We start from the raw sequence: 70682 nt of genomic DNA on the forward strand, positions 1-70682 counted from the left end.
TGCTCTGGTGGAAATCATTTTGCCATATATAACTGTATCCAATCAACGTGCTGCACACCCTAAACTCACACAGTGTTATATGTCAATTATATCTCTATAAACCTGGAGAAAAAATTTATAAAAAAAGAAAGAAACCTATCTCTTGTATCTTTGGAACCCATCAAAAGCCTAGGGAGACACATTCCAGTGCCGCAAGTTCAAGTGCTACCCAGCTGGGGAAGAAGAAGGCCTGCTTACTCACTGGCCGCCTAGCCAAGGATGTCTGCTTTGGCTCCAGCTGCTGAGGACAACTCCACCCACCTTCACCGGTGCCAGGAGGGCCTGGTCCCTGCCTATATTCACTTCATCCTCAGGAGCGGTTTAGATGAGGAAATCACCGAGGATTTCTTCTTTTCCCCTAATCTATTCCCACTCTTTCACTGTGTGTCTTCAAGACCACTGTTGGATGCAGAAAGGACTTAAAGGAGACGCTGCCCTTGTCCTACTGGTCTCTTCTTGCCTGGACGTTACTGCCCTGGGATTCAGAACCACAGTGGCTGGGAGGCCACTGGCTGCCTGAGAACCTCTGTCGCCAGGTGCATCCAAGTGCATTGTGCACCTGTGCCTCTCCAGCTCCCTGCAATTTGAATCTGCTGCCCCCGAGCTTCTCAGGTGGCAAGAGAAGAGTAAAGCAGTCCTCTTTGACCTGCAGTTATCTCCAGGGCTGGGAGGATCTGTGAGTTTATCAGCTCATCTGATCAGATCAACAAAAGAGCAATAATGGTCCAACTCCTTCCTTCCGAAATACTGAACTTCTTTAAAAAAATCATGGTTTTACAGTGGAAAACACTCCCCTGCACATGACAATAGACCCAGAATTTTTAAAGACTGATACTTATGACTACACACAAATTTAAATCCAAAATACAAGCAATGAACTTTTGAAAATATCCTGTATGTAATACAATGTTACACATGCCCCCAGACAGTAGTTTCCTGATCCCTTCCCATGTTCCTTTTTTCCAGGGATAACCAGTTTCACTGACTGTTTGGCTGTATATCTCCTTATCTCTAAGCAAATATTGACGCTCGGATTTTCGGAGCCCGACGCTGCAGACCGGCCTGCAAAGCTGAAAGTGGAGTGTCTGTGTAGTTTCCTGCCCGCCAGTCATCTCCAAGGCAGCGGCCACCTGCAGATCTACATAACCCACCTCACCACTCCACACGGAACCCGCAAAGGGAACTTTGTCAGAACGAATGCCAGGCCAGCAGCTTTTCGGTTTGGGGTGAATCGGGTCTCTGGACACCTCAGTAAAGGGTGGGAGCTGCTCGCAGTGAAGCGCTGTGGTCGCCCCAACCCAGCGACGGCCCCGCCGCAGTACCTGCCCGCTCCTCTCTCTTCCAGTCCCTTTCTGCTTCTGGCTCATCCTCTGTTCTCTCCTGATCTTGGCCCTTCCTCGGATGTTTTCGCTAGCCTCATACCTTTCCTTATAACCGCTGAAAGTTTCAAATTATAAAGATCAGAGAGATGCTTCTCAGCACCGCAAAAGGAAAACTAGCTATTCAGGACCATCACGGGCCTCATCTGTACTTTTCTCCCGAGCAGCAGAGGACACTAATGTTTCCATCCGCTTAAGTCTTAAGAAACCATCTGGGTGGAGCAGAGTCGAGGGAGAACGGAGGGAACCCAGCCCTCGGCTCTGGACTCCCAGCGGCTCGTCTCCCCTTCTGCCCCGGAGCAGCCTGGCCGGGCGGCCCTGGGTCAGGGACCTGGGTCTCCTCAGACGCCGAAATCTGCGACCTCTTTCGGTCTGAGCTTGGGACCAAAGGACGAGATTTCCAGAAGTGACGGTTCGAATCTTGACCGAACAGCGGCTTTGCGTGTCCAACGGAGACTTAAGAGCAAGAAACTCTGAATAAAATCGTAATAAACTGGGACAGGGCCAATAAAAAGTCGGAAGAATAGAGAACTTGAATAAAACATAGTTCTTCTCATTCAGGTCTGGAACCCTCGAACCTAAAGCTGTCGAGATTTCCGGCTGATTATCGACATCGCAGCCCTTCCACGTTACCATTTAGTCACAGGGACAACTTTTCTAACTAAACAGAAAGGTTCCACGAGATTTGATCTCGGATCGCTGGATCCAGGGTCCTCACTATTACACAATAGAACCTCTTTGGCATCTACCTTCTCTCCCCTGCCAGGGAAAGGGCACCTGCTTCTTCAGCCTCCATATGTCCCATTCTTACTCCCAAGACTTGAACCCAGTTGACCCGCGTAGGTGCACATCCCTTTTGCTTTCTTTCTGCTCCTTTCCTCTGATAAGCTCAGTTCACTCTCACCTCAGAAAATGAGGTAAAATCCACTTTGGGTTTTGTGCCAGGGAAGAGCCCCCTAGCTCTCCATCATCAATCACATATTCTGCCCTGGTTAAGCAGAATGTCCCATCTTGAGCTAAAATTTCTGCAAGTAAGAGTGTTATTTGCCTTTTCCTTGCCTTCACCCTTTTCTCATTGTTCCAAGAAGGCAGATGGTTGTCAGGGCAGGAGGCAGGATTTCCTGGGTCCCTTAGTTTTCCCATAGTACAGATTACCCTCCAAAGCCACTGCCACCACCTCTTATCTGTAACATGTAAAGTGTGTCAGCAGTGGAGTGGGAATGGAGGCAGGAGAACGCTCCTTTTCTTCATATATTTCTGATTTGGGAGGGGTGAGGTTTTTTAACAGCAAGTGTATATTTCTTAGATTTGCAATATAAGTAAAAATAACCATTTATATCAAACACTCAGACAAACAAGCTATACTCACCTAGAAGTGAAGGGAACCTCGCTCAGTCTAGTCTGACTTTGTGATGCAATGGACTGGAGCGTGCCAGGTTCCTCTGTCCAGGAGATTCTCCAGGCAAGAATACTGGAGTGGGTGGCCATTCCCTTCTCCAGGGGATCTTCCCAACCCAGGGATTTAACCTGGGTCTCTTGCATTGCAGACAATGATTTACCTGCTGAGCCACTAGGAAAGACCCAAACTCACCTGGGGTGACTCAAAATCACCCACATGTTGAGGGGGACATGAGGCACAGCTCTGACACTTAGGCAGTCACAGACTCTTTGGTCAGGTTGGTCAAGTCAGTTTCTCTTCCATTTCTTAACATATCAAATCTAGAAATTGCAGTTTTAAAAAAGGCGTACAAATATCAAGGTACAAATATCAAGGTACCCAAGAGCACTGATTGTTGGATCATAGAGGGTGCACATCCAAGTTGTCTTACAGTACAGACAGTACTTATGTACCCAAAATACCACCACATTAAATACTTGCATGTATAATAGGTATAAATCCTATCAGGGCTCAGAATAATAATCTTTACTTCATTGTATCGTAAAAGTGTTCCTTCCCTAAGCCAATACACATAACAGAAAAAATAGCACTAGTTTTTGGCAGGTCAAAAGAGTCAGAAAGATGCCTAGTGTTGCCTTGAGACATATTTGTTTCCAGAGACTGGAGAGAGGTTTACTCAAGGAGGAAGGAGGCAAAGGGGAGGCTCTTGTTATGAGGAGGAAGTTCACAGCTCCAGGGTGAGAATATGAATCTTCTTTTTGGAAAATCAAGCTGTTGAGTGGTAACAAACAACACAAAGTCAAAGTTTATGAGTTCAAGGACCTGAAATGGACTCTGACTCATAAAGGAAGAAAAGAAACCCATAGAAAGTATGTTGAGAGATCCCAGAATGGCCAGGAAACCTGGAGAACAGGGCTCTCACAAGGGACAAGGACAGAATCAGGTGAGGTTAGAACTGGGATGGGTGGAAATGTGTGTTCTTCCCATTTCCTCCAGCCTGCACATCGGTCCTGATCTGCAAGCAGAAAACTGGCAGTGAAGGGTGGTCCAGCTACATGGGAGCAAACTTCAAGAACACTCAGGGAGCAAACTGCAAGAGCAATCAGGGGAGCCATTGTCTTGATTCCATTTACAGAAATTTCTAGAAGTATCAGGTTAATTCAAGGTGAAATAAATAAGGGTAGAGTTTGTCAAAAATTTCTGAGAATAGTGACAACAATATTTATTTATGATTTCACAGCTGATAACATGATTCATCCAGTAGTTTCTAAACCCAGGCACATCTGACAACAAATGCTTACATTCCTCCCATTTTAAAGCAGAAAGAAGGGAGGCACAAGAAATTTTCTTTATTTGTCTAAAGCCACATAAGGACAGAACTATTTTTACAACCCAGAATTTGTGCACTCAAGCACAGATAGTTGGATCTGTCTTCTCAGAAGTGGGTGTATCAAGATTTCTCAGTTGTAGGGATGGGAAGAAGACCAAGAAGAGGAGAGAAGGCAAGAGAGGGAGGGGGAAGGGTAGAAGCACAAATTCTTTTATTCTCTCCTTCCTCCCCTCTCCTTAGGCCTCCTTGATTCTTGCCTGCACCAGCCCTTTCCCTCCTTCCTCACTCTGCTACCTGGACTGAAGCACTGTTCAGCTCTAAGGATTCCTGCCCAAGCCTCCTGGGAGGTCTCCATGCCTTCCTCCCAAACCAGCCTTCCCAGCTTGGTTTTCACCCTTTCCCGCTCCCAGGTGGACCTCACAGAACGCAGCCTACCCAGGCTGGGATGCAGGAGCTCCAACTTGCTGGGGCAGCTCCGGGGGCCTTTCCGTTGCCAACCCACTGGATGCTGCGGATTCCAAAAACTGGGATAAAGTCTTTTAAAAAAGAACCGTTCACTTCGAAAACTTTTCTGTATTTCCCTTCTCAACGGTCTTCATGGGACGAAGGGCTAAAGACGACAATGTATTCATCCAGGTCTTAGAGCATCCCAGTGAGTGCCCGACTCTGTCGCCGGCATGCAGACACAGAACGACCATCCCGGCGACCTCTGTGCTTAGTCGCTAAGTCCTGTCCGACTCTTTGCCACCCCATGGACTTATCTCGCCAGGCTCCTTGTCCATGGGATTTTCTCGGCAAGAATACTGGCGTGGGTTGCACGCCCTCCTTCAGGGGATAGTCCCAAACCAGGGATTGAACCCGGTGTCCTGCATTGCAGGCAGATTCTTACCGTCTGGGCCCCAGGGAAGCCCACTCTGGTGGAAATCGCCTGGTGGACACAGAAAACCTAACACAGCCCCGGAGGCCTATGCCAGGGTGGGCAAACTCTGATTCGTTGGGTGTAGGCGAGGACGTGAGAAGAGCCATCATGGGAGCCCCGCCCCCCGCCGTGTGTTAGGCTGTCCTTGGATGTATTTCTGTTCAGGCCCACAGGATTGGAGCCCTGGCTCCTGGTATCTCTGGGGGCTCTGGCATCTGTGGTCGGTAGAGGGCACGGAAGTGGCACCGTTTCCCTGGGGGCAGGAGTCTTATCCTAGGAAGAAGTGTCAACCCCAAAGACTCCAGGAATAGCCAGTACTGCTCTCTCCGTAGCGTTCGGCTGTCAACCCTAAAGGTTTGTGGTTCGAGCCCACCCAGGGACGGTGGGGTGGCATTTTACAGACCAAAGAGACTCCCTTTTGCCAGGAGAACACCAGAAAGTGCAGCGGCGAGCCGGCATGCAAGAGCACAGGAGTCAGGTACAAAGGAGCAGCAGAGAGGGCGGGTCCCCGGGGATTGAAAGCGTCGATCATTCTTGAGAGCCCAGAGTACTGACCGCCGGCGCTGTGAAAAGGGCCACCGCGGCGCGGGACCGCAGCGTGGGAGGGGCGGCGTCCACACAGCTGGGCCGTGGAGTCTCCTGGCCTCGGATGCAACCACCGTCCCCGCCTCCTGGGGCTTCCGGGAGCTCGTCAATCGGCTGGGGCCACCCCTGAGCTCGGGTGCGGAGCTAAGGGTCTGAGGCCTCTGCGTTGGGTGCGGGACCCCGAATGCAGCCTGTGGGGACCCCAGTGTCCTCACTTGAGGGGTGATGAGGAACTCTAAAGCAGGTTTCTCGGGAACTGGCGTCTCCGCGTCTGAGCGAGCTTGGGGCTTCAAGGTTCCTGTTTGAGTGTTAAAATTAGGTGGTCTAGATGCTGGTGGCAGCATTCGGGATTTCATAAATACAGTGTTAAGTACTGGAGGGTGTCCCGTTTCCGTAGTGTAGTGGTTATCACGTTCGCCTTACACGCGAAAGGTCCCCGGTTCGAAACCGGGCGAAAACAGGTTGCTGTCCCCCGCTACCCCACCGCGGAGATTTCTGATTGGTGGAACCACCTGGTTCTCACCCCCACTGGCTGAGTCAAGTCCTACTCTTTTCCACCCCTTGAACTGTAGCCAGTCAGGCTCCTCTTTCTGTGGGATTTTCCCGCTACTTTGCTAGAAGCCCATGAGGTCAGTGCAGCTGCCCCCCTTCACTCTTGCCTGGCTCCCTGTGTCCTGCAGGGATCAAAAAGTGTTCTGTCAGGACACAGAGGTGAAAAGTCCTTCTCTGCAGCTGGTGGAATAGAGAACCAGATGGGAAACGCGTCCAAGGGAGGGGGAGTATCCTCAAGAGCTTTCCAGGACTGTTGAGTGGGTGCTGTCAGGTGGGTCTAAGCCCCAGGATAATAATGCCTAGTCTTGTGTTGTTCTGGCCTTGACCCAGTCCCAGGTCCAGTCCGAATTCAAGCACAGAGGCATCCAGCTTTACCACACATATTCCACTCTCCCTCTCTCCAAAGTGGGGTAGTGAACCACCTTTTCTGTCTCAGTGCATAGAACCCATATGGGTTGGGCTTCCCCCCCCCACCCCCACCTTGAACTTTCTGGTTTGCTGAAATGTAACTCAGGAGTATAAAAAACATTTAGTGACGTGAAAGTGAAATCGCTAAGTCGTGTCCGACTCTTTGCGACCCCGTGGACTGTAACCTACCAGGCTCCTCCGTCCGTGGGATTCTCCAGGCAAGAATACTGGAGTGGGTTGCCATTTCCTTCTCCAGGGGATCTTCCCGACCCAGGGATTGAACCTGGGTCTCCAGCCTTGCAGGCAGACGCTTTAACCTCTGAGCCACCAGGGAAGCATTAGTGCTCTCCATGCTACGTACAAGAAAAAAATTCAAATTGATAATAAGGATGAATCTTGAATACTTTTAACACTCTAGATAATTCTAATAATTGATATATAATTGCATAGAAAATGCCCTGCCATACTCTCAGAGATGACTCCTGGTATGCCTTACCTAGCTTTAATAATTTTGGTCTAAAACCTATTTCATGTTGACTTTCTGATTTTCTAAAAATGTGTAAAATATTGGTACCATACTATTCTAGGTTGTAGAAGTCTTATATTTATTTTCTATTCAAAATCCTAATGAAAGTGAACTGCCTAAATTTCCTGTATTGCTTTGATTCCCTTAAGCAAACTCTAATTCCAAAAAATATTTCCATTTATAAAATTCAAAATTATGTGCCACAGAAAATTAAATATACCATATAATATTTTTCAACGAAGATTAAGTCGTATAATTATAGAAATCATAGTTACTTATATTCCCCTTTCAACGTGGGGGTAAATGTTTTTAGGTATCATCTAATATGTGAATATCTGACATGGCAACTCATACTGGCAACCATTTACCCACAGGGACACAAGACCGGCAGTGCGAAGCCCCCTCGCGGGGCAGGACTCCATGAGCTCAGCCTCTGCGTTTTACTCGAGAGACAGGGTACCCGACGAGGGGGAGGCACTGGCTGGGCCGCTGTGCCCCTGGCCGGGGCTTGGAGGGCACAGATGGGCAGAGCCGCCCGGGTCCAGCGAGGACGCCCCGGATCGGTCCCACACCTGTCCGCCGTGTCCGTGTCAACCAGGCCGCTGAGGGTCGCGGGAGACCTCAGGCGGGTCCTATTAAGGGAGTAAAAAGTGTTTCTCTTCTAAGTAGGCAGAAAGGTCCCACCGAGATTTGAACTCGGATCGCTGGATTCAGAGTCCAGAGTGCTCACCATTACACCATGGAACCCCCTCCGGAGCCACCTCGCCTCCATCGCCAGACAACGGTATCCGCTTCTTTAGCCTCCGTACGTCCCACCCAAAAGCTCAGGGCAGTTCTTCAAAGGTCCTGAGGAGACTCCAATACGGTTGACTCCCCTACGTGCTCAACCCTCTCGCTTTCTCTCCGCTCCTCTCCTTTGATCGACTCAGCTCACTCTCACCTCAGAAAATGAGGTGAAATCCACTTTGGGTTTTGTGCCAGGGAGGACCCCCTAGGTCTCTATCACCAACCGCATATTCTGTTTAGGTTAACCAGAGTGTCCCATCCGGAGGTAAAATTTCTGCAAATAAGAGTGTTATTTTCCTTTTCTTTGCCTTCACCCTTTCCCCATAGCCCAGAGAGGGCAGACGGTCGTCAAGGCAAGAGGCAGGGTTTCCTGGGTCCCTTAGTTTTCTCACAGCGCTGATCACACTTCTAAGCGGCCACCACCTCTTTCCTGTAACATATAAAGTGTGTCAGCGGTGGAGTAGGAATGTAGGCAGGAGAACTCTTCTTTTATTCTTCATATATTTCTGATTCGGAGAGGGATAAGTTATTCTCACAACAAGTGTACATTGTTAAATTTACAATGTGAATAAAAATAACTTTAAAGAAAACACTCAGACAAACGAGCTATACTCACTTAAACTGAAGTCAATGTCTCTCAGTCGTGTTCAACTCTTTGTGTCCCTAGGGACTGTAGCCTGCCAGGCTCCACTGTCCAATGATTCTCCAGATAAGAATACTGGAGTGGGTAGCCATTCCCTTCTCCAGGGGATCTTCCAAAATCAAGGATTGAACCAGGGTGCCCTGCATTGTAGACGGATTCTTACCGTCTGACCCCCAGGGAAGTCCACTCTGGTGGAAACCGCCTGGTGGACACAGGAAACCGAAGCACAGCCCCGGAAGCCTTTGCCAGGGTGGGCAAACTCTCATTCGTTGGGTGTAGGCGACGAAACGGGAAGAGCTATCGTGGGAGCACCCTTGTGTTCACCTGTGCTTGGATCTATTTCGGTTCAAGCCGGGAAGCTTCGAGGCCTGGATGGCGGTTTCTCCGGGGGCGCTGGCATCTGTGGCGGGTAGGGGCAGGGAAACGGCACCGTTTCTCTGGGGGACAGAGCGCTCACCCCGGGAATGAGTGTCTACTCCAGAGAGAGTCCAAAAGAACCCCGTAGTGCTGTCTCTGTGGCGCAATCGGTTAGCGCGTTCGGCTGTTAACCGAAAGGTTGGTGGTTCGAGCCCACCCAGGGACGGTGGGGGTGACATTTTAGGCAACACCAAAGAGAACTCCCTTTTGCCAGGAGGACACCGGAGAAGTGATGCGCCCAACGGACTTTCAGAGAAACACAACAGGAGTCAGGTGCAAAGGAACAGCGGGGAGGGCGCGTCCCGGGTGGATTGGAAGCGTCAGTCATTCCTGAGAGCCCAGAGCGCTGATCGCCAGCGCCGAGAAAAGGACCACCGAGGCGCGGGTCCGCAGGCCTGGAGGGGCGGCTTCCACACCGCTGGGTTTCGGGGTCACCTGGGCCTCGAGCGCACCCACCGTCCCCGCCTCCTGCGGCTTCCGGGAGCTGGGGAGGTGGCGGGGGCGACCCCTGAACTCAGGGTGCGCAGCTGAGGATCTGAGGATTCTTCGTTGGGTGCAGGGCCCCAAAGGCAACCTGTAGGGGTCCGAGGGTCCTCACTTCAGGGGAGAGGGGGAAACCCTAAAGCAGGGCCCTCCAGAGCCGACGTCTCCGTGCCTGAGAGAGCTTGGGGCTTCAAGGCTCCTCTGGTGTTAAGAGTTGGTGCTGTGGTTACTGGTGGCGGGACCTCGAATTTAATGGATACATTGTTCAAGAGGAGAGTTTATCCAGTTTCCGTAGTGTAGTGGTTATCACGTTCGCCTCACACGCGAAAGGTCCCCGGTTCGATACCGGGCGGAAACAGGCTTTCTCTTTCTTTTTGCACCCCCCCCCCCGAAATATGTCTTCTCATTGGTAAAACCAACAGGCGCGAAAGGTACGGGGTGAGGCAGGGGACGCAGCTGGAGGAAGAGTTGGTGACCACCTAGAAGTCTCTTTATTCAGCGCTCGGAGAGGCCCAGGAGCCACTTCAGAGATCTGGAGGTGGACGGATTCGCTCATCAGCCGCCACTCATCACCGAGCCTGACGACAAAGAAAACCGAGGTTCACAAAGAGAGCAAGTCCTGGGCTCGGCAGCACGCAGCGCTACAGCTAGACCAGGAGGGACCCAGTCCGCTACTTTGTGTCCTTGCCCCAGAGCAAAAGCGACGCCCAGGAAAGGAGACGTGAAGGGCGATGAGCAACGGGGCAGGGCTGGGAGCCTTGAACAGATGCACAAGGCCTGGGCCGCTGCGACATTCCCTTTCCCACTTTCTGACTTTCTGAAGGGTCATCTTACACCCACCTTTCACCTGGAGAAGCTAAATAAACATCTTTGTTCACAGATTCCTTCTGGTCTAGTGGCTAGAATTCTGTGCTTTCACCGCCACGGCCTGGGTTCGATTCCTGGTCAGGGAAAACTTTCTTTTTCCACCGTCTGCACCCACACAAGTCTCTCTCTTCCCTGCACTCACACAAGCCTTCTCTTGCTGCCCAGATCGAAACTGTATTTTGCTTAAAGGTCCAGTGCAGAACATTTCTGCACAGAGTTTCTAAATGCCGCTGAGTCCGGGCCTCAGGGTCCTGGACCTCGGGCTGGCTGTTGGAGCTGAGATGCCGTGAACAGCCTGGGCTGGCCAGCTCTGGCCTCCACTCTTTTCTCCTGGCATGGTAAACCCAGAGTCTTACTTAACAGACTTTTCATTCAAGGAGAATGTGAGGCTTCAGTTCCAAAAATTCATTAAAATCCAATACCAAAAGCTTTTGTAAAATACCAAAAGTTTGCAAGAATATGAACATCCTATATTCTGTACCTAAGTGCCCAGTTAACATCACATTCTTTCTTTATATAAGAGTCATGACATCACTTGATAGTAACCTGCCGATATCTCGGGATTGTTCCTTTCCTTTGACGTCCCTCTCAAAACTAACTTCTGTGGGACCTGTCTTCCAAGGCCCCGTAACAGCTGTACCGACCAGAAGAGGGCCCTCTTGGCCCTTCAGGAACCTGGAATCCGTTCTCTTTAGGATGTAGAGAAGGTATATGTGTGTTAGTCGCTCAGTCCTTTTGGACTTTTGGCCATCCCTTGGACTGTAGCATTCCTCTGTCCATGGGCCAGTGAAGCCCAAAACAAACATAACCACAATGCATTGGCCAGGAATCGAACCCGGGTCTCCCGCGTGGGAGGAGAGAATTCTACCACTGAACCACCAATGCCACTATAGAGAAAAATGTCTGTAAGGATAACCTAGATGGAGTTTTACTCAAGTCTTTCTCAAGTGCAAGTCACTCATGCCCTGTGCTTGTAGGACGGTCTAGGCTTTCATCCTCCACCCTCTGTGGCACAGGCTGCCCTCTGCCCTCTGGCCTGCTGCGGGTTGCTTTGGCGGGCACTCAGGTGTGCTTTGGATCCCTCTGAGTGGTGGAACCGCCTGGTGCTTGTGCTCACTGGCTCAGTCTTGTCCCACTCTTTGCAACCCCTTGGACTCTAGCCCACCAGGCTCCTCTGTCCATGGGATTGCCACGCTCCTTTGCTAGAAACCCATCGAGGCAGTACAGCTGCCCCCTTGGCTCTTGCCTGGCTCTCCGCGCCCTGCAGGGAGCATAAAGTGTTCTGTCAGGACACAGAGGTGAAGAATCCTTCCCTGTGGTTGGAGGATGAGAGAACCAGATTGGAAATGCTGCAAAGGGAGGGGAATATTCTCAAAAGCTTCCCAGAACTGCTGTGTGGGCGCTGTCGGTTGGGTGGCTGCCCTATGACAATAATGCTTAGTCTTGTGTTCTGGCCTTGACGCAGTCCCAGATCCAGTCTGAATTCAAGCACAGAGGCACCCTGCTTTCCCACACATATGTCATTCTGCCTCTCTCCAAAGTGGCATTCTGAACCACCTTTTCTATCTCAGTGAATAGCAACCATGTGGGTCTTTTTTTTTTTTTTTTTCCTTTAACTTTGTTTTGCTGAAATGTAACTCAGGAATATAAAAAGGGTTTAGCTTTAGATAAATTAGTGCTCTCCATGCTACAAATAAGAATAAAATTCGAAGAAGGCAATGGCAACCCACTCCAGTGTTATTGCCTTGAGAATCCCAGGGACGGGGAGCCTGGTGGGCTGCAGTCTATGGGGTTGCACAGAGTCAGATACGACTGAAGCGACTTAGCAGCAGCAGCAGCAGCAAAAGTGGTAGTATAAGGACTGCTGAAAATCCTCTTCTCCATAAAAGCAGTGAGAAATCTAGCAAAAATTCTTAAGGATTAACTAAAAACTCTAAAAATTTAACAAAAAGCTTGCAATAATCCAGAGAACTTAAGGAACATGGCTGTATCTGAGTAAAAATAGAAAGATTTGTGGTACTAGAACTTACCGTATTCCTACCTCCACCTTTTCCCTGATTTCACAGTAACTTTGAAAATCAGTGGCCAAAATCATGGTGAAAACAAGCAGCCTAGAAGTCAGTGGAGGGAGCAAAATTAGGTTGGAGCTTGTGTTGATTAACTGTATGTGTCAACATGACTGGATCATAGAGTGTCCAGATATTTGGCTAATCATTATTTCTCGGTGTGTCTGTGAGGGCATTAAAAATTTTTTTAAAAGAGAGAAAAAAAAGAATAAAATTCAAGTTGATAATAAGGATGAATCTCAAATACTTTTAATACTCTAGAGAATTCTAATAATTGATGTGTAATTACATAGAAAATGTTTGTTCTGTCATGCTCCCAGAGATGACTCTTGGTATGCACCATACCACTTTAATAATTTTGGTCTAAAAACTACCTCATGGTTACTTTCAGATTTATTATTTATAAAATTTAAAATTATGTGCTCCAGTAAATTAAATATACCATATAATACCTTTTAAATCAGGATTAAGTCTTTTGAGTCTCGAAGTCATAGTGATTTAATTATTCCCTTTTCAATTTGGGGTCAATGTTTTAAGGTATCATCTAATATGTGATTCTAAGCAGCATTTATCAGGCATGACTCAGCTCAAATTGCAATTTTAAGATCTATCATTAACTTTAAGTTCTTTGACTGATATTAAATTGGTTGAATTAATGTATAATCTTTGCCTGGAAAATTTCTAATTAAGGTAGAAATAATAATGCCCATATTTTTATAGGTTATATATAGAAGAGCTCTAGCTTAACAGCTTAAGAGAATGTGTGGGTACCTTTAGGAGATGTTCCTGAATGTAGCCATAACATCACTTGAAGAAGAGTACAACACATGGACTGTCTAAGTTAAATAAGGACGTGTTGCTTACCTGATGTACTCCTTTATTAAAAAAAAATTCCTGATTCTTAGTTACCTGCCTTCTAGATCTCAAGTCACTCATTTTCCCATGTGCTATGTAATTCTTTTTTTACTCATTGCTGGCATCCTTAGGCGCTGGCAGGCAGATGAACCTGACAAAAACATGACAGGATGCTCTCCTGCTGTGATTCTTATTTGTCCCTGTGTGTGTGTGTATCTTATTTTTGATGCCTCCTGGTGTGAATGCACCAAGGAGTGGGACCTTGACTTTGCTCCTGATACACCAGTTTTCCTGGAGAAGGGCCTGGTACCTGGTGAGCACCTAGTAAGTGCTTGCTGACTGAAGGATTCCTAATGCACAGTTCTGGAAAACTGATGAAGAGGACAGAAGTGGGTAAGATCCACACAGGGCTAGAGTATAAGGGACAGAAAGGCACAAGCTCCAAGAGGGAGAGAGAAGGGCAGAGAGAAATGTCCTAGAATTTAGAGACATCCTCGACTGAGTATGGAAAATCTGAAGAGCTCTTCTTTCCTCCTGACTTCAACTGAGGAATCAGTGGAAGGTGAACCAGGAACTCTAAGGATCCAGGTTTGCACAAGATGTATTATTGGTGCAGGATTCTGTAGCTTGCAACAATTTGTCTCAAATGAGATAATTTTTGCAGATGTAGCCACGTACTGTCGAGATATCATACGGAGACAGTCTCAGGCTTGCAAATGCACCCACATACCAGAGGGAGACCCCTCATTAGATTGTGTGCATCCAACCAAAGCCAAAATACAACTCATGAAGGGAAGAGGATAAATGTCTGGGACCAGTGGGCTTTTTTTTTTTTAACTCCTGTAATCCATAAGCTGCTCTGCAAGAGGCTCTCCAGAGTCATTCTGCCTGGCCTTGTCTAGACTCAATGACTTGGTCACCAATGAAAACAGTTACAATTCTTAGAATACTTTCCAATCAGCTTGGAAGTTTGGCTGCTGAATATGTGCAATCTCTGGAAATGTACACATTGTCTTTTCATTATACCTCCTGCTAAGTTGAGTCACTAGGGCACAAATTCCCTTGTTAGAGTAACAGACCTGTGTATTGACAATTTCTTGGGATGGCAAGACCATGAAGAAAAAGACTCTTTCCTTGAGTCAGCAAAACACATTGGAATATAAATTAGCACATCTATTTAGGGAAAACTAAGAACATAAAGAGATGCCTTCAGTTTCTAGCAAAGGTACAGTGACAGAAATCAGATTAACCCTCCTTTCCAAATCTCACTCTCCCCCTTTGTCCCACTCCCAAAGGAACAAAAAGATAAAACATGAAATACTGATTTCTAAGACACTGGAAATCAGGCAGCAAAGGATAGCAAGCCTTGAGAGGTGACAAACAAACAAGATGAGTCTTGCCATGGGCCCAGCTTCCTGCTTTCGGTGAGTTCCCATGCTGGGCACCAAGAAGAGGATTTCAGGTAGTGTTGGTGGAGAGCAAGGCAGCTAGAGTTCACAGGACAAAGATCCAGTGATTCTTATTTGCAAAGCAGATGTAAAGCAAAGGTATGGATATCAAGGCTGAAAGGGGAGTTGGGGGAATTGGGAACTTAGGATTTACCTATATACACTATTGATGCTATGTATGACACCACCCTTCTGGCAGAAAGTGAAGAAGATTAAAAAGCCTCTTGATGAAAGTGAACGAGGCGAGTGAAAATGTGGCCTTAAAGCTCAACATTCAGAAAACTAAGATCAGGGCATCCGGTCCCATTACTTCATGGCAAATAGATGGGGAAACAGTGGAAACCATGGCGGACTTTATTTTTCTGGGCTCCAAAATCACTGCAGATGGTGACTGCAGCCATGAAATTAAAAGACATTTACTCCTTGGAAGGAAAGTTATGACCAACCTAGACAGCATACTAAAAAGCAGAGATATGACTTTGCCAACATATGTCAAGGCTATGGTTTCTCCAGTGGTCATGTATGGATGTGAGATTTGGACTATAAAGAAAGCTGAGCACAGAAGAATTGATGCTTTTGAACTGTGGTGTTGGAGAAGGCTCTTGAGAGTCCTCTGGATTGCAAGGAGATACAACCAGTCCATCCTAAAGGGGATCATCAGTCCTGGGTGTTCATTACAAGGAATGATGTTGAAACTGAAACTCCAATATTTTGGCCACCTGATGCAAAGAGCTGACTCATTTGAAAACACCCTGATGCTGGGAAAGATTGAGGGAGAAGGAGAAGGGGACGACAGAGGATGAGATGCTTGGATGGCATCACCGACTCAATGTACATGGGTTTGGGTGGACTCCGGGAGTTGGTGATGGACAGGGAGGCCTGGCTTGTTACGGTGAATGGGGTCGCAAAGAGTCGGGCACAACTGAGCGACTGAACTGATCTCAACTTGTACAATAAATAACAAATGAGAACCTATTGTATGGCATAGGGAATTACTGGATGCTCTGTCGTTACGTAAAGGAGAAGGAAATCCAAAAATGAGGGGATATATGTACATGTATATCCGATTCACTGTGCTATTAGCACAACATCATAATTAACACACCTGGAAAACAGCTATACTCAAATAAAAGCTAATAATAAAAAAAGAAACATGAAGAAAGGTCCCGTGATGAGAGAGAGTGGGAGAGAGAGAGAATGCTGCGATATGAAAGAGTCTCCCTCAAGTACTCAGCAGAGTAATGATTGGGGTATCCTCATGAAGAAAGTGCCTTTGGCCAAGGAAAGAACGTTTTAAAAAGATCCTGGAACAACTCCTGGTGCTCACACAGGACAAGCAATTGTATGCAAGCCATCTCCCCACACAGACTGGACTACTTATAACTCATGGGCCATTGGGAAGAACATTCAAAAAACTCTTGTGATGGACAGGGAGGCATGGCTGTTAAAATGCTGCACTCAATATGCCGGTAAACTTGGAAAACTCAGCAGCAGCCACAGGACGGGAAAAGGTCAGTTTTCATTCCAGTCCCAAAGAAAGGCAATGCCAAAGAATGTTCAAACTACTACACAATTGCTCTCATCTCACATGTTAGCAAAGTAATGGTCAAAATTCTCACTGTGAGGCTTTCACAGTGTGTAAACTGAGAACGTCCAGATGTGGAAGCTGGATTCAGAAAAGGCAGAGGAACCAGAGATCAAATTGCCAACATCCCTTGGTTCATAGTAAAAGCAAGAGAGTTCCAGAAAAATATCTACTTCTGCTTTATTGACTACGCCAAAGACTTTGACTGTGCGGATCACAACAAACTGTGGAAAATTCTTCAAGAGATGGGAATACCAGACCACCTTACCTGCCTCCTGAGAAATCTGTATGCAGGTCAAGAAGCAACAGTTAGACATGAAACAATGGACTGGTTTCAAATTAGGAAAGGAGTATGTCAAGACTGTATGTTGTCACCTTGTTTATTTAACTTCTATGCAAAGTACATCACGAGAAATGCCAGCATGGATGAAGCACAAGCTGGAATCAATATTTCTAGAAGAAATATCAATAACCTCAGATATGCAGATGACACCACGTTTATGGCAGAAAGCCAAGAAGAAGTAAAGAGCCTCTTGATGAAAGTGAAAAAGGAGAGTGAAAAAGCTGGCTTAATATTCAACATTCAAAAAACTAATATTATGGCATCTGATCCCATCACCACACAGAAAATAGATGGGGAAACAACGGAAACAGTGAGATAATTTATTTTCTTGGGCTCCAAAATCACCGTAGATGGGGACCACAGCCATGAAATTAATGCTTGCTCCTTGGAAGAAAAGCTATGACTAACCTAGACCAGCATATTAAAAAGCAGAGATATTACTGTGCTAACACAGGTCCCGCTAATCAAAGCTATGGTTCCTCCAGTAGTCATGTATGGATGTGAGAGTTGGACTATAAAGGAAACTGAGTACCAAAGAATTGATGCTTTTAAACTGGTGCTCGAGAAGCCTCTTGAGAGCCCCTTGGACTGCAAGGAGATCCAACCAGTCCATCCTAAAGGAAATCAGTCCTGAATATTTATCAGAAGGACCAATGCTGAAGTTGAAGCTCCAATATTTTGGCCACCTGATGGGAAGAGCTGACTCAGTATAAAAGTCCCTGATGCTGGGAAAGATTGAAGACAAGAGGAGAAGTGGGTGGCTGAGGATGAGATGGTTGGATGGCATCACTGACTCCATGCACATGCATTTGAACAAACTCCAAGGTTTGGTGATGGACTGGGAAGCCTGGAGTGTTGCCATCCTTGGATAGCTACTTAACTGAAGAAATTGGGGAACAGTTCCTTACCACCGGAAAGCTCCATAGGGCCTCCAACCAGCCCATCTTTCTCTGCTCTGAGTCACCTTGTGGAACAAGCCACAGTCAGTGAATCTAAGAGGGCACAGGACAAAGCTGACTGCAGGATACTTTTACCTCCTGATATTCCCTCACATTTTCATCTGGGCTCTACATCCTCTCTACCTGTGACACCTATTATCTCTCTGAAAACCAAGAAGTTCATCCCTTGTGAAGACACTTCGCTTTCCCTCACCCCTGCACACCTGTGGGACAATCTGATTTGAGTCAGAGAACAAAAGGGAACGAATTCAACTCTACAGCTCAAGACACAATGATGAAGAGGGTCAGGCTCTTCGGATTGAGCTGATCCAGGAGGAAAAGCAGCAGGTCGTCGAGCTGCTATCAGGGGAGGCCCCGAAATCAAGTCAAGATATGGGAGAAATGGACCCGCCCATCACCAGCTGAGAACCAAGTGGCCCCTGCTTCACAAGGAAACAGGTTCAGAAAGAGAGCTGGACCTCTCACCACACCTGGATTCCAGGTCTTCCCACACGACCTGCGGAGCCTCCCTTGTCCAGTTCTTGGATGAGGCTGAGCCTCTGATCCAGGGGTTGGGCGGCCATCGTTGTGCTTTGTCACATCTTCGGGGGCAGGGGATGGATCCGTCCCCTCGGCGCGCTCAACTCGCCGGCTCTGAAGCCCTGTGCCTACCATTACTGCTGCAGGGAGCCCTGTGTCTGTGGTCCCTCGGGCATCCGCTGTGCGTCCACCCTGACAGGGAGAGGACCACCTCACCCTCGTCCCATCCCAGTGGGACGTCAGCATGCCGGACGCGACAGAAAACGATGAATCCGCTCCTCTGTCTGGACGTAGGAGGTGCAAACTAGGACCTGCAGGGGAGGAAAGCAAGGCGAAATCTCAAGAAACGCCCTGATCTAAAGCTATTTTCAAGTCCGCCTCTTTGGCAACTCAGGCCTCTAGGACGATTGAGGGTGCTGTCGCGCGGTCGCACTCTCGACCTCACTCAGAGTCCACGTGGAACCAGGAGGAGCCCTGTGGCCTGGGAGAGGGTGCGCATGCGGCCCGCGCCTTCCCTGGGGTCTGAGCCCCTGAACCTCATACGTGAAGGCAACACCCCACTGAGAAAAGGAGGAAAGCCACTGCTGGAGAAAAGGGCACATGCATTCCCCAAATTGAGAAGCTCTACTGCTAAAGGAAACCAGAGACAGAAAAGGGAACCAGATGCTGTGGTCTGTCGCTGAGGTGTAGATGGATTTTCCTAAGTGCCTCTCAGAGACAGAGGCGCAGGCTCAGAGTATTCCCAGTGTCGACAGGTTTAGCTCCAGTGACTGGCCGGCAATAGTGGACATGCCCAGCCTCCTAGGCTTTTACCATCTCCACCCACTTTCAGTTGAGCAAGTGCAGAACATGTTTTTAAAATATTCTCTTTTAACCTATTCATTTCACATTCATTTCCCTGAGTACTTTGAACGGCCAATTCATCTCACTACCGTAAGGGAAAACTGTTATCAGCAGCATAAGCAGATGGTTCATGTAAAAATCAGTGTCAGAATATCAATACGATGGTGATCCAGGGAAATGCCCTGACTCTCCAGCTGCTGTTGTTTGGAATCCCCTTGGTCTCTACCAGGCAGTGAGCACGGTTTCCCTTTTCCCTTGGAAGCTCGCTCAGAAGACCTGTTAGGATAAATGTTATGTCCACTGTAGGGCAAGAGGTGAGCGAGGGAGCGGGGCTGGTGGGCGGGGGCCAGGGGTGTGGACCAAGCCTGCAGAGGCAGCGGTAGATGAGGCAGCAACGGTGGCTGTGCCTGTGTGTGGTTCAGGAAGAGCTGATGAAAGGCGGTGAGTCCAGTAGGTGAGAGTGCGTGCTCTGCCTGTGTGGGGAGGGGCAGGAGGATTGGGAGATCTTTGCTGGAATTAGGGTGGAAGAGGGGAGGAGGGCGACCCTGAGTGAGAGATAGTGGCCCGACGGGTCCATGCTTATAGTTAGCTGGCAGCAGAGATACCGTGATCTTGAAGGTGCTTTCTCCAATGGAACCTCTTGTCCGTTGTCTTCCCGGTGTTCTGACCTCTGTGATTTCCCTACTAGGGTGAAATCGACTTCAGAATTTCTGCTTGATAATCTCTATATAGTAAAATGTCTATATTCATTCAGGTGAACTGAGGAAAGGACAAACTCAATAGTTTAAAGTAGCAGGGGACGGATAGGCGTTACCTGGGAAACGTGCCAAAGGACTTCATCCATGTATCAAAGTGTATCTTCCATACCTGGTTGATAAAAAAATTTGTACCTCTTGATTTTGGTGATTATTTCACATCAAATAGCTGTTCATTCATGATTTGTGCATCTTGTTCTGTGAATACACCTTAATAATTTTTATCTCGGATAGAATGGGTGGTCACATGTTGCAGAACCCAGTGCAGACCATTACCGTGTTGAAGAAACAGAAGTCAGACGCCACGTGAAACACGGAGGCCATGCCGTGACTCGGATTCGAACCGAGGTTGCTGCGGCCACAACGCAGAGTACTAACCACTATACGATCACGGCGTGCCACATACCACGCCATGAGAACGGTCTTTAATGTCTGTCCTTTGACGTAAAATGATTTCGATCCTTGCGCTGCTTTATTCTTGGGAACTGCAGCTATTCGTTTTCTCTCTTTCATGCTCGCTCATCGGTTTCCCCTCTCTGTCTCTCAATTCTGATATATTGTGACAAAAGGAAACAAAATCAAACCAAACACCAATTCTCATCTCCCCAGATGCGGCACGTTCCTTCTGGGAAGTCTGGCTGTCCTCGTCCCCACCTCGCCGGCTTCTTTTCCAGCTCTTCGCAGTCGTCCCTTTGGATCCACCTTCCCGGTTAGCTGGTTCCGGCTCCCGCCCCACCGACCGCGGCCGAGCCGAGGGAGGGCAACACCAGCGGTGCGGACGGCCGGGTGAAGGCGGAGCAAAGAACCGAAAGAAGCAGTACGGAGCCCACCCGGCGTCCAACCTCCCTCTGGCCCCCTCGGCTCCGACCCGGGGCGTCTCTGGCGCGTTTCTGCCCTCGGAAATGTGTGTGGCTCCACCGGTCGTGGAAGCGGGTAATTACCCATCCATGGGGATGAGAAGTACCTTACTCGAGCGTGTCTCTGTGGCGCCATCTATTACTGCGTTGGGCTGTTCACGGAAAGGTTGGTTGTTCTAAACACACCTTAGGAACGCCTTCCTTGAAACACTCAAAAGCTGGGTGGTTCTTTCTACGCTGCGCAAGCTTTCCGGGAAAGGCAAAAGGGCTCCTCTACTGCTTCCCTCCTGTCCGGCGTCATGGTGCACAGGAGGTTTGCCAGGTCCCTGGGAGTCCAGAATTTCCTGAAGCAGTGAAACCAGTAACCATATTTCTTTACGTTTCTCCTTTACTGAGCATGTAACAAATCCACTGTTCTGTGTTTTAATCCGTTACATACTTCTATAGGGATTTATATTTAAAATCTTTTATTTTCCCCATACAGATACCACTTCTCTTTTCCTTCCTCCCTGTGCGTACATCCAGATTTCCATCTGGTGGTGTTCCTCCTGGAGGATTCCTTTAGCATTCCTTGTACAGTGGGTCTGCTGCTGATGAAGTCTTTCAGCATTTGTATGTCTGTAATGGTCATTATTCACCTTCATATTGAAAGACTTTAAAGGTGAGTAGTGATAGAATTCCACCTTGACTATTTTGGCTTCTGTGCTTTGAAGAGGCTGCTCCACTGTATTATAACTTCCATGCATCTCTCTTCTCCTTTAGTCTTTATTAAATTTTTTACAATATGGCTTCTGTTTCATGTTTTATTTGTTTTTGTTTTTGTTTTTTTTCCCATGAGGCCTGTTGGGTCTTAGCTCTCTAACCAGGGATCCAACTCACACCAAGAAGGCAAAGTCTTAACCACTGGACCACCCGGGAAGTCCCTCACTTCTATGCTTCTGATAAAATCTGACATGTGTACTTTTGTTTCTATATGTATCCGGTCTTTTTCCTCTGGTCCCTCGGGGACTATATGCTTTTTCAATGGCTTTGAGCACTTTAATTACGATGCGACTAGATGTGTGTTTTCCGTGCTGTTGTGCTCATTCATTTTGTTCATTTGGCTCCTTGGATCGGTGGGTTTATCATCTTTACTATGATTGAAATTATCTGACATTGTTCCTCCAAAAACTGTTTCTCGTCCCTGGGTATTTTCAGGAGCATCAGTCACCCGTGTATCAGGTCTTTCAGTGATGTGCTACCATTCAATGGGCAGTGCTAAAGAACGTTCAAAGTACTGGACAATTGTGCTCACTTCCCATGCTAGTAAGGTTATGCTCAAAATCCTTCAAGCTAGGTAGGCTTCAGCATTCAACTTGAATCAAGAAATTCCAGATGTACAAGCTGGGTTTAGAAAAGGCAGAGGAAGCAGAGATCGAATTGCAAACATTTGCTGGATCATAGACAAAGCAAGGGAATTCCAGAAAAAACATTTACTTCTGTTTCTTTCACTACACTAAAGCCTTTGACTGTGTGGATCATAACAAACTGTGGAACACTCTAAAAGAGATGGGAATACCAGACCATCTTACCTGTCTCCTGAGAAGCCTGTATGCGGGTCAAGAAGCAACAGTTAGAACCGTATACGGGTCAACTGACTGGTTCAAAATTGAGAAAGGAGTACAACTAGGCTGTTTACTGTCTCCCTGTTTATTTAACTTGAATGCAGAACACATCAGGGGAAATGCCAGGCTGGATGAGTTACAAGCTGGAATCAAGATTGCTGGGGAAAATATCAGCAACCTCAGGCATGCAGATGACACCACCCTAGTGGCTGAAAGCAAAGAGGAACTAAAGAGCCTCTTGATGAGAGTGAAAGAGGAGAGTGCAAAAGCCAGCTTATAACTCAATATTAAAAAAACTAAGATCATGGGACTTCCCTGGTGGTCCGGTGGCTAAGACCACAGGCTCCCAATGCTGGGGGCCTGGGTTCGTTCCCTGCAGGGAAATAGATCCCACATGCTGCAACTAAGAGTTCACGTGCCACAACTGAGAGCTGGCACAGCCAAACAGATAAATAAATATTAAAAAAAAAAAAAATTAAAAAAAAAAAAAAAAAACTAAGATCATGGCATCCAGCCCCATCACTTCATGGCAAATAGAAGGGGGAAATGTGGAAGCAGTGACAAATTTTCTGTTCTTGGGCTCTAAAACCACTGCGGATGGTGACTGCAGCCATGAAATTCGAAGACACTGGCTTCTTGGAAGGAAAGCAATGACAAACCTAGACATGTATTAAAAAGCAAAGACATCACTTTGCCCACAAAGGTCCATATAGTCAAAGCTGTGATCTTTCTTGTCGTCATGTACCAATGTGAGAGTCGGACGATAAAGAAGGCAGAATGTTGAAGAACTGATGCTTTGGAACTGTGGTGCTAGAGAAGACTCTTGAAAGTCCCTTGGATGCCGAGGAGACCAAACCAGTCAATCCTAAAGGAAATCAACCCTGAATACTCATTGGAAGGATGATGCTGAAACTCCAATACTTTGGCCACCTGATGAGAAGAGCAGACTGCTTGGAGAAGTCCCTGATGCTGGGAAAGTTTGAAGGCAGAAGGAGAAAAGGGCAACAGAGGATGAGATGGTTGGATGGCATCACCGATTCAATGAACACGAACTTGGGCAAACTCTGAGAGATACTGAGGGACAGGGAGGCCTGTAGTGCTGCAGTCAGTGGAGTCACAAAGAGTCAAACACAGGTTAGCAACTGAAAAACAATGACTCTTCAATGACACTGTGTTCATTAAAAGCATTTTATTTTGACAGTGAGTTTCCATTTGGATACTGTGAACAGCTTTTCATTGCTTTGTGCTCCATAATCTTGTTTATGTTGTTTTCTGCCATGTCTAATCTGCTCTTCAATCTGGTGAATTTATTGCATTGGATGTTATAGTTTTCAGCTCTAAAGTTTGATTTTTTTTGCCATTTTTGTATGTTCTGTGTTTCTAATTAACATTTTGGATGCATGTATACCATCGTGATAACTGTTCAAGTCTTCTCTGCAGATTTTTACATTGTGTCCCTTCTGGCTCAATTTCATTGACTGATTCATTCATTCATTTGTCTCCTCCTTACCTGTCATTTTCCTGCCTCTTTGCATGACTGGCATCCTTTGATTGGAGGCCAAGCATTGTCAGAGTTTCCCATTTGGGGCACTGGCTCTTTTGGTATTCCTACAAATCTTCTTGAGTTTTATCTGGGGTACATTTGAGTGACTTGTAAATGGTTTGATCCCTTTGGATCTTCCTTTCGTGATTTTTTTAGGTAGGTTGCTTATTCCCAATACTGTAACAAGAGTTTTCTGAATGTTCTTCCCAATGGCCCAGGAGTTAGGAGGAGTCCATTCTGTCTGGGGTGATGGAATACAGTTGCTTGTCCTGTGTGAGCACCAGGCATTGCAGCAGGATCTTTTTAAAACATTCTTTCCTTGGCCTCAGGCACTTTCTTCATAAGGATACCCCGATCATTACTCTGCTGAGTACTTGAGGGAGACCCTTTCATATCCCAGCATTCTCTCTCTCTCCCACTCTCTCTCATCACTGGACCTTTCTTCATGTTTCTTTCTTTTATTATTAACTTTTATTGAAGTATAGCTGATTTACGATGTTGTGATATTAGCAAAGTGAATCAGCTATACGTATACATATATCCCCTCTTTTTTGGATTTCCTTTTCATTTAGGTAACCACAGAGCATCCAATATTTCCCTGTGCCATAGAGTAGGTTCTCATTTGTTATTTACTGTACACATAGCATCAATAGTGGATATAAGTAAATCCTAACTTCCCAATTCTTCCAACTCCCCTTTCCCCCTTGATGTCCATACCTTTGTTCTCTACATCTGTGTCTCTACTTCTGCTTTGCGAATAAGAATCACTGGATCTTTGTCCTGTGAACTCTAGCTGCCTTGCTCTCTCCATTTGATTGACTTCAAACCCTCCTCTTGGTGCCCAGCCTGGGAACTCACTGAAAGCAGGAAGCTGGGCCCATGGCAAGACTCATCTTGTTTGTTTGTCACCTCTCAGGGCTTGGTATCATTTGCTACCTGATTTCCAGTGTCTTAGAAGCTAGTATTTCATGTTTTTTTGTCTTTTTGTTCCTTTGGGAGTGGGACAAAGGGATAGAGTTAGATTTAGGAAGGAGGGTTAATCTGATTTCTGTCACTGTACCTTTGCTAGAAACTGAAGGCATCTCTTTATGTTCTTAGTTTTCCCTAAATAGATGTCCTAATTTATATTCCAATGTATTTTTCCAACTCAAGGAAAGAGTCTTTTTCTTCATGGTCTTGGCATCACAAGAAATTGTCAATACACCTGTCTGTTACTCTAACCAAGGAATTTGTGCCCTACTGACTCAACTTAGTGGGAGGTACAATGAAAAGACAATGTGTACATTTCCAGAGATTGCACATATTCAGCAGCCAAACTTCCAAGCTGATTAGAAAGTATTCTAAGAATTGTAACTGTTTTCATTGGTGACCAAGTCATTGAGTCCAGACAAGACCAGCCAGAATGACTCTGGAGAGCCTCTTGCAGAGCAGCTTATGAATTACAGGAGTTAAAAAAAAAACAACAAAAAGCCCACTGGTGCCAGACATTTATCCTGTTCCCTTCCCCCATGATTTGCATTTTTGCTTTGGTTGGATGCACACAATCTAATGTGGGGTCTCCCTCCAATATACGGGTACATTTGCAAGCCCGAGACTCTCTCCGTATGATATCTCGACAGTATATGGCTAAAACCAGAAAAATTATCTCATTTTAGACAAATTGTTGCAAGCTACAGAATCCTGCACCGATAATATATCGTGTGCAAACCTGGATCCTTAGAGTTATTGGTTCACCTTCCACTGATTCCTCTGTTGAAGTCAGGAGGAAACAAGAGCTCTCTCAATTTTCCGTCCTCAGTCGAGGATGTCTCTGGGTTCCAGAACATTTCTCTCTGCCCCTCTCTCATCCTCTTGGAGTCTGTGCCCTTCTGTCCCTCTCTGTCCCTTATACTCTAGGCCTCTGGGGATCTTACCCATATTCTGTCCTCCTCATCAGTTTTCCACAAATGTGCATTAGGAGTCCTTCAGTCAGGAAGCACTTACTAGGTGCTCATCAGGCACCAGTCCCTTCTCCAGGAAAACTGCTGTATCAGGAGCAAAGTCAAGGTCCCACTCCTTGGTGCATTCACACCAGGAGGCATCAAAAATAAGAATCACATACACACACACACACACACACACACACACACACATACAAATAAAAATCACAGCAGGAGAACAACCTGTCATGTTCTCAGGTTCATCTGCCTGCCAGTCTCTAAGGACCCCAGCAGTGAGTAAAAAAAGAATTACATAGCACATGGAAAAATGGTGACTTGAGATCTAGAAGGGAGGTAACTAAGAATCAGGAATTAAAAAAAAATAAATAAACGAGTGCTTCCAGTAAACAACAGGTCCTTACTTCTCAGCTTAGGGAGTCCATGTGTTGTACTCTTCTTCAAGTGACATTATGGCTACATTCAGGAACATCTCCTAAAGGTTCCCACACATTCCCTTAAGCTGTTAACCTATAGCCCCTCTATATATAATCTATAAAAATGTAGGCAGCATTATATTTAAACAGTGTTTTGTTATTTCTACCTCAAATAGAAATTCTCCAGGCAAAGATTACACATTAATTCAACCAATTTAATATCAGTCAAAGAACTTAAAGTTAATGACAGATCTTAAAATCGTAAATTGACCTGAATCATGGCATATAATGCTACTTAGAAGTACATATTAGATGATAGCTAAAAACATTTACCCCAAATTGAAAGGGGAATAATTAAGTCACTGTGATTTCGAGACTCAAAAGACTTAATCCTGATTTAAAAAATATTATATGGTATATTTAATTTACTGGGATACATAATTTTAAACTTTATAAATAATAATAAATGTGAATGTCACCATGAAGGAGTTTTTAGACCCAAATTATTAAAGCAGTGTGGTGCATGCCAGGAGTCATCTCTGGGAGCATGACAGGACAAATATTTTCTATGGAATTACACATCAATTATTAGAATTTTCAGGAGTGTAAAAGTATTCAAGATTCAACCTTATTATCAACTTGAATTTTATTCTTGTTTGTAGAATGGAGAGCACTGATTTATCTAAAGCTAAAACTTTTGTATTCCTGAGTTCAGTTCAGTTCAGTTCAGTCGCTCAGTAGTGTCCGACTCTTTGCAACCCCATGAATCGCAGCACGCCAGGCCTCCTGTCCATCACCAACTCCTGGAGTTCACCAAGACTCACATCCATCGAGTCAGTGATGCCATCCAGCCATCTCATCCTCTGTCGTCCCCTTCTCCTCCTGCCCCCAATCCCTCCCAGCATCAGAGTCTTTTCCAATAAGTCAACTCTTCGAATGAGGTGGCCAAAGTACTGGAGTTTCAGCGTTAGCATCATTCCTTCCAAAGAAATCCCAGGGCTGATCTCCTTTAGAACGGACTGGTTGGATCTCCTTGCAGTCCAAGGGATTCTCTGAGTATAACATACTGGTTTGTCAAATAGGTTCTGAGCCAAGAGGCAGAACCGACTTGAAGACAGAGTTTGGGGGTAAATGCAAAGTACATTAGCATAGCTTAAGACAAACATTTCCATAAGAAAAAGGCATTGCTTAACTTCAGGTGAAACCAAGTGTCATTATGGCAACACAGTATTTTAAGAGAAACCTCCTTTTAAATTTGTACAGAGAAGGAAAAAATATCGCCAGTTTGTTTCCTCCTGCCGCTTAAGAGAGAGAAAAATGTCTGACACTTGCAGGCTATTTCCTCCGTTTGGAGACCCCTGGCCTTCCTGCCTGTTACCCTCTCAAAACGTCCTGATCTAAAGCCATTTTCAAGTCCGCCTCTTTGGGGACTCAGACCTCCAGACGCACTCGGAATCCACGCGGAATCAGCCGGAGCCCCGCGGCCCTGGGGGCCGGTGCGCACCCTGGGTTCGCCTTCCTGGGGTTTGAGCCCCTGAACCTCAGACGGGAAGGAAACGCAGTGACCGCCGCCCTAAGAAAAGGAGAAAAGCCACTGCTGGAAAAAACGGCACATGCATCCCTAAACTTGAGAAGCTTTATTTCTAAGGAAACCAGAGACAGACAAACACAGAGACAACATTGCATTAAAGTCTTTCAGCGAAAACAAATTCTGCCTGCTGTGAGGTGAACAAGAAAACTCTTCAAGACACCTGCTTTCTGAGAAAACCGCCTTTACCTCTCTGTTAAAATTCACTCTCCATGAAATGTTGAACTGGAAAATTATAAAAGGCAAACAAAAGACGTTTCAGACATTGTAAAACGTAAAGCAAAGCTGTCCTTCAAGAATAATCCCAAGTTTGATGAGAAAGGAATGAAGACCGTCAGATCTGCGTGGACCGCGCCTGGCACCTCCGCGGCTTTATGCGGGGTCAGGTCGGCAAACGAATTCAACAAATGACCTGAGCCTCAGCCTTTGCTGCACTTCCTGCTAAACGTGAAAATGTGATGCAAGTCTTGCATTACCTCAGTGGTTCCTGAGGAACCCCTGCCCCCAGCCCCGCCCAGCGCCGGATGGCACCATAGAAGTGCTGTGATGGGGCTGTGAGAGAGCGCGGGTCAGGCGCATCGGAGCAGAGGGGAGGGCAGGTCAGAGGAGAGGGCATGTCATTCGTTTCACGAGTGGAATTTAAAGCATCGAGCTCGCTGCCCGCTGGCGCCATGAAAAGGGACTGTAAAGCGCGCATTCGCAGCCTGGAAGGGCTGCGTCCACCTTGCAGGACGTCCGGCCTCCTGGAGATCAGACTCACTTAACTCCACTGGCTGCTAGGGCTCCTGAAAACTGAGGACTCAGCGGGGCGACCTCTGCGCTTGGGCGCAAGCTGGCACACAGGGACCTCGCTCCTGGAGAGGCGTGGAACCCTAAATCAGCCTCTTTCAGGAACTGCAGATCCTTACTTGACGGATTGCCTGTGTTTCCAGAGTCCTCTTCCTTTGAAAATGTGAAGGGCAGGTGTGTTCAAATATGCAATTCTTGTGTAAGTCTCTAGGCACTATAGACCGCGTGGTTTCCGTAGTGTAGTGGTTATCACGTTCGCCTAACACGCGAAAGGTCCCCGGTTCGAAACCGGGCGGAAACAACTGCGCTTTTCCGCAAACTTTTAGATTCGTATTTTAAACACAAAATGAAGGCCTGCCGCGTGGAGTGAGGCTTGGAACTTCAGCTTCACCGTCAGTCCTTCCAGTGAATATTCAGTGTTGATTTCCTTTCCTGACTGGTTTGAACTCTCCTTGACCTGCATACAGGTTTTTCAGGAGGCAGGTAAGGTGGTCTGGTATTCCCATCTCTTGAAGAATTTTCCACAATTTGTTGTGATCCAAACAAAGGCTTTAGCGGAGTCAGTGAAGCAGAAATAGATGTCTTCCTGGAATTCTCTTGCTTTTTCTATGATTCAATGAATGAAAAACGGAGGAAAAGCATAGAACAAAATTATTCGGAAAAATATATGGAAAAAGTTAAATAGAGACTACTACTAACAGTGGAAGAAACTTCATTGGTAAAAGGAGTTTACAGGATGATGATGATGAGCCTACTCTTTCATGAATTCTAGGATTCCCAGTCAACCTGTTTTCCTGCAGAGATCCTCTCTGAGGATCAGGTACTATCTGGTCGTACGTCCTTCTGTGTGTGTGTATACAAGACACAGTGGAGTAGGGTAGTAGTGGAGCTTGGGAGAGGATGCCCAGACTGGAAGCAATCATACATCATTTACATTCTAAAAGCGTGAAACGAGTCCCTGGGTGGGCTCGAACCACCAGCCTTTCGGTTAACAGCCGAGAGCGCTAACCGATTGTGCCACAGAGACCTGAGACAAGTTATTCCTCCCTCCCACCGAAAGCAAGCATTCTTAGGGACCTAGGCAGAGCCACCTGTGTTTCGCAGCATGCAGTTTCCGCCTAAAATTGTGTCCCTAGCACGGCGTTTCTCCAGACAACTGGAGAGATGCAGTCCACTCAGCCTGTTCGTTCCCGTCGGGAAGCCGAGATGTTCCTAGGGCAGAAGGTCACCTGAGCGCCCCGCCGCGCATTGCGCCCAAGAGACGCCCGGAGCTTGAGCCGAGGGGCCCCCGAAGGAAGCTGCTGGCTCTTGGTGTTTGCTATCCCTTCATCCGACCATTTGTGCTTCTGGGCAGCGGTTTAGTGCGTGTGGTCCGTGTGGCTGCAGCTGGCAAGAGATCAGTTTGTCGTGATCCACACAGTTAAAGCCTTTACCTGTCTTGGACTTAGGGAAAAGAAACGTGTGAGGCCGGCGACTTGAGGTCAATCCACTGGACTCAAGAAGCTGAGTGTTGGTGGAGAACAGGGCAGCTAGAGTTCACAGGACAAAGATCCAATCATTTGCTTTGCAAATGGTTCCTATTTGCAAAGCAGAAGTAGAGACACAGATGTAGAGAACAAAGGTATGGACATCAAGGGGGAAAGGGGAATTGGAGGAATTGGGAAGTTAGGATTTACCTATATCCACTATTGATGCTATGTATACAGTAAATAACAAATGGGAACCTACTCTATGGCATAGGGAAATACTGGATGCTCTGTGGTTACCTAAATGAGAAGAAAATCCAAAAAAGAGGGGATATATGTATATGTATAGCTGATTCACTTTGCTATTGTCACATCATCGTAAATCAGCTATACTTCAATAAAAGTTAATAATAAAAGAAAGAAACATGAAGAAAGGTCCAGTGATGAGAGAGAGCGGGAGAGAGAGAGAATGCTGGGATATGAAAGGGTCTCCCTCAAGTACTCAGCAGAGTCATGATGGGGGTATTGTTATGAAGAAAGTGCCTGAGGCCAAGGAAAGAATGTTTTTTAAAAGATCCTGGTGCAATGCCTGGTGCTCACACAGGACAAGCAATTGTATTCGATCCCCCCAGACAGAATGGACTCCTCCTAACTCCTGGGCCATTGGGAAGAACATTCAGAAAACTCTTGTTACAGTATTGGGAATAAGCAGCTCTAGACTGACCTACCTAAAAAAATCACGAAAGGAAGATCCAAAGGGATCAAACCATTTACAAGTCACTCAAATGTACCCCAGATAAAACTCAAGAAGATTTGTAGGAATACCAAAACAGCCAGTGCCCCCAAATGGGAAACTCTGACAATGCTTGGCCTCCAATCAAAGGATGCCAGTCATGCAAAGAGGCAGGAAAATGACAGGTAAGGAGGAGACAAATGAATGAATGAATCAGTCAATGAAACTGAGCCAGAAGGGACACAATGTAAAAATCTGCAGAGAAGACTTGAACAGTTATCATGACGGTATACATGCATCCAAAATGTTAATTAGAAACACAGAACATACAAAAATGGCAAAAAAAAAAAAAAAAAAAACTTTAGAGCTGAAAACTATAACATCCAATGCAATAAATTCACCAGATTGAAGAGCAGATTAGACATGGCAGAAAACAACATAAACAAGATTATGGAGCACAAAGCAATGAAAAGCTGTTCACAGTATCCAAATGGAAACTCACTGTCAAAATAAAATGCTTTTAATGAACACAGTGTCATTGAAGAGTCATTGTTTTTCAGTTGCTAACCTGTGTTTGACTCTTTGTGACTCCACTGACTGCAGCACTACAGGCCTCCCTGTCCCTCAGTATCTCTCAGAGTTTGCCCAAGTTCGTGTTCGTTGAATCGGTGATGCCATCCAACCATCTCATCCTCTGTTGCCCTTTTCTCCTTCTGCCTTCAAACTTTCCCAGCATCAGGGACTTCTCCAAGCAGTCTGCTCTTCTCATCAGGTGGCCAAAGTATTGGAGTTTCAGCATCATCCTTCCAATGAGTATTCAGGGTTGATTTCCTTTAGGATTGACTGGTTTGGTCTCCTCGGCATCCAAGGGACTTTCAAGAGTCTTCTCTAGCACCACAGTTCCAAAGCATCAGTTCTTCAACATTCTGCCTTCTTTATCGTCCGACTCTCACATTGGTACATGACGACAAGAAAGATCACAGCTTTGACTATATGGACCTTTGTGGGCAAAGTGATGTCTTTGCTTTTTAACACACTGTCCAGGTTTGTCATCGCTTTCCTTCCAAGAAGCCAGTGTCTTCGAATTTCATGGCTGCAGTCACCATCCGCAGTGGCTTTAGAGCCCAAGAACAGAAAATTTGTCACTGCTTCCACATTTCCCCCTTCTATTTGCCATGAAGTGATGGGGCTGGATGCCATGATCTTAGTTTTTTTTTTAATATTGAGTTATAAGCTGGCTTTTGCACTCTCCTCTTTCACTCTCATCAAGAGGCTCTTTAGTTCCTCTTTGCTTTCAGCCACTAGGGTGGTGTCATCTGCATGCCTGAGGTTGCTGATATTTTTCCCAGCAATCTTGATTCCAGCTTGTAACTCATCCAGCCTGGCATTTCCCCTGATGTGTTCTGCATTCAAGTTAAATAAACAGGGAGACAGTAAACAGCCTAGTTGTACTCCTTTCTCAATTTTGAACCAGTCAGTTGACCCGTATACGGTTCTAACTGTTGCTTCTTGACCCGCATACAGGCTTCTCAGGAGACAGGTAAGATGGTCTGGTATTCCCATCTCTTTTAGAGTGTTCCACAGTTTGTTATGATCCACACAGTCAAAGGCTTTAGTGTAGTGAAAGAAACAGAAGTAAATGTTTTTTTCTGGAATTCCCTTGCTTTGTCTATGATCCAGCAAATGTTTGCAATTCGATCTCTGCTTCCTCTGCCTTTTCTAAACCCAGCTTGTACATCTGGAATTTCTTGATTCAAGTTGAATGCTGAAGCCTACCTAGCTTGAAGGATTTTGAGCATAACCTTACTAGCATGGGAAGTGAGCACAATTGTCCAGTACTTTGAACGTTCTTTAGCACTGCCCATTGAATGGTAGCACATCACTGAAAGACCTGATACACGGGTGACTGATGCTCCTGAAAATACCCAGGGACGAGAAACAGTTTTTGGAGGAACAATGTCAGATAATTTCAATCATAGTAAAGATGATAAACCCACCGATCCAAGGAGCCAAATGAACAAAATGAATGAGCACAACAGCACGGAAAACACACATCTAGTCGCATCGTAATTAAAGTGCTCAAAGCCATTGAAAAAGCATATAGTCCCCGAGGGACCAGAGGAAAAAGACCGGATACATATAGAAACAAAAGTACACATGTCAGATTTTATCAGAAGCATAGAAGTGAGGGACTTCCCGGGTGGTCCAGTGGTTAAGACTTTGCCTTCTTGGTGTGAGTTGGATCCCTGGTTGGAGAGCTAAGACCCAACAGGCCTCATGGCAAAAACAAACAAACAAACAAACACACACACACATGAAACAGAAGCCATATTGTAACAAATTTAATAAAGACTAAAAAGAGAGAGAGGAGGAGAGAGATGCATGGAAGTTATAATACAGTGGAGCAGCCTCTTCAAAGGACAGAAGCCAAAGAAGTCAAGGTGGAATTCTATCACTGCTGCTGCTGCTGCTAAGTCGCTTCAGTAGTGTCCAACTCTGTGCGACCCCATAGACGGAAGCCCACCAGGCTCCCCCGTCCCTGGGATTCTCCAGGCAAGAACACTGGAGTGGGTTGCCATTTCCTCTACCCACCTTTAAAGTCCTTCAATATGAAGGTGAATAATGACCATTACAGACATACAAATGCTGAAAGACTTCAGCAGCAGCAGACCCACTATACAAGGAATGCTAAAGGAATCCTCCAGGAAGAACACCACCAGATGGAAATCTGGATGTACGCACAGGAAGGAAGGAAAAGAGAAATGGTATCTGTATGGGGAAAATAAAAGATTTTAAATGCAAATCCCTATAGAAGTATGTAACGGATTAAAACACAGAACAGTGGATTTGTTACATGCTCAGTAAAGGAGAAACGTAAAGAAATATGGTTACTGGTTTCACTGCTTCAGGAAATTCTGGACTCCCAGGGACCTGGCAAACCTCCTGTGCACCATGACGCCGGACAGGAGGGAAGCAGTAGAGGAGCCCTTTTGCCTTTCCCGGAAAGCTTGCGCAGCGTAGAAAGAACCACCCAGCTTTTGAGTGTTTCAAGGAAGGCGTTCCTAAGGTGTGTTTAGAACAACCAACCTTTCCGTGAACAGCCCAACGCACTAATAGATGGCGCCACAGAGACACGCTCGAGTAAGGTACTTCTCATCCCCATGGATGGGTAATTACCCGCTTCCACGACCGGTGGAGCCACACACATTTCCGAGGGCAGAAACGCGCCAGAGACGCCCCGGGCCGGAGCCGAGGGGGCCAGAGGGAGGTTGGACGCCGGGTGGGCTCCGTACTGCTTCTTTCGGTTCTTTGCTCCGCCTTCACCCGGCCGTCCGCACCGCTGGTGTTGCCCTCCCTCGGCTCGGCCGCGGTCGGTGGGGCGGGAGCCGGAACCAGCTAACCGGGAAGGTGGATCCAAAGGGACGACTGCGAAGAGCTGGAAAAGAAGCCGGCGAGGTGGGGACGAGGACAGCCAGACTTCCCAGAAGGAACGTGCCGCATCTGGGAGATGAGAATTGGTGTTTGGTTTGATTTTGTTTCCTTTTGTCACAATATATCAGAATTGAGAGACAGAGCGGGGAAACCGATGAGCGAGCATGAAAGAGAGAAAACGAATAGCTGCAGTTCCCAAGAATAAAGCAGCGCAAGGATCGAAATCATTTTACGTCAAAGGACAGACATTAAAGACCGTTCTCATGGCGTGGTATGTGGCACGCCGTGATCGTATAGTGGTTAGTACTCTGCGTTGTGGCCGCAGCAACCTCGGTTCGAATCCGAGTCACGGCATGGCCTCCGTGTTTCACGTGGCGTCTGACTTCTTTTTCTTCAACACGGTAATGGTCTGCACTGGGTTCTGCAACATGTGACCGCCCATTCTATCCGAGATAAAAATTATTAAGGTGTATTCACAGAACAAGATGCACCAATCATGAATGAACAGCTATTTGATGTGAAATAATCACCAAAATCAAGAGGTACAAATTTTTTTATCAACCAGGTATGGAAGATACACTTTGATACATGGATGAAGCCCTTTGGCACGTTTCCCAGGTAACGCCTATCCGTCCCCTGCTACTTTAAACTATTGAGTTTGTCCTTTCCTCAGTTCACCTGAATGAATATAGACATTTTCCTATATAGGGATTATCAAGCAGAAATTCTGAAGTCGATTTCACCCTAGTAGGGAAATCACAGAGGTCAGAACGCCGTGAAGGCAACGGACAAGACGTTCCATTGGAGAAAGCACCTTCAAGATCACGGTATCTCTGCTGCCAGCTAACTATAAGCATGGACCCGTCGGGCCACCATCTTTCACTCAGGGTCGCCCTCCTCCCCTCCCCCACCCTTACCAAATCACTCCCTGCAAAGTAATTCTAGCAAAGATCTCAAAATCATCCCGCCCCTCCCCATGGGCAGAGCAGGCACTCTCACCCACCGGACTCACCGCCTTTCATCAGCTCTTCCGGTACCACATACACGCACAGCCACTGTTGCTGCCTCATCTACCGCTACCTCTGCAGGCTTGGTCCACACCCCTGGCCCCCCGCCCACCAGCTCCGCTCCCTTGCTCACCTCTTGCCCTACAGTGGACATAACATTTGTCCTAACAGGTCTTCTAAGCGAGCTTCCAAGGGAAAAGGGGAAACGGTGCCCACTGCCTGGTAGAGACCAAGGGGATTCCAAACAACAGCAGCTGGAGAGTCAGGGCATTTCCCTGGATCACCATCTTATTGATATTCTGACGTTGATTTTTACATGAACCATCTGCTTATGCTGCTGATATCAGTTTTCCCTTTATGGTAGTGAGATGAATTGGCCGTTCAAAGTACTCAGGGAAATGAATGTGAAATGAATAGGTTGAAAGAGAATATTTTAAAAACATGTTCTGCACTTGCTCAACTGAAAGTGGGTGGAGATGGTAAAAGCCCGGGAGGCTGGGCGTGTCCACTATTGCCGGGCCAGTCACTGGAGCTAAACCTGTCGACACTGGGAATACCCTGAGCCTGGGCCCCTGTCTCTGAGAGACACTTAGGAAAATCCATCTTCACCTCAGCGACGGACCACAGCACCTGGTTCCCTTTTCCTGTGAAGCCTAAGCCAGGGATCACAAAGGTAATATTTTAATGACCAGAAGCTATAAGAAAATACTTTTGACATATTTACTCATTCGGGAAATAAACGTCACACTTACAAGGAGATATCATTACACAGCCTCCAGCATGACTGCTTTTTAAAAAATTCGTGCACTAAGTGCCGACAAATGTGGAGCACTTGCACCTGTAGCAGCCAGTTCAAAGTCATTCTAGAAGACTGTTGGCAGTTTCTAATAAAGTTCATCTTGTACCTACTTCATGACCCAGCAATTGTAGTACTTCTATGAATGCACAATATAGAAGAAGTTGGTATGGGATATTCATCAAGAACACCAGTTAACACCAAAAAATCCCAACAAAATTACTCCAATAATACCAAAAGTAGTGAAATGTGCATAACACTATGAATATGTTTAATGAACAAAATGTTGCATGAAAGCAAGGTCAGTTACCAAAAATGTAGCTTCCTTCATTTGAATTTCAAGAGCAGACAACAGTACACTCTTGCAGTAGACCTCAGAATGGTAACACAATAAGCGATCTAGTGTAGGAATTGCCTACAAAGTGGCTCAAGTGACATTTCAAGGGTGGGGGAAATTTTCTACACCTTGATCTGGGTGCTGATTACGTTTGCAAAAATTCAACAAACTGTGCCTATAGTTCAATGATTTACTGTTTCTGTAAAAATCAGTGGATGGTGGATGGAAAGGAGCTGGTCTAGACCATGATGACTAGTTTGCATTTTATTGTAAACCTCTTAAATACGCCTTCTCCTTTAGTGTAAGAAAAACCTCACTGATATTAGAAATATCTTTACCAGAAAACAACAACAACAATGACCATGTTATCTTGTCAGTGTAACTATAGGCAAGGCTCCTTGAAGGGCAATATTTAAACTTTGGGGATGTGTTCTGCTCAACAGGGAGTCAAGCAGTTATTCTAGGTTTTGCTTTGACTGGCAGGTTTGGGCGCTGTGGGATTTACTCCTCTTCTTGCTGCATTTTGCTTCCAGGCCAGTGGCAAATTCTGCTCTCCCACCACTGCTAGGGGGCAAAGCTGGTGCTGGAATTAAAAGTAAATGGATAGAATATTACTCAACCAAAAAAAAAAAAAAAAAAAAGGATGAAGTAATGCCAATTACAGCAACATGCATGGACCAAGAGATTGTCATCCTAGTGGAGTAAGCCAGACAGAGAAAGACAAATATCATATGACATCGCTTAGACGAGAAATCTAAAACACAAAACTAAAGCTAATACAAAGGAACATATGTACAAAACGGAAATAAACCCACAGACACAGAAAACAACATTATGGTTACTGAACGGGAAAGGGGGAGGGGTAAATTAGAAGTTTGGGATTAATATATACACACTACTACTATGCAGAAAACAGATAACCAACAAGCACCTCGGGTATAGCCAGGGACCTATACTCAATATTTTGTAATAATCTGTAAGGAAAAATAATCTGAACCAAAACTAGATGTATATGTGTGTATAACTGAATCACTTTGTTGTACACCTGAAACAAACACAACATTGAAGATCAACTATAAGTCAAAGTTAAAAAAAAAAGAAAAAAGGCAAATGGCAAGACAGGCTATAGACACTACCTTGCCTTAGCCTGGATCTGAACCAAGGTTGCTGCTGCCACAGTGCAACACTCACACTCTACAGTTACAATACACAACGTGGCATAAGGTAACTGTCCCACGTAAATATACTCACACTGTTTTTGCTGTTTTATTTGTGGACACCAACAGAAGTCTGAGCTTTTCTCTCTTTCATGCTCTTCTCTGATTCTCCCTCAGTGTTTTGCCAAGAGAACGCGCCGGGCATAACAAACACTCTCTTCAAACAACACAAGAGACGACTCTATACATGGACATCACTAGATGGTCAATACCAAAATCACACTGGTTCTATTCTTTGCAGCCCAAAGATGAAGAAGCTCTATTGCCAAAGTCAGACTTAAATTGAAGAAAGTAGGGAAAACCACTAGGCCATTCCGGTATGACCTAAATCAAATCCCTTATGATTGATTATACAGTGGAAGTGACAGATTCAAGGGATTAGATCTGATAGAGTGCCTGGAGAACTATGGACAGAGGTTTGCAACATTGTCCAGGAGGCCTTGATCAAAACCATCCCCAAGAAAAAGAAAAGAAAAATGCCCAAAATGGTTGTCTGAAGAGGCCTTATAAATAGCTGAGAAAGGAAGGGAAGCAAAAGGCAGAGAAAAGGAAAGAGAGACCCAAATGAATGCAGAGTTCCAGAGAATAGCAAGGAGAGATAAGAAAGCCTTCCAAAGTGAACAGTGCAAAGAAATAGAGCAAAACAATTAAAGTGGGAAAGACTAGAGATCTCTTCAAGAAAATTAGAGATACCAAGGGAACATTTCATGCAAAGATGGGCACAATAAAGGACAGAAGCAGAAGATATTAAGAAGCGGCAAGAATACATAGAAGAACTATACAAAAATTATCTTCATGACACAGATAACCAGGATGGTGTGATCACTCACGTAGAGCCAGACATCTTGGAGTGCGAAGTCAACATAGGGACTTAGGAAGCATCACTGCAAACAAAGCTAGTGGAGGTGGTAGAATTCCAGCTGAGCTATTTCAAATCCTAAAAGATGATGCTGTTTAATTGCTGCACTCAAATTTGCCAGCAAACTTGGAAAACTCAGCAGTGGCCACAGGACTGGAAAAGGTCAGTTTTCATTCCAAGCCCAAAGAAAGGCAGTGCCAAAGAACGTTCAAACCACTGCACAATTGCACTAATTTCTCATGCTAGCAGTGTAAAGCTCAAAATTCTCCAAGCCAGGCTTCAACAGTATGTGAACCGAGAACTTCCAGATGTTCAAGCTGCATTTAGAAAAGGCAGAGGAACCAGAGATCAAATTGCCAACATCTTTTGGATCATACAAAAAGCAAGAGAATTCCAGAAGAACATCTATTTCTGCTTCATTGACTACACTCAAGGCTCTGATGGCGTGGATCACAACAAACTGTGGAAGATTCTTCAAGAGATGGGAATACCAGACCTCCTTACCTGTCTCCAGACAAACCTGTATGGAGCCCAAGAAGCAACAGTTAGAACCAGACATGGATCAATGGACTGGTTCAAAAATGGAAAGGAGTACGTCAAGACTGTATATTGTCACCATGCTTATTTAACTTGTATGCAGAATACATCATGCGAAATGCCAGGCTGGATGAAGCACAAGCTGGAATCAAGACTGCAGGGAGAAAGATCAAGAACCTCAGACATGCAGATGACACCACCCTTTGGCAAAAAGCAAAGAGGAACCAAAGAGCCTCTTGATGAAGGTGAAAGAGGAGAATGAAAAAGCTGGTTTATCACTCAGCATTCAAAAAACTAAGAGCATGACATCCGGTCCCATCACTTCATGGCAAATAGATGGGGAAGCAATGGAAATAGGGACAGACTTTATTTCCAGGGCTCCAGAATCACTGCAGATGGTGACTGCAGGCATGAAATTAAAAGACACTTGCTCCCTGGAAGAAAAGCTATGACCAACCTAGACAGCGTATTAAAAAGCAGAGACATTACTTGCCAACAAGGGTCCATATAGTCAATGCTACAGTGTTTCCAATAGTCATGTATGGATGTGAGAGCTGAACCATAAAGAAGGTTGAGCATGGAAGAATTGATGCGTTTGAACTGTGGTGTTGGAGAAGACTCTTGAGAGTGCCTTGGGATTCAAGGAGATCAAACCGGTCAATCCTAAAGGAAATCAGTCCTGAATACTCACTGACTGGAAGGACTGATGCTGAAGCTGAAGCTCCAGTACTTTGGCCACCTGATGAGAAGAGCTGACTCATTGGGAAAGACCTTGCTGCTGAGAAAGATTGAAGGCAGGAGGAGAAGAGGGTGACAGAGGATGAGATGTTGGATGGCGTCACCGACTCAATGGACACGAGTTTGAGCAAGCTCCGGGAGTTGGTGATGGACAGGGAAGCCTTCCGTGCTGCAGTCCATGCGGTCGCAAAACGTCCGAGAGGACTGAGTGACTGAACAGCACAACAGATTTTTCTGCTAGTTAATAAAATTATCTTTTATCCCTCACGATCTGTCTGAGCCTCTTCACAGGCTTCCTGGGAGGTCTCATTGTCTCATCCATGCTTTTGCCTGCTCTCCGCTCCTTTTCACGTTTCCTCGTTGGACGTGATCTCTCCAGCTGCAGCCACATGCACCTCGTCTACTAAACCGATGTCCAGAAGCGCAAATGGTCGGATGAAGGCGGAGCAAACCAGGAGCCATCAGCTTCCTTCGGGCGCCCCTTGGATCAAGCTCAGGACGTCTCCTGGCCGCTGGCATCTGCGGCGGAGTTGGAGCAACGCGCGGCGGGGACACTTCGGGGACCTTCTGCCCTCGGAATCGCACGGCTTCAGGAACCGCGGGAATGAACACGCTGAGTGGACTCCATCTCTCAGGTTGTCCGAGGCTCGGAGGGGGAGACGCTATTCTGAGAGACACAGGTGGCTCCGGCTAGCTCCGTAAGCATGCTTGCTTTCTGTCGGAGTAAGCTCTCCTCGTGTCTCTGTGGTGCAATCTGTTACGGAGTTCGGCTGTTAACCGAAAAGTTCCTGGCTCGAGCCCACCCAGGGAGGCGTCTCACTCTTAGAGTGTAAATGATATACGATTGTTTCTAATCTCTGCATCCTCTCCTGAGCTCCAGTACTACATTACTCTGTGTGTTGGATACACACGCGCGCGCGCGCACGCACGCACACACACACACACACACACACACACACACAGGAGGACCTGTGTCCGGGATCTCGGGGGAAAGCAGGTCACCGGGAATCCTGGAATTCACGAAACAGTAGGCTCATCATCTACCCTGTAAACTCATTTTACTAATGAAGTTTCTTCCACTGTTTGTAGTAGTCTCTATTTAACCTTTCCCATATGCTTTTCCAATTAATTTGGTTCTATTCTTTTCCTCCATTTTCCATCCACTGGATCATAGAAGAAGCCAGAGAATTCCAGAAAGACATCTGTTTCTGATTCATGAACTACTCTAAAGCCTTTGACTGTGTGGATCACAACAAACTGTGGAAAATTCTTCAAGAGATGGGAAAAACAGACCACCTTTACCTGCTTCCTGAAAAACCTGTATGCAGGTCAAGGAGAGATGAAACCAGTCAGTCCTAAAGGAAATGAACCCTGAATATTCCTTGGGAGGACTGATGGTGAAGCTGAAGCGCCAAGTCTCACTCCCTGCGGCGGGCCTCCAGTTTCGTTTAAAATACGAATCTAAAAGTTTGTGGAGAAGGGCGGCTGTTTCCGCCCGGTTTCGAACCGGGGACCTTTCGCGTGTTAGGCGAACGTGATAACCACTACACTACGGAAACCACATGGCTACTACCGCCTAGTGACATGCTCAAGAAATGCATGTTTGGACACAGGTGGCCTTCAAATTTTCAAAGGAAGAAGCCTCTGGAAGCCCAAGTGATCCCTCAAGTAAGGATCTGGGGTTCCTGAAAGGCCCTGACTTAGGGTTCCTCACCTCTCCCAGAGCGAGGTCCCTGTGGGTACCCAGGCAGTTAGACCTCAGGATGCCCCAGAATCTGCTCTCCACTCCCCCAACTCTTCTCCCAGGCCAAAATTTCAGGCTCCTCTGTGAACTGCAGCTGGTCAGTTACTCCTTCCATTAGCGAGGTCCAGAGGCTTTCAGGACCTTGATAGTTGAAAAGCAAACATCAGAGCGATGCAAACCTTTGGGATTTGTCTTCCAAAAAAAGGAGTTGGAATGGAGGCCCCCAGGTGAGACGTGGGATCCCAAATATATCTAAGGACCACAGATGTGGGAAAGGGGACAGCGTCAATGGATTATGCTTTCTGGGAAGGCCCCGGGTTCCGAAAGATACTCTGGGTCTTTCCCCTTCCACCCCTGTGGCAAGGGTGTTTTCCCACCTAACCTGATGCTCTGTTGGCTCAGACCGAACACACTTCTCTTTGACACCAGTCTTTCAGACCACACTTCCAATTTGTCAGAAAATCCTATTTTTCTTTGGTTAGTTATGCATTTTGAGGCACATAACCTTTTTCTTGGTCTGATTTCCTCCCTCAGCTTTACTCATAAAGGCCGGGAGATGGATTCAACTCGAGAGTCTCCCTCCTTTGAAACTGTAGGGTTTGAGTCTTTTAACCTCGAGTGTGTGGGGCTGGGCCGAGGTCGAGAACTCTCTTGGCCAGGTCGGTCAAGATTGGCCTCTCCGTGGCCTGTCCTCCAGGGTCGGGGGCAGGGCCGGGCCACTTCAGCATGGCCCCTGTCGCGGGGTCTAGAGCCCCACGCAGGCGTGGCCCCGCGGGGGAAGCTTTCAGCCAGCAGCGTGGATTCAGTACACCAGGAGTCGGCAAGGCGCACCCGGGTGCACGCGGCGAATTTTGGTTCTCAGAGAGCCGGTGCTCTCCCGGCTCCCTGGTTCTCATCCCGCGGACAGTAACCTCCCGGCCAGAAGAGACCAGTAGGAGAAGAGCAGCATCTCCTTCAAGCCCTGTCCACTCAGCATCCAACCATCCAACAATGGTCTTGAAGAGACACAGTGAGAAGTGGTAATAGATTAGGGGAAAAGAAGAAATCCTTGGTGATTTCCTCATCGAAACACCTCATGAGGATGAAGTGGGAGCCTGCAGGGACCCAGTCCTCCTGGCGCTGCTGAAGGCCAGTCTAGTTCCCACCAGTTGCTGGAGCCAAAGCAAACGACCTTGGGCAGGTGACCAGTGAGTAAGCAGTCCTTCTTCCTCCCCAGCTGCATTGCACTTGAACTTGCAGCCCTGGAACGTATCCCCTTGGCTTTTGATGGGTTCTAAAGAAGTAACACAGGTTTCTTTCTTTTTTTCATAAGTTTTTTTGGTCCAACTTTTTTGAGACATAATTGACATAACAGTGTGTGAGTTGACCACGTTAATTGAGCACAGTTATATATAACAAAATGATTCTCACCAGAGCATTAACTGGCACCTCCATCCCATCACATAATCTCATTTCTTTTTTGTGATGAGAACATTTATGATTCAGTCTCTTGCAGTTTTCAAGTGTACATATAATGAAGTGCTTTGATGAAGTTTACACCCAGGTAACTGACATCTTAAGATGTGATAAGAAATCCCTGGAAGTCTAGCGGTTAGAACTTGGTGCTTTCGCAGCTGTGGGCCAGGGTTTGTGGAACTAAGATCCCACAGTCTGTGTTCAGTCATGCATGCTCAGTCATATCCAACTCTGTGGGACGCCATGGACTGGAGCCCACCAGGCTCCACTCTTCATGGGATTTTCCAGGTAAGAATACTGCAGTGGGTTGCCTTTTTCTACTCCAACAACAGATAGGTTTCTTCTTAATGCACTTATTAAGGTCGGTAGTGGCTGGTGGCCAGATGGCACAGCATGCTTTGTTTGCTGATATGGCAGGCAACATTTATCATTCACATTCCTCCCCTCTCCCTTCTGATCTCATTTGTTTGGCTGCACCCATTGGATTCCATGGGCAAGAAAGACCTGGAAATGCTGGTTGCCAGGGTCAGCCTCAAGCACACAGATCGGGGCAAAACCTAGACAGGAAACCAGGGACCAGGAACAGCAGAGAATATTTAGCCCAAATGTAATGAGCCCAACATTCAGGGGGCCTCCTATTAGTCCTGGTGCCACCACTTACCTTCCTTTTGACCTTGGGTCAACTCCAATTTGCTAGGCCAATTTTGCAAATGTCATATGAAAGAAATAATAAGTACTTCATAAAGCTGTTGTGTAGATTAAATGAGATAATCAAATAACACAGCTGGCACAGAAGGTGGCCAATATTAAGTATGTTCTGGGAGGAAACAATCAAAGATAAGCTGGCACTTCAGTCTTTTGTAACATTTGAATACATTTTTAAATATTTCAATAAATTTTGTCATGATGAATGTAACATCCATTCACAAAATAAATGTATATTAAAGATTAGAAAATGGAAACGGAATTTATAAAACATATGCCCACAAAGAGACTTGCTTATAGTAGCTTTGTTCATAATAGTCCCCAAATTGAAAAGCATTCAAATGTCCGGCAGGAAGTGAATAGATATAATTGTGACATATTCACTCAAAGGAATACTGCTACTGCTGCTGCTAAGTCGCTTCAGTCACGTCTGGCTCTGTGCGACCCCATAGACAGCAGCCCACCAGGCTCCACTGTCCCTGGGATTCTCCAGGCAAGAACACTAGAGTGGGTTGCCATTTCCTTCTCCAATGCATGAACGTGAAAAGTGAAAAGTGGAGTCGCTCAGTGGTGTCCGACTCTTAGCGACCCATGGACTGCAGCCTACCAGGCTCCTCCGTCCTTGGGATTTTCCAGGCAAGAGTACTGGAGTGGGGTGTCATTGCAAAGGAATACTACTCTTCAATAAAATGAAACACATTCCTGATACATGGCACCGATATGGATTAAAATATCACCCTGAGTGATGAAAAGAGTACATACTCTGCGGAGCCACCTATGGGAATTACTCAATGAGACAAACTAATCACTAGTGACAAGAACTAGATCACTGAGCACCTGGGACAGGAAGTGGAAGGGGGATTGACGGCAAAGAGGCTCAAGAGGATATTCTGGAGTGCTGGAGATGTTCGTGAACTGGGTAGTGTTTCCATGGGTACGTTCAGTTGTCAAAAGTCATCAGATTTGAAATGGATAGATTGTATTATTTTAAAATTAATTCTTAAGAAATTTGATTTTTTAAAAATAATGACAAGAATCATCCCACATTTTAATAACTTAATACAATGACACTCATTATTATTATTAGCATTAGAGGGTTCTTTTAGAAACGTATGTCTCTTAAGGTAAACAATTTGATTGAAAGTTCAACAGTTTCTTCATTTTTGTGTTTTTTCATTAAATTTATACACTAGTAAATTGAAATACTTTAAAGTTGGAATAGATTCTATAAGAGCTCAATCATATAAAAGCATATATATATTTTTTCTCTTGGTTGGTATACCTAAATGACTCCATTATCATTTACTTACATTAACAGAAGTTACTTTTGAATTTAAGATGTTTCAAAATTTTACATATTTGTATGTTCTGTATCATTTTAATTTTTTAAAATAACACATATAGAGTGTAGGGGCTTCCCAAGTGATACTAATGGTAAAGAACCCATCTGCCATTGCAAGAGGCACAAGAGATGTGGGGTCTATCCCTGGTTCAGGAAGATTCCCTGGAGGAGGGCATGGCCACCCACTCCATATTCTTACCTGGAAACCTCTCATGGTCAGAGGAGCCTGGGGGGCTACAGTCCCTGCGTCCCAAAGAGTCAGACAGGACTGAAATGATTTAGCATGAACCCATGCACTTTTGATACTTAGAATAATGTAAAAACAGATTTGAAGGAAAATGTGCAAAGTTGTTAACAGCAGTCCATTCTAGGAGGTGGGACTACGGATGACTGCTTATTTTCTTCTTTAGATATAGTTAACATTTTTAAATTAAAAAAAAAAATGAATGACCTGGAAGTGAAAGAACAGAAGAGCTATGGAAGAGGTATTGGAAAAGTGAGAGGAGAGGATAAAAGGGAGGGAAAACCTAGTTCTTGCAGAAGTGTGTGTAAGTTGGGGAATCAAGGGGAGCAGCTCTTGGAATAAGAAAGGTGTTTGGGAGGCAAGTGGGTCATGAGGATACTGCAGTTTTATTCGTCTTACATGACTCCTCCTTGGTGTTTTGTCAAAGAAACATGCGGGCTTAAATCTCTTGCCAAACATTTTTACCATTTGTGTTCCTCTTTGACTAGCACCATATCCTGTGGAGCCAGGCAGGCTCCAGTTCAAATTGCTGCTTTCAGATCCCACTCACTGATTGAGTGACTAGACAAGTTACTTAACCTTCCATGTCTCAGATTTCTCATATGTGAAATGAGGATGATGATATGATAGAAGCCTGTTGAAAGGATAAAATGAGTACACCCATGTAAAACTTGTAGACAGTGCCTCAGCACATGGCACTTTGCATGTCACCATTGAGTGTAAGCTCTTGCATGTTGGCACTGCACTGCATAAAGTCTGGGTGCGGTTTTCTTTTAAGTTAGTGATATCTTTCAGTGGCAGTGGAACTTTCAAGAGAGAGTGAAGGAATCCTGTCTGACCAGCAGTAACCTCCTGGGCTTGTGGGATCTGCCAGTTTACTCGTTCATCTGATCAGCTCATCAAAAGGGGAACAGTAGCCTAATTCCTTGCTTCAAAAATCCCCCAATTAAAAAAAAATTAAAGTTTTACAGTGGAAAACATTCCTATACATGACACAAGACCCAGAATTTTACATAACATATATATATATATTTATGACTACATAAAAATTTAAAGTTAAAATACAAGCAATGGACCTTACTATGTGTATATCTGTGTATATACAGCGCACACACACACACACACACACACACACACACAGTATCAAGTTACACATGCCTGCTGAAAAGTAGTCCACTGGCACCTTGTCAGGTTCCCACTCCCACTCCTCCACCAACATAACCACTTTCACTGACTGCTTGGCTGTTGATCTCCTTATCTTGAAATCAATATTGATATCCGCACTCAGATTTTCCAGTTTCCCACCCAGACCCTGAAGGCCAGCCTGAAAAGGGGAAAGTGAATTTGTGTGTTTCCTTGCCCACTAGTCATCTCCAAGGTAGCCCACAGGTCTTGCATTCACCTGCAAACCCACACAGCCCAACTTGCCCCTCCTCATGGAACCAGCAAAGGAACTGCCAGAACAAATGTAAGGCCAGCAACTTTGCGATTGGGGGTGAACCGGATTCCCGGACACCTCAGTAAAGCATGGGAGCTGAGCAAGAGTCAGGCGCTGTGATGTCCCCATCCAGCGACTGTCCCGGCCGCGATACCAGCCGGCTCCTCTCTCTTGCAGTCCCTTTCTCCCTCTGGCTCATTCTCTGTTCTCTCCTGCCCTTGGCCTTCCTCGGATCTATTCGCCCTCTTCACACCTTTCCTTTCCCGTCCTCAAAAGACAGCTAAAGCCTTACATTGTGTGGATCACAACAAACTGACCTCTTTCCAGCTGCAGCCACACGCACCCCATCTACTAAACCGAAGTCCAGAAGCGCAAATTGTCAGACGAAGGCGGAGCAAACCAGGAGCCATCAGCTTCTTTCTGGGGCTCCTCGGCTCAAGCTCGGGGCTTCTCTTGGGCGCTGACATCTGCGGCGGCGAGGACGCTCAGGAGACCTTCTGCCCTCGGAACCTCCCGGCTTCCCGACTGGAACGAACAGGCCGGCCGAGTGGACTCCATCTCTTAGGTTGTCCGAGGCTCCGAAGTGGAAACGCCATTCTGTGAAACACAGGTGGCTCCGCCCAGTTCCGTAAGTATGCTTGCTTTCTGTGGGAGTGAGGATGAAACTCTCCTCCCGACTTTGTGGCGCAATCGGTTAGCACGTTGGTCTTTTAACCGCAAAGCTCCTGGTTTGAGCCCATCCAGGGACGTGTCTCACTCTTTTAGAATGTAAATGATGTATGATTGTTTCTAGTCTATGCATCCTCTCCCATGCTCCACTACTACCCTAATCCTCTGTGTCTTGTACACACACACACACACACACACACACACACAAGGACGTAGGTCCAGGTAGTCTGTGATCCTCAGAGAGGATCTCTGGAGGAAAGCAGGTTGACTGGGAATCCTAGAATGCATGAAAGTGTAGGCTCATCATCATCACCCTGTACACGCCTTTTACCAATGAAATTTCCTCCATTGTTTATATACTCTCTATTTAACCTTTCCATATACTTTTCCAATTAATTTGGTTCTATCCGTTTCCTCCTTTTCCCCTCCATTTTTCCTCCATTGTATCATAGAAAAAGCAAGAGAATTCCAGAAAGACATCTATTTCTGCTTCATTGACTCTTCTAAAGCCTTTGACTTCGTGGATCACAAGAAAATATGGAAAATTCTTCAAGAGATGGGAATAGCAGACCACCTTACCTGCTTCCTGAAAAACCTGTATGCAGGTCAAGGAGAGATGAACCAGTTAGTCCTAAGGAAATCAACCCTGAATATTCTTTGGGAGGACTGATGGGGAAGCTGAAGCTCCAAGCCTCACTCCAGCCGGCAGACCTCTATTTTGTGTTTAAAATATGAATCTAAAACTTTTGGGGGAAAGTGGAGTCGTTCCCGCCTGGTTTCGAACCGGGGACCTTTCACGTGTTAGGTGAACGTGATAACCACTACACCGGAAACCACACGGCCAATTTTGTCTAGTGACATATTCAAGAATTGCATGTTTGAACACACCTAATCTTCAAATTTTCAAACGAAGAGGACTCTGGAAACACAGGCAATCCATCAACTAAGGATCTGCAGGTCCTGAAAGGGGCTGATTTAGGGTTCCTCGCCTCTTCCGGGGCAAGGTCCCTGTGTGCCAGCTTTGCGCCCAAGCACAGAGGTCGCCTCGCTGACTCCCCAGTTCTCAGAAGCCTCAGGAGCGGGGGGAGCAAGGTGCGTCTAAGCCTCAGGTGGCCACAGGTCCGTCAAAGTGGGCACAGCCCTTCCAGAGGCAGATCCGGGCCTTAGAGTCCCTTTTCATGGCGCCAGCGGAGACCGGGCTCGATGCTTCAAATCCTAATCGGGAAACAAAGGACCCGCCGTCCCCTGTGCTCCGCCTGACCCGTGCGCTCCTCTCTCGCAGGCCTTTCACAGCAGTGCTTCTCCGGCGCCGCCTGGCACCGGGGGTTCCTCAGATTCCTGCGTCTGTGGCTGATTCTAGTCCTCTAGTTTCAGTCCAGACTTGCATCACGCTTTCACGTTTAGCAGGAACGGCAGCAAAGGCTGAGGCTTGGTCATTTGTTGAATTCCTTTGCCTACCAGGCCCAGCATAAAGCCGCGGAGGAGCCAGGCGCGGTCCACGCAGATCTGACCGTCTTCGTTCCAAACTTGAGATTAATCTTGAAGGACGGCTTTGTTTTACATTTTACAATGTCTGAAACGCCTCTTGTTTTCCTTTCATAATTTTGCAGTTCAGGTTGTCGAGCGTGAATTTAACAGAGAGGTAAAGGCGGGTTTTTTGTTTTTTTTTTTTCTTTCAGAAAGCAGGTGTCTTGAAGGGTTTTCGTATTTACCTCACAGCAGGCAGAGTTTCTTTTCGCTGAAAGGTTTTACTGCAATGGTGTCTGTGTGTCTGTCTGTCTCTGGTTTCCTTTAGCAGTAGAGCTTCTCAATTTGGGGAATGCATGTGCCCTTTTCTTCAGCAGTGGCTTTCCTCCTTTTCTCAGTGCGGCGTTGCGTTCGCGTCTGAGGTTCACGGGCTCAGACCCCGAGGGAGGCGCGGGCCGCATGCGCAGCGGCTCCCAGGCCGCAGGGCTCCTCCTGGTTCCGCGTGGACTCCGAGTGCGATCGAGAGTGAGACCGTGAGACAGCACCCTCAATCGCGCTAGAGGCCTGAGTTACCAAAGAGGCGGACTTGAAAATAGCTTTAGATCAGGGCGTTTCTTGAGATTTCGCCTTGCTTTCCTCCCCTGCAGGTCCTAGTTGGCACCTCCCAGGTCGACAGAGGAGCGGATTCATCGTTTTCTGTCGTGTCCGGCATGCTGACGTCCCACTGGGATGGGACGAGGGTGACGTGGTCCTCTCCCTGTCAGGGTGGACGCACAGCGGATGCCCGAGGGACCACAGACACAGAGCTCCCTGCAGCAGTAATGGTAGGCCCAGGGCTTCAGAGCCGGCGAGTTGAGCGCGCGGAGGGGACGGATCCATCCCCTGCCCCCGAAGATGTGACAAAGCACAACGATGGCCGCCCAACCCCTGGATCAGAGGTTCAGCCTCATCCAAGAACTGGACAAGGGAGGCTCCGCAGGTCGTGTGGGAAGACCTGGAATCCAGGTGTGGTGAGAGGTCAAGCTCTCTTTCTGAACCTGTTTCATTGTGAAGCAGGGGCTACTTGGTTCTCAGCTGGTGATGGGCGGGTCCATCTACTCCCTGATCTTGACCTGATTTCGGGGGATCCCCTGATAGCGGCTCGAGGACTGGCTGCTTTTCCTCCTGGATCAGCTCAATCCGCAGAGCCTGACCCTCTTCCATCATTGTGTCTTTGGCTGGAAACCGCGGTGTAGAGTTGAATTCCTTCCCTTTTGTTCTCTGACTCAAATCAGATTGTCCCGCAGGTGTGCTGGGGTGAGGGAAAGCAAAGTGTCTTCACAAGGGATGAACTTCTTGGTTTTCAGAGAGATAATAGGTGTCACAGGTAGAGACGATGTAGGGCCCGGATGAAAATGTGAGGGGATATCAGGAGGTAAAAGTATCCTGCAGTCAGCTTTGTCCTGTGCCCTCTTAGATTCACTGACTGTTCTACAAGGTGACTCAGAGCAGAGAAAGATGGGCTGGTTGGAGGCCCTATGGAGCTTTCTGGTGGTAAGGAACTGTTCCCCAATTTCTTCAGTTCAGTAGTGATCCAAGGATGGCAACACTCCAGGCTTCCCTGTCCATCACCAAACCTTGGAGTTTGTTCAAATGCATGTGCATTGAGTCGGTGATGCCATCCAACCATCTCATCCTCAACCACCCACTTCTCCTCTTGCCTTCAATCTTTCCCAGCATCAGGGACTTTTATACTGAGTCAGCTCTTCCCATCAGTTGTCCATTGGACAACAATATTGGAGCTTCAACTTCAGCATCAGTCCTTCTGATGAATATTCAGAACTGATTTCCTTTAGGATGGACTGGTTGGATCTCCTTGCAGTCCAAGGGACTCTCAAGAGGCTTCTCCAGTTTAAAAGCACCAATTCTTTGGTACTCAGTTTCCTTTATAGTCCAACTCTCACATCCATACATGACTACTGGAAGAATCAGAGCTTTGATTAGATGGAATTGTGTTGGCACAGTAATATCTCTGCTTTTTAATATGCTGTCTAGGTTGGTCATAGCTTTTCTTCCAAGGAGCAAGCATTAATTTCATGGCTGTGGTCCCCATCTACAATGATTTTGGAGCTCAAGACAATAAAGTCTCTCACTGTTTCCATTGTTTCCCCATGTATTTGCCATGTAGTGATGGGATCAGATGCCATGATCTTAGTTTTTTGAATGTTGAATATTAAGCCAGCTTTTTCACTCTCCTCTTTCACTTTCTTTCTTTCTTTTTTTTTTTTTTTTTTTTTTTGCAGGCAGGTCCTATGTTTCTTCCTCTGGTAGGATCTCCTGAACCAAAAAGAGGTTTTCTAAATTGTCCTCTTTGCATCAAACAAACAGAAACAGCAGGTGGGACAAGGCAGCGTGCCCATCCTGCGCTCCAGAGCTGGGAACAAGATCGTATTTAAAAGGAGAGGCCCATTCCAGGACCTGCTCCCTTACCTTATCCACTAGGATGAAAAGAAGCCCTCTTTCACTTTCATCAAGAGGCTTGTTACTTCCTCTTTGCTTTCTGCCATAAACGTGGAGTCATCTGCATATCTGAGGTTATTGATATTTCTTGCAGAAATATTGATTCCAGCTTGTGCTTCATCCAGGCTGGAATTTCACGTGATGTACTTTGCATAGAAGTTAAATAAGCAGGGTGACAACACACAGTCTTGACATACTCCTTTTCTAATTTGGAACCAGTCCATTGTTTCATGTCTAACTGTTGCTTCTTCACCTGCATACAGATTTCTCAGGAGGCAGGTAAGGTGGTCTGGTATTCCCATCTCTTGAAGAATTTTCCAGTTTGTTGTGATCCACACAGTCAAATTCTTTGGCATAGTCAATAAAGCAGAAGTAGATGTTTTTCTGGAGCTCTCTTGCTTTTACTATGAATCAACGGATGTCGGCAATTTAATCTCTGGTTCCTCTGCCTTTTTTGAATCCAGCTTGCACATCTGGATGTTCTCAGTTTACATACCGTGAAAGCCTCACAGTGAGAAGTTTGACCATTACTTTGCTAACATGTGAGATGAGAGCAATTGTGTAGTAGTTTGAACATTCTTTGGCATTGCCCTTCTTGGGACTGGAATGAAAACTGACCTTTTCCAGTCCTGTGGCTGCTGCTGAGTTTTCCAAGTTTACAGGCATATTGACTGCAGCATTTTAACAGCCAGGCCCCCCTGTCCATCACAAGAGTTTTTTGAATGTTCTTCCCAATGGCCCATGAGTTAAAAGTAGTCCAGTCTGTGTGGGAGATCACTTACATACAATTGCTTGTCCTGTGTGAGCACCAGGTTGTGTTCCATGATCTCTTTAAAACGTTCTTTCCTTAGCCTCAGGCACTTTCTTCATGAGGATAACCCGATCATTACTCTGCTGAGTACTTGAGGGAGCCCCTTTCATATCCCAGCATTCTCTCTCTCCGTCACTGTCTCTCATCACGTGACCTTTCTTCATGTTTCTTTGTTTATTATTAACTTTTATTTGAGTATATCTGTTTTCCAGTGTGTTAATTATGATGTTGTGTTAATACCACAGTGAATTGGCTATACATATATTCCCTCTCTTTTGGATTTCCTTCTCATTTAGGTAACCACAGAGCATCCAGTAATTCCCTATGCCATAAAATAGGTTCTCATTTGTTATTTATTGTACCAGTTCAGCTCAGTTCAGTCGCTCAGTTGTGTCTGAGTCTTTGCAACCCCATGAACTGTAGAACGCCAGGCCTCCCTGTCCATCACCAACTCCCGGAGTCCACCCAAACCTATGTATATTGAGTCGGTGATGCCATGCAACCATCTCATCCGCTGTTGTCCCCTTCTCCTCCTGCCCTCAATCTTTCCCAGCATCAGGGTCTTTTCAAATGAGTCAGCTCTTTGCATCAGGTGGCCAAAGTATTGGAGTTTCAGTTTCAACATCAGTCCTAATGAACACCCAGGACCGATGTCCTTTAGGATGGACTGGTTGTATCTCCTTGCAATCCAGGGGACTCTCAAGAGTCTTCTAAACACCGCAGTTCAAAAGCATCAATTCTTCAGTACTCAGCTTTCTTTTTAGTCCAATCTCACATGCACACATGACCACTGGAAGAACCTGTGTTGGCAAAGTCATATCTCTGCTTTTTAATATACTGCCTAGGTTGGTCATAACTTTCCTTCCAAGGAGTAAGCCTCTTTTAATTTCATGGCTGCAGTCACGATCTGCAGTGATTTTGGAGCCCAGAAAAATAAAGTCTGCCATGGTTTCCCCTGTTTCCCCATCCTATTTGTCATGAAGTAATGGGACCAGATGCCCTGATCTTAGTTTTCTGAATATTGAGCTTTAAGGCAACATTTTCACTCTCTTCATTCACTTTCAACAAGAGGCTCTTTAGTTCTTCTTCAGTTTCTGCCAGAAGGGTGGTGTCATACATAGCATCAATAGTGTATTTAGGTAAACCCTAATTTCCCAATTCCCCCAACACCCCTTTCAGCCTTGATAGCCATACCTTTGCTTTATATCTGGTTTGCAAATAAGAATCACTGGATCTTTGTCCTGTGAACTCTAGCTGCCTTGCTCTCCACCAATACTACCTGAAATCCTCCTCTTGGTGCCCAGCCTGGGAACTCACTGAAAGCAGGAAGCTGGGCCCATGACAAGACTCACCTTGTTTGTTTGTCACCTCTCAGGGCTTGCTATCCTTTGCTGCCTGATTTCCAGTGTCTTAGAAATCAGTATTTCATGGTTTTTGTCTTTATGTTCTTTGGGAGTGGGACAAAGAGGGAGAGTGAGATTTAGGAAGGAGGGTTAATCTGATTTCTGTCACTGCACCTTTGCTAGAAACTGAAGGCATCTCTTTATGTTCTTAGTTTTCCCTAAATAGATGTGCTAATTTAAATTCCAATGTATTTTGCCCACTCAAGGAAAGAATCTTTTTCTTCATGGCCTTGGCCATCACAAGAAATTGTCAATACACCTGTCTGTTACTCTAACAAAGGAATTTGTGCCCTACTGACTCAACTTAGTGGGAAATACAATGAAAAGACAATGTGTACATTTCCAGAGCAGCAACCAAACTTCCAAGCTGATTGGAAAGTATTCTAATAATTGTAACTGTTTTCAGTGCTGACGAAGTCATTGAGTCCAGACAAGACCAGCCAGAATGACTCTGGAGAGCCTCTTGCAGAGCAGCTTATGGATTACAGGAGTTAAAAAAAAAAAAAAAAGCCCACTGGTCCCAGACATTTATCCTCTTTCCTTCATGAGTTGTATTTTGGCTTTGGTTGGATGCACACAATCTAATGAGGGGTCTCCCTCTGGTATGTGGGTGCATTTGCAAGCCTGAGACTGTCTCTGTATGATATCTGGACAGTACGTGGCTACATCTGCAAAAGTTATCTCATTTGAGACACATTGTTGCAAGCTACAGAATCCTGCACCGATAATACATCTTGGGCAAACCTGGATCCTTAGAGTTCCTGGTTCACCTTCCACTGATTCCTCAGTTGAAGTTCATGAGGAAAGAAGAGCTCTTCAGATTTTCCATACTTAGTCGAGGATGTCTCTAGGTTCTAGGACATTTCTCTCTGCCCTTCTCTCTCCCTCTTGGAGTTTTTGTCCTTCTGTCCCTTATACTCTAGGCCTCTGTGGATCTTACCCACATTCTGTCCTCTTCATCAGTTTTCCGAAAGTGTGTATTAGAAGTCCTTCAGTCAGCAAGCACTTACTAGGTGCTCACCAAGGTACCAGGCCCTTCTCCAGGAAAACTGCTGTATCAGGAACAAAGTCAAGGTCCCACTCCTTGGGGCATTCACACCAGGAGGCATCAAAAATAAGAATCTCACTCTCACACACACAGACAAATAAGAATCACAGCAGGAGAGCAGCCTGTCATGTTCTCAGGTTCACCTGCCTTCCAGCACCTAAGGACCCCGCAGTGACTAAAAAAAGAATTACCTAGCACATGGGAAAATGGGTGACTTGAGATCTAGAAGGCAGGTAACTAAGAATCAGGAATTTCTTTTTTTTTTTTTAATAAAGGAGTACATCAGGTAAGCAACACGTCCTTACTTAACTTAGAGAGTCCACGTGTTGTGCTCTTCAAGTGACGTTATGGCTACATTCAGAAACATCTCCTAAAGGTATCCACACATTCTCTTAAGGTGTTAAGCTAGAGCTCTTCTATATATAACCTATAAAAATGTGGGCATTATTACTTCTACCTTAATTAGAAATTTCCAGGCAAAGATTATACATTAATTCAACCAATTTAATATCAAAGAACTTAAAGTTAATGATAGATCTTAAAACTGCAATTTGAGCTGAGTTGTGTCTGATAAATGCTGCTTAAAATCACATATTCGATGATACCTAAAAACACTGACCCCAAATTGAAAGGGGAATAATTAAGTCACTATGATTTCTTAAATCAAAAGACTTAATCCTGATTTAAAAGACATCATATGGTATATTTAATTTACTGGAGCACATAATTTGAAGTTTTATAAATAATAATAAATCTGAAAGTAACCATGAGGTAGTTTTTAGACCAAAATTATTAAAGTAGTGTGTGCATACTGAGAGTCATCTCTGGGAGCATTACCAGACAAACATTTTCTATATAATTATACATCAAATATTAGAATTTTCAGGAGTGTAAGAGTATTCGAGATTCATCCTCATAATCAACTTGAATGTTATTCTTGTTTGTAGCATGGAGAGTACTAATTTATCTAAAGCTAAACCTTTTTTATATTCCTGAGTTACATTTCAGCAAAACGGAGTTACAGGAAGAAAAAGAAAAGAAAAGACCCACATGGTTGCTATTCACTGAGATAGAAAAGGTGGTTCAGAACTCCCCTTGGAGAGAGGCACAATGACATATGTGTGGGAAAGCAGGGTGCCTCTGTGCTTGAATTCAGACTGGACCTGGGACTGGGTCAAGGCCAGAACACAAGGCTAAGCATTATTGTCATAGGGCAGCCACCCAACCGACAGCACCCACACAGCAGTTCTGGGAAGCTTTTGAGAATATTCCCCTCCCTTTGTAGCATTTCCCATCTGGTTCTCTCATCCTCCGACCACAGGGAAGGATTCTTCACCTCTGTGCCCTGACAGAACACTTTATGCTCCCTGCAGGGAGTGGAGAGCCAGGCAGGAGCCAAGGGGGCAGCTGTACTGCCTCGATGGGTTTCTAGCAAAGGAGCGTGGAAATCCCAAGGACAGAGGAGCCTGGTGGGCTAGAGTCCAAGGGGTCGCAAAGAGTTTTGGACAAGACTGGGCCAGTGAGCACGAGCAGCAGGCGGTTCCACCACTCAGACGGATCCAAAGCACACCTGAGTGCCCGCCAAAGCAACCCGCAGGAGGCCAGAGGGCAGAGGGCAGCCGGTGCAGCTGAGGGCGGAGGATGAAAGCCTAGACCGTCCTACAAGCACAGGGCATGAGTGGCCTGCACTTGAGAAAGACCTGAATAAAACTCCATCTAGGCTATCCTTGCAAATATGCTCTCTATAGTGGCATTGGTGGTTCAGTGGTAGAATTCTCGCCTCCCACGCAGGAGACCCGGGTTCGATTCCCGGCCAATGCATTGTTGTTGTGTTGGTTTTGAGCTTCGCTGGCCCATGGACAGAGGAATGCTACAGTCCAAGGGATGGCCAAAACTCCAAAAGGACTGAGCGACTAACACACATATACCTTCTCTACATCCTAAAGAGAACGGATTCCAGGTTCCTGAAGGGCCAAGAGGACCCTCTTCCGGACGGGAAAGCTGTTCCCTGGCCTTGGAAGACAGGTCCCACAGAAGTTACTTTTGAGAGGGACGCCAAGGGAAGGAACAATCCCGAAATATCCGCAAGTTACTATCAAGTGATGTCATGACTTATATAAAGAAAGAATGGGATGTTAACTGGGTACTTAGGTACAGATTTACGATGTTCGTATTCTTGCAAACTTTTGGTATCTTACAAAAGCTTTTGGTATTGGATTTTAATGAATTTTTGGAACTGAAGCCTCACATTCTCTTTGAATGAAAACTCCGTTAAGTAAGACTCTGGGTTTACCATGCCAGGAGAAAAGAGTGGAGGCCAGAGCTGGCCAGCACAGGCTGTTCATGGCATCTCAGCTCCAACAGCCAGCCCGAGGTCCAGGACCCTGAGGCCCGGACTCAGCGGCATTTAGAAACTCTGTGCAGAAATGTTCTGCATTGGACCTTTAAGCAAAATACAGTTCCGATCTGGGCAGCAAGAGAGAGACTTGTGTGAGTGCAGACGCTGGAAGAAAGAAAGCTTTCCCTGACCGGGAATTGAACCCGGGCCGCGGCGGTGAAAGCGCCGAATCCTAGCCACTAGACCACCAGGGAGCTGTAGACAAATACCTTATTTAGCTTCTCCAGGTGAAAGGTGAGTGGAAGATGACCCTTCAGAAAGTCAGAAAGCGGGAAAGGCAATGTCGCAGCGGCCCAGGGCTGTGTGCCGCTGTGCAGGGCTCCCAGCCCTGGCCCCGCTGCTCATCGCCCTTCACGTCTCCTTTCCTGGGCGTCGCTTTTGCTCTGGGGCAAGGACACAAAGTAGCGGACTGGGTCCCTCCTGGTCTAGCTGTAGCGCTGCGTTTTGCCGGGCCCAGGTCTTGCTCTCCTTGTGAACCTCGGTTTTCTTTGTCGTCAGGCTCGGTGATGAGTGGCGGGTGATGAGCGGATCCGTCCACCTCCAGATCTCTGATGTGGCTCCGGGGCCTCTCCTAGCGCTGAATAAAGAGACTTCCAGGTGGTCACCAAGTCTTCCTCCAGCTGCGTCCCATGCCTCACCCCGTGCCTTTCGCGCCTGTTGGTTTTGCCAATGAGAAGACATATCTTAGCGGGGTGAAAAGAAAGAGAAAAACTTGTTTCCGCCCGGTTTCGAACCGGGGACCTTTCGCGTGTGAGGCGAACGTGATAACCACTACACTACGGAAACGGGATAAACTCTACTCCTGAACAATGTATCCATGAAATTCGAAGTCCCGCCACCAGTAATCACACAACCAACTCTTAACACTCAAAAAGGAACCTTGAAGTCCCAAGCCCTCTCAGGCACGGAGACGGCGGCTCCGAGGGCCCTGCTTTAGGGTTCCTCCTCTCCCATGAAGTGAGGACCCCTGGGCCCCCACAGGTTGCCTTCGGGGCCCCGCACCCAACGCAGAATCCTCAGATCCTCAGCTGCGCACCCTGAGTTCAGGGGTCGCCCCCGCCGACTCCCCAGCTCCCGAAAGCCGCAGGAGGCGGAGACGGTGGGCGCTCCCGAGGCCCAGGTGACCCCGAAACCCAGCGGTGTGGAAGCCGCCCCTCCATGGCTGCGGATCCGCGCCTTGGTGGTCCTTCTCTCGGCTCTGGCGATCAGCGCTCTGGGCTCTCAGGAATGACCGACGTTTCCAATCCACCCGGGACGCGCCCTCCCCGCTGTTCCTTTGCACCTGACTCCTGTTTTGTTTCTCTGAAAGTCCGTTGGGCGCAGCACTTCTCCGGTGTCCTCCTGGCAAAAGGGAGTTCTCTTTGGTGTTGCCTAAAATGTCACCCCCACGTCCCTGGGTGGGCTCGAACCAGCAACCTTTCGGTTAACAGCCGCATGCGCTAAACGACTGCACCACAGAGACAACAGTACAAGGTTCTTTTGGACTCTCTCTGGAGTAGACACTCATTCCCGGGGTGAGCGCTCTGTTCCCCAGAGAAACGGTGCTGTTTCCCTGCCCCTACCCGCCACAGATGCCAGCCCCCCCGGAGAAACCGCCATCCAGGCCTCAAAGCTTCCGGGCTTGAACCGAAATAGATCCAAGCACAGCTGAACACCGGGTTGCTCCCACGGTGGCTCTTCACGTTTCCTCGCCTACACCCAACGAATGAGAGTTTGCCCACCCTAGCAAAGGCCTCCGGGGCTGTGCTTCGGTTTTCTGTGTTCACCAGGCGGTTTCCACCAGAGTGGGCTTCCCTCGGGGCTCAGACGGTAAGAATCCGTCTATAATGCAGGGCACCCTGGTTCAATCCTTGATTTTGGAAGATCCCCTGGAGAAGGGAATGGCCACCCACTCCAGTATTCTTACCTGGAGAATCTTTGGACAGTGAAGCCTGGCCGGCTACAGTCCCTAGGGACACAAAGGGTTGAACACGACTGAGCGACATTGACTTCAGTTTAGGTGAGTATAGCTCGTTTGTCTGAGTGTTTTCTTTAAATGGTTATTTGTACTCACATCGTAAATTTAACAATATACACTTGCTGTGAGAATAACATCCCTCTCCAAATCAGAAATATATGAAGAATACAAGAAGAGTTCTCCTGCCTCCATTCCTACTCCACCGCTGACACACTTTATATGTTACAGGTAAGAGGTGGTGGCCGCTTAGGAGTGTGATCAGCGCTGTGAGAAAACTAAGGGACCCAGGAAACCCTGCCTCTTGCCTTGACGACCGTCTGCCCTCTCTGGGCTATGGGGAAAGGGTGAAGGCAAAGAAAAGGAAAATAACAGTCTTATTTGCAGAAATTTTACCTCCGGATGGGACACTCTGGTTAACCTAAACAGAATATGTGGTTGGTGATAGAGACCTAGGGGGTCCTCCCTGGCACAAAACCCAAAGTGGATTTCACCTCATTTTCTGAGGTGAGAGTGAGCTGAGTCGATCAAAGGAGAGGAGCAGAGAGAAAGCGAGAGGGTTGAGCACCTAGGGGAGTCAACCATATTGGAGTCTCCTCAGGGCCTTAGAATAACTGCCCTGAGCTTATGGGTGGGACGTATAGAGGCTAAAGAAGCGGATACTGTTCTCTGGTGATGGAGACCAGGTGGCTCCCGAGGGGATTCCATGGTGTAATGGTGAGCACTCTGGACTCTGAATCCAGCCATCCGAGTTCAAATGTCGGTGAGACCTTTCTGCCTAGTTAGTAGAAGAACACTTTTGCTAATAGGGAACCCTAGGGAACCCCATTCCCCTAATAGGACCCGCCTTCCGGCTCCCGCGACCCTCAGCGGCGTGGTTCACAGGGACACGGCGGACAGGTGTGGAACCGACCCGGGGCATCCTCGCTGGAACCGGGCGGCTCTGCTCATCGCTGGCCATCAGAGCCCGGCCCTTCCCTGCCCTCCAAGTCCCGGTCAGGGGCGCAGCGGCCCAGCCAGTGCCGCCCCCTCGTCGGGTCCCCTGGGTCTCTGGAGTCAAAGGCAGAGGCTGAGCTCAGGGAGTCCTCTCCCGCGAGGGGGCTTCGCACCGCAAGTCTTGTAACTGCATGGTTGTCCCTGTTAGTAAATAGTGCCGGGGATGAGCTGCCATGTCAGATATTCACATATTAGATGATACCTAAAAGCCAGGGACGGGGGAGCCTGATGGGCTGCCGTCTATGGGATCGCACAGAGTCGGACGCGACTGAAGTGACTTAGCAGCAGCAGCAGCAGCAGCAAAAGCATTTACGGAGAAGGCAATGGCACCCCACTCCAGTACTCTTGCGTGGAAAATCCCATGGATGGAGGAGCCTGGTTACCCCCACGTTGAAAGGGTAATATAAGTAACTATGATTTCTATAATTAAAAGACTTAATCTTCATTGAAAAATATGATTATATGGTATATTTAATTTTCTGTGGCACATAATATTGAATTTTATAAATGGAAATATTTTTTGGAATTAGAGTGTGCTTATGGGAAACAAAGCAATACAGGAAATTTAGGCAGTTCACTTTCATTAGGATTTTGAATAGAAAATAAATATAAGACTTCTACAGAGTACATCATGAGAAACGCTGGACTGGAAGAAACCAAGCTGGAATCAAGATTGCTGGGAGAAATATCAATAACCTCAGATATGCAGATGACACCACCCTTATGGCAGAAAGTGAAGAGGAACTCAAAAGCCTCTTGATGAAGGTGAAAGTGGAGAGTGAAAAAGTTGGCTTAAAGCTCAACATTCCGAAAACGAAGATCATAGCATCCAGTCTCACCACTTCATGGGAAATAGATGGGGAAACAGTGGAAACAGTGTCAGACTTTATTTTTCTGGGCTCCAAAATCACTGCAGATGGTGACTGCAGCCATGAAATTAAAAGACGCTTACTCCCTGGAAAGAAAGTTATGACCAACCAAGATAGCGTATCCAAAAGCAGAGACATTACTTTGCCAACAAAGGTTTGTCTAGTCAAGGCTATGGTTTTTCCTGTGGTCATGTATGGATGTGAGAGCTGGACTGTGAAGAAGGCTGAGCGATGAAGAATTGATGCTTTTGCACTGTGGTGTTGGAGAAGACTCTTGAGAGTCCCTTGGACTGCAAGGAGATCCAACCAGTCCATTCTGAAGGAGATCAGCCCAGGGATTTCTTTGGAAGGAATGATGCTAAAGCTGAAACTCCAGTACTTTGGCCACCTCATGGGAAGAGTTGACTCATTGGAAAAGACTCTGATGCTGGGAGGGATTGGGGGCAGGAGGAGAAGGGGACGACAGAGGATGAGATGGCTGGATGGCATCACTGACTCGATGGGCGTGAGTCTGGGTGAACTCCGGGTGTTGGTGATGGACAGGGAGGCCTGGTGTGCTTCGATTCATGGGGTCGCAAAGAGTCAGACACGACTGAGTGACTGATCTGATCTGGTCTGACAACCTAGAATAGTATGATACCAATATTTTACACATTTTTAGAAAATCTGAAAGTCAACATGAAGTAGGTTTTAGACTAAAATTATTAAAGTTGGGTAAAGCGTACCAGGAGTCATCTCTGAGAGTATGACAGGACATTTTCTATGCAATTATATATCAATTATTAGAATTATCTAGAGTGTTAAAAGTATTCAAAATTCATCCTTACAATCAATTTGAAATGTTTTCTTGTACGTAGCATGGAGAGCACTAATTTATCTAAAGCTAAATGTTTTTTATATTCCTGAGTTACATTTCAGCAAATCAGAAAGTTCAAGGGGGGGTGGAAACAACCCAATGGGTTCTATTCACTGAGATAGAAAAGGTGGTTCACTACCCCACTTTGGAGAGAGGGAGACTGGAATGTGTGTGGTAAAGCTGGATGCCTCTGTGCTTGAATTCGGACTGGACCTGGGACTGGGTCAAGGCCAGAACAGCACAAGACTAGCCATTATTATCTTGGGGCTTAGACCCACCTGACAGCACCCACTCAACAGTCCTGGAAAGCTCTTGAGGATACTCCCCCTCCTGTGGACGTGTTTCCCATCTGGTTCTCTATTCCACCAGCCACAGAGAAGGACTTTTCACCCCTGTGTCCTGACAGAACACTTTATGATCCCTGCAGGACACAGGGAGCCAGGCAAGAGTGAAGGGGGCAGCTGCACTGACCCGATGGGTTTCTAGCAAAGTAGCGGGAAAATCCCATAGAAAGAGGAGGCTGACTGGCTACAGTTCATGGGGTTGAAAAGAGTAGGACATCACTGAGCCAGTGGGGGTGAGGACGAGGTGGTTCCACCAATCAGATGATCAAAACACCACTGACTGCCCACCAAATCAACCTGCAAGAGGCCAGAGGGCTGCTGGTGCTATGGAGGGTGGAGGATCAAAGCCTAGACATCCTACAAGCACAGGGCATGACAGGCCTGCCTGCACTTGGAAAACAGCTGAATAAAACACCATCTAGGTTATTCTCTTAAAAAGCCTCTCGAGAGTAGGGGCATTGGTGGTTCAGTGGTAGAATTCTCACCTATCACGCGGGAGACCCAGTTTGATTCCTGGTGAATGCATTTTGGTCGTGTTTGTTTAGGGCTTCCCTGGTGGCTCAGATGGTAAAGAATCTGCCTGCAATACAGGAGACCTGGGTTGGGAAAATCCCCTGGAGAAGGAAATGACAACTCACTCCAGTAGTCTTGCCTGGAGAATCCCATGGACAGAGGAGCATGGTGGGCTACAGTCCAAAGGGATCTCAAAAAGTCTGACACGACTGAACGACTAACACACATACCCTCTCTACATCCAAAAGAGACCAGATTCCAGGTTCCTGCGGGGCAAGAGGGCCGGCCCTCTTCTGGACGGCCAAGCTGTTCCTGTCCTTGGAAGACAGGTCCCACAGAAGATAGCTTTGAGAGGGACTCCAAAGTAAAGGAACGATCCTGAGATGTTGGCATGTTATTATCAAGTGATGTCATAACTCTTACATAAAGAAAGAATATGATGTTAACTGCCCACGTAGGTACAGAATATACTATCTTGCAAACTTTTCGTATCTTATAAAAGCTTTTGGTTTTGAATGAATTTTTGGAACTGAAGCCCCATATTCTCTTTGAATGGAAATACTGTAAGTCAGTCCCTGGTTTTACCATGCCAAGAGAAAGAGTGGAGGCCAGAGCTGGCCAGCACAGGCTGTTCGTGGCATCTCAGCTCCAACAGCCAGCCTGAGGTCCAGGACCCTGAGGCCCGGACTCAGCGGCATTTAGAAACTCTGTGCAGAAATGTTCTGCACTGGACCTTTAAGCAAAATACAGTTCTGATCTGGGCAGGAAGAGAGTGACTTGTGTGAGTGCAGACGCTGGAATAAAGAAAGTTTTCCATGACCAGCAATCGAACTCTGGCCGCGGTGGTGAGAGCGCCGAATCCTAGCCACTAGACCACCAAGGAGCTGTAGAGAAAAGGTTATTTATCTTCTTCAGGAGAAAGATGTAAGATGTGTAAGATGAATCGTCAGAAATCAGGAAAGGAAAAACCTCAACGACCTACAGCTGAGTCCGTTGCCTCACCCTGTGCCTTTCGCCTTTGCCAATGCGAATGCAAATCTCCGCGGTGGGGCGGTGGGGGAGAGCAACCTGTTTCCACCCGGGTTCGAACTGGGGACCTTTCTCATGTGAGGCGAACGTGATAACCACTACACTACGGAAACTGGACACCCTCCACTACTTAACACTGTATTCATGAAATCCCGAATACTGCCACCAGCATCTAGACCACCTAATTTTAACACTCAAACAGGAACCTTGAAGCCCCAAGCTCGCTCAGACGCGGAGACGCCAGTTCCCGAGGGCCCTGCTTTACAGTTCCTCATCTCCTCTCAAGTGAGGACACTGGGGCCCCCACAGGTTGCATTCGGGGTCCTGCACCCAACGCAGAGGCCTCAGACCCTTAACTCCACACCGGAGCTCAGGGGTCGCCCCAGCCGATTGCCGAGCTCCGGGAAGACGGAGGAGGCGGGGAGGGTAGGTGTGTCCGAAGCCAGGGGACTCTGCGGCTCAGCCGTGTAGACGCCGCCCCTCCCGTGGTGGCCCTTTTCACAGCGCCGGTGGTCAGTACTCGGGTCTCAGGAATGATTGACTGTCGGGTGCCGCGCTAGACATTACTGACAAAATGGAGGTACGGCCACAAGCCCCTCTCTTTGTCCCGCAGGCACGGACCTGGGATGAAGGAGTTAGGCCTTGTGATTCTGTCTTGTTTTTTCCTCTCCTCGGCTGAGTTGACTGAAAAGGAATATTAAGTTGCTTATTGTTCTTGAGAGGAGCATGAGAAGGCACAAAGCCTTCTGCAGCTGTGCTCAGAGAATAATTCATAAAGTTAATCATTGACATTTGTTTAAGGACTTTTACAAAAGAGTGTTCCAGGATGAGCACATAAGCGGCAGCTTGAGGCCATGGGAGAGATTGCTATCTGAAGCCTATTTGTGAGGAAAATATTTATGGCAAAGTAGTTTACTGAATTTAGGGCTTAGAAATAATTAAAATAGTTAGAAGTTACAGATTTAAGGAATGTTGTAATGTTAGCATATTTTACTATAGCTTATAGAGGTTAGGAATTTTAGAGATACTAATAGCTAGAAGCCTTTTTAAGAGAGTGAGCTCAGGATGTTAGGGGCAAACAGGATTTAGAAAGATAAAAAATAAACTGAGGAATGTAGCATGAATTACAATGTAATCAAGTTAACTATAGGACACATAAGAGGAAGTAGATAATAGATGGTAAAGCTGATTCTGAGAGAATGGCTGAAGCAGAAACTCTGTTTGAAGGGCAACAATGATTTATGGAGATAGTAAATCTGGGTGAGGGGGAACTGAAAATGTCAAACCTCTGACCTAATGTTTTTGTAAAAGTATAAAAGAGAATTTTAAACTTGAAATAAATAGGCAGTCCAAGAAAACTGAGAGGCTGCCTCATTTTCTTGCCGACACCGTCCATCTCTTCAGGCTGAATCCCTGGCTGCTGCATCTGGATTCAGGCAATCTACGCTTCCAATCCCCCGAGACCTGCCCTCTCCCCTGTTTCTTTGTCCCTGACTCCTGTGCTCTTTCTCTGCATGCCAGCTCGCCGCTGCACTTTCTGGTGTTCTCCTGGCAAAAGGGAGTCTCTTCGGTGGTCTCTAAAATGCCACCCCACCGTCTCTGGGTGGGCTCAAACCACCAACCTTTACAGTTAACAGCCAAACACTACGGAGAGAGAGGCATTGGCTTTTCCTGGGGTCTTTGGAGTTGACACATCTTCCTAGGATAAGACCCCTGCCCCCAGGGAAATGGTGCCACTTCCATGCCCTCTATGACCACAGATGCCAGAGCCCCTGGAGGTACCAGGAGCCAGGGCTTCAATCCTGTGGGCCTGAACGGAAATAGATCCAAGGACAGCTGAACACACGGTGGGCTCCTATGATGGCTCTTCCCACGTCCTCACCTACACCCAACAAATCAGAGTTTGCCCACCCTGGAATAGGCCTCCAGGGCTGTGTTAGGTTTCCTGTGTCCACCAGGCAATTTCCACCACAGTGGGCTTCCCTGGGGCTCAGACAGTAAGAATCTGCCTGCAATGCAGGACACCCAGGTTCAATCCCTGTTTTGGGACTATCCCCTGGAGGAGGGCGTGAAACCCACGCCAGTATTCTTGCCTGGAGAATCCCCATGGACAAGGAGCCCGGCGGACTAAGTCCATGGGGTGGCAAAGAGTCTACAGGACTTAGCGACTAAGCACAGAGGTCGCGGGGATGGTCGTTCTGTGTCCGCCCACCGGCAACAGAGTTGGGCACTCACTGCGATGCTCTAAGACTTGGATGAATACATTGTCTTTAGCCCTTTGTCCCATGAAGACCGTTGAGAAGGGAAACACAGAAAAGTTTTCAAAGTGAACGGTTATTTTTTAAAAGACTTTATCCCAGTTTTTGGAATCCACAGCATCCAGTGGGGTGGGCAACGGAAAGGCCCCTGGAGCAGCGCAAGCTGGGTGGAGCTTCTGCATCCCAGCCTGGGTAGGCTGCATTCTGTGAGGTTTGCCTGGGAGCGGGAAAGGGTGAAAACCAAGCTGGGAAGGCTGGTTTGGGAGGAAGGCATTGAGACCTCCCAGGAGGCTTGGGCAGGAATCCTTAGAGCTGAACATTGCTCCACTCCAGGTAGCAGAGTGGGGAAGGAGGGAAAGGGCTGTGCAGGCAAGAATCAAGGAGGCCTAAGGAGAGGGGAGGAAGGAGAGAATAAAAGAATTTGTGCTTCTACCCTTCCCCCATCCCTCTCTTGCCTTCTCTCCTCTTCTTGGTCTTCTTCTCATCCCTACAACTGAAAAATATTGATACACCCACTTTTGAGAAGGGAGACCCAACTATCTGTGAACAAATTCTGGGTTGTAAAAATAGTTCTGTCCTTATGTGGCCTTAGACAAATTAAGAAAATTTCTTGTGCCTCCCTTCTTTCTTCTTTAAAATGGGAGGAATATAAGCATTTGTTGTCAGATGTGCCTGGGTTTAGAAACTACTGGATGAATCATGTTATCAGCTGTGAAATCATAAATATTGTTGTCACTATTCTCAGAATCTTTTGACAAACTCTACCCTTATTTATTTCACCTTGAATTAACTTGATACTTCTAGAAATTTCTGTAAATGGAATCAAGACAATGGCTCCCCTTATTACTCTTGCAGTTTGCTCTGAGAGTGTTCTTGAAGTTTCCTCCAATGTAGCTGGACTACCCTTCATTGCCAGTTCTCTGCTTGCTGATCAGGATGGATGTGCAGGCTGGAGGAAATGGGAAGAACACACATCTCCACCCATCCCAGTTCTAACCTCACATGATTCTGTCTTTGCCCCTTGTGAGAACCCTGTTCTCCGGGTTTCCTGGCCATTCTGTGATCTCTCAACATACTTTCTATGGATTTCTTTATGAATCAGAGTCCATTTCCAGTCCTTGAACTCATAAACCTTGACTTTGTGTTGTTCGTTACTACTCAACAGCTTGATTTTCCAAAAAGAAGATTCATATTCTCACCCTGGAGCTGTGAACTTCCTCCTCATAACAAGCACCTCCCCTTTGCCTCCTTCCTCCTTGAGTCAACCTCTCTCCAGTCTCTGGAAACAAATATGTCCCAAGGCAACACTAGGCATCTTTCTGACTCTTTTGATTGGCCAAAAACTGGTGCTATTTTTTTCTGTTATGTGTATTGGCTTAGGGAAGAAACACTTTTAGGATACAATGAAGAAGTAAAGATTATTATTAGTCTGAGCCCTGATACGATTTATACCTATTATACATGCAAATATTTAATGTGGTGGTATTTTGGGTACATAAGTACCGTCTGTACTGTAAGACAACTTGGATGTGCATCCTCTATGATTCAGCAAACAGTTCTCTTGTGTACCTTGATATTTGTACGCCTTTTTTAAAACTGCAATTTCTAGATTTGATATGTTAAGAAATGGAAGAGAAACTGACTTGACCGACCTGACCAAAGAGTCTGTGACTGCCTAAGTGTCAGAGCTGTGCCTCATGCCCTCCTCGATATGTGAGTCACCCCAGGTGAGCTTGGGTCTTCCCTAGTGGCTCAGCAGGTAAAGCATCTGCCTGCAATGCAAGAGGTGCAGGTTAAATCCCTGGGTTGGGAAGATCCCCTGGAGAAGGGAATGACCACCGACTCCAGTATTCTTGCCTGGAGAATTTCTTGGAACCTGGCATGCTCCAGTCCATGGGGTCACAAAGTCAGACAAGACTGAGCGAAGTTCCCTTCACTTCTAGGTGAGTATAGCTGGTTTGTCTGAATGTTTGATGTAAATAGTTATTGTTACTTATATTGTAAATCTAACAAATATACACTTGCTGTGAGAAAACCTTACCCCTCCCAAATCAGAAATGTATGAAGAAAAGGAGAGTTCTCCTGCCTCCATTGCCACTCCACTGCTGACACACTTTACATGTTACAGATAAGAGGTGGTGGCAGCAGCTTTGGAGGGTAATTTGTACTATTGGAAAACTAAGGGATCCAGGAAATCCCACCTCCTGCCCTGACAACCATCTGCCCTCTTGGAGCAATGAGAAAAGATGAAGGCAAGGAAAAGGGAAACACTCTTATTTGCAGAAATTTTACCTCAAGATGGGACATTCTGCTTAACCAGGGCAGAATATGTGGTTGATGATAGAGAGCTAGGGGGCTCTTCCCTGGCACAAAACCCAAAGTGGATTTTACCTCATTTTCTGAGGTGAGAGTGAACTGAGCCTATCAGAGGAGAGGAGCAGAAAGAAAGCAAAAGGGATGTGCACCTATGCAGGTCAACTGTGTTCAAGTCTTGGGAGTAAGAATGGGACATATGGAGGCTGAAGAAGCAGATGCCCTTTCCTTGGCAGCGGAGAGAAGGTAGCTGCCAAAGAGGTTCCAGGGTGTAATAGTGAGGACCCTGGATCCAGCGATCCGAGTTCAAATCTCGTGGAACCTTTCTGTTTAATTAGAAAAGTTGTCCCTGTGACTAAATGGTAAAGTGGAAGGGCTGCGATGTCGATAATCAGCCGGGAATCTCGACAGCTTTAGGGTCGAGGGTTCCAGACCTGAATGAAAAGAACTGTGTTTTATTCAAGTTCTCTATTCTTCCGACTTTTTATTGGCCCTGTCCCAGTTTATTATGATTTTATTCAGAGTTTCTTGCTCTTAAGTCTCCGTTGGACACGCAAAGCCGCTATTCGGTCAAGATTCGAACCGTCACTTCTGGAAATCTCGTCCTTTGGTCCCAAGCTCAGACCGAAAGAGGTCGCAGATTTCGGCGTCTGAGGAGACCTGGGTCCCTGATCCAGGGCCGCCCGGCCAGGCTGCTCCGGGGCAGAAGGGGAGACGAGCCGCTGGGAGTCCGGAGCCGAGGGCTGGGTTCCCTTCGTTCTGCCGCGACTCTGCTCCGCCGAGATGATTTGTCACGACGTAAGCGGATGGAAACATTTGTGTCCTCTACTGCTCGGGAGAAAAGTACGGATGAGGCCCGTAACGGACCTGAATAGCTAGTTAGTTGTCCTTTCGCGGTGCTAAGAAGCATCTCTCTGATCTTTATAATTTGGAACTTTCAGAGGTTACAAGGAAAGGTATGAGGCCGGCGAAAACATCCGAGAAAGGGCTAAGATCAGGAGAGAACAGAGGATGAGCCAGAAGCAGAAAGGGACTGGAAGAGAGAGGAGCGGGCAGGTATTGCGGCGGGGCCGTCGCTGGGTTGGGGCGACCACAGCGCTTCACTGCGAGCAGCTCCCACCCTTTACTGAGGTGTCCCGGGACCCGATTCACCCAAAATCGCAAAGCTGCTGGCCTGGCATTTGTTCTGACAAAGTTCCCTTTGCGGGTTCCGTGTGGAGTGGTGAAGTGGGTTATGTAGATCTGCAGGTGGCCGCTGCCTTGGAGATGACTGGCGGGCAGGAACTACACAGATACTCCACTTTCAGCTTTGCAGGCTGGTCTGCAGCGTCGGGCCCCGGAAAATCCGAGCGTCAATATTTGCTTAGAGATAAGGAGATTTACAGCCAAACAGTCAGTGAAAATGGTTATCCCTGGAAAAAAGGAACATGGGAAGGGATCAGGAAACTACTGTTTGGGGGCGTGTGTAACATTGTATTACATACAGGATATTTTCAAAAGTTCATTGCTTGTATTTTGGATTTAAATTTGTGTGTAGTCATAAGTATCAGTCTTTAAAAATTCTGGGTCTATTGTCATGTGTAGGGGAGTGTTTTCCACTGTAAAATCATGATTTTTTAAAAAAAGTTCAAAATTCCGGAAGGAAGGAGTTGAAATATTATTGCTCTTTTGTTGATCTGATCAGATGAGCTGATAAACTCACAGATCCTCCCAGCCCTGGAGATTACTGCAGGTCAAAGAGGACTGCTTTACTCTTCTCTTGCCACCTGAGAAGCTCGGGGGCAGCAGATTCAAATTGCAGGGAGCTGGAGAGGCGCAGGTGCACAATGCACTTGGATGCACCTGGCGACAGAGGTTCTCAGGCAGCCAGTGGCCTCCCGGCCGCTCTGGTTCTGAACCCCAGGGCAGTAAAGTCCAGGCAAGAAGAGACCAGTAGGACAAGGGCAGCATCTCCTTTAAGTCCTGTATGTTCAGCATCCAACAGTGGTCTTGAAGACACACAGTGAAAGAGTGGGAATAGATTAGGGGAAAAGAAGGAATCCTCGGTGATTTCCTCATCTAAACCACTCCTGAGGATGAAGTGAATATAGGCAGGGACCAGGCCCTCCTGGCACCGGTGAAGGTGGGTGGAGTTGTCCTCAGCAGCTGGAGCCAAAGCAGACATCCTTGGCTAGGCGGCCAGTGAGTAAGCAGGCCTTCTTCTTCCCCAGCTGGGTAACACTTGAACTTTCGGCACTGGAATGTGTCCCCCTAGGCTTTTGATGGGTTCCAAAGATGCAAGAGATAGGTTTCTTTCTTTTTTTATAAATTTTTTCTCCAGCTTTATTGAGATATAATTGACATATGACACTGTGTGAGTTTAGGGTGTGCAGCACGTTGATTGGATACAGTTATATATGGCAAAATGATTCCCACCAGAGCATTAACTAGCAGCTCCATCCCATCACATAATTCTCATTTCTTTTTTGTGATGAGAATATTTATGATCCAGTCTCTTGCATCTTTCAAATACACATATAATGAAGTGCTTCAACAAAGTTTACACCCAGGTAACTGACATCTTAAGATGTGATAAGAAATCCCTGGCAGTCTAGTGGTTGGAACTTGGTGCTTTCACAGCTGTGGGCCAGGGTTTGTGGACCTAAGACCCCACAGTCTGTGTTCAGCCATGCATTCTCAGTCACATCCAACTCTGTGGGACGCCATGAACTGTAGCCCACTACGCTACTCTCTTCATGGGATTTTCCAGGTAAGAACACTGCAGT

At 46.6% G+C, this 70682-nt stretch overlaps 14 non-coding genes across 14 annotated transcripts; 6 read left to right on the forward strand and 8 right to left on the reverse strand.

The window, feature by feature from the left end:
• Nucleotides 1-6038: 6038 nt before the first annotated feature.
• TRNAV-UAC (transfer RNA valine (anticodon UAC)) lies at nucleotides 6039-6111 on the forward strand. The gene has a single exon. It is a non-coding gene; the product is annotated as a tRNA-Val (tRNA).
• A 1701-nt stretch (nucleotides 6112-7812) lies between these two features.
• On the reverse strand, nucleotides 7813-7884 carry TRNAQ-CUG (transfer RNA glutamine (anticodon CUG)). The gene has a single exon. It is a non-coding gene; the product is annotated as a tRNA-Gln (tRNA).
• A 1191-nt stretch (nucleotides 7885-9075) lies between these two features.
• Nucleotides 9076-9149, forward strand: TRNAN-GUU (transfer RNA asparagine (anticodon GUU)). The gene has a single exon. It is a non-coding gene; the product is annotated as a tRNA-Asn (tRNA).
• A 602-nt stretch (nucleotides 9150-9751) lies between these two features.
• Nucleotides 9752-9824, forward strand: TRNAV-CAC (transfer RNA valine (anticodon CAC)). Its single transcript has one exon. It is a non-coding gene; the product is annotated as a tRNA-Val (tRNA).
• A 1323-nt stretch (nucleotides 9825-11147) lies between these two features.
• On the reverse strand, nucleotides 11148-11218 carry TRNAG-CCC (transfer RNA glycine (anticodon CCC)). The gene has a single exon. It is a non-coding gene; the product is annotated as a tRNA-Gly (tRNA).
• Nucleotides 11219-20029: 8811 nt separating this feature from the next.
• TRNAH-GUG (transfer RNA histidin (anticodon GUG)) lies at nucleotides 20030-20101 on the reverse strand. The gene has a single exon. It is a non-coding gene; the product is annotated as a tRNA-His (tRNA).
• Nucleotides 20102-28668: 8567 nt separating this feature from the next.
• On the forward strand, nucleotides 28669-28741 carry TRNAV-AAC (transfer RNA valine (anticodon AAC)). Its single transcript has one exon. It is a non-coding gene; the product is annotated as a tRNA-Val (tRNA).
• A 652-nt stretch (nucleotides 28742-29393) lies between these two features.
• TRNAN-GUU (transfer RNA asparagine (anticodon GUU)) lies at nucleotides 29394-29467 on the reverse strand. The gene has a single exon. It is a non-coding gene; the product is annotated as a tRNA-Asn (tRNA).
• A 4886-nt stretch (nucleotides 29468-34353) lies between these two features.
• Nucleotides 34354-34425, forward strand: TRNAH-GUG (transfer RNA histidin (anticodon GUG)). Its single transcript has one exon. It is a non-coding gene; the product is annotated as a tRNA-His (tRNA).
• A 6623-nt stretch (nucleotides 34426-41048) lies between these two features.
• Nucleotides 41049-41121, reverse strand: TRNAV-AAC (transfer RNA valine (anticodon AAC)). The gene has a single exon. It is a non-coding gene; the product is annotated as a tRNA-Val (tRNA).
• Nucleotides 41122-56137: 15016 nt separating this feature from the next.
• TRNAG-CCC (transfer RNA glycine (anticodon CCC)) lies at nucleotides 56138-56208 on the forward strand. Its single transcript has one exon. It is a non-coding gene; the product is annotated as a tRNA-Gly (tRNA).
• Nucleotides 56209-56907: 699 nt separating this feature from the next.
• On the reverse strand, nucleotides 56908-56979 carry TRNAE-UUC (transfer RNA glutamic acid (anticodon UUC)). Its single transcript has one exon. It is a non-coding gene; the product is annotated as a tRNA-Glu (tRNA).
• Nucleotides 56980-57498: 519 nt separating this feature from the next.
• TRNAV-CAC (transfer RNA valine (anticodon CAC)) lies at nucleotides 57499-57571 on the reverse strand. The gene has a single exon. It is a non-coding gene; the product is annotated as a tRNA-Val (tRNA).
• A 5815-nt stretch (nucleotides 57572-63386) lies between these two features.
• On the reverse strand, nucleotides 63387-63459 carry TRNAV-CAC (transfer RNA valine (anticodon CAC)). The gene has a single exon. It is a non-coding gene; the product is annotated as a tRNA-Val (tRNA).
• Nucleotides 63460-70682: the final 7223 nt, after the last annotated feature.

Source organism: Bos taurus, chromosome 3 (assembly GCF_002263795.3).
Source record: "Bos taurus isolate L1 Dominette 01449 registration number 42190680 breed Hereford chromosome 3, ARS-UCD2.0, whole genome shotgun sequence".
Taxonomy (NCBI): Eukaryota; Metazoa; Chordata; class Mammalia; order Artiodactyla; family Bovidae; genus Bos; species Bos taurus.